Source organism: Schistocerca nitens, chromosome 5 (genome assembly GCF_023898315.1).
Source record: "Schistocerca nitens isolate TAMUIC-IGC-003100 chromosome 5, iqSchNite1.1, whole genome shotgun sequence".
NCBI lineage: Eukaryota > Metazoa > Arthropoda > Insecta > Orthoptera > Acrididae > Schistocerca > Schistocerca nitens.
In genome coordinates this window covers 117,837,430-117,909,518 of record NC_064618.1, presented here as the reverse complement: position 1 = coordinate 117,909,518, position 72,089 = coordinate 117,837,430, and positions in this window count along the sequence as shown.

Genomic DNA, 72,089 nt, shown 5'->3' with positions numbered 1-72,089 from the left:
TGTCCCCATGACGAATCGCGCTGCTTTTCGCTGGATCATGTCTATCTCTTCTATTAATCCAACCTGGTAAGGGTCCCATACTGTTGAGCAATACTCAAGAATCGGGCGAACAAGCGTTTTGTAAGCTACTTCTTTCGTCGATGAGTCACATTTTCTTAGAATTCTTCCTATGAATCTCAACCTGGCGCCTGCTTTTCCCACTATTTGTTTTATGTGATCATTCCACTTCAGATCGCTCCGGATAGTAACTCCTAAGTATTTTACGGTCGTTACCGCTTCCAATGATTTACCACCTATGGCATAATCGTACTGGAATGGATTTCTGCCCCTATGTATGCGCATTATATTACATTTATCTACGTTTAGGGAAAGCTGCCAGCTGTCGCACCATTCATTAATCCTCTGCAGATCTTCCTGGAGTACGTACGAGTCTTCTGATGTTGCTACTTTCTTGTAGACGACAGTTTCATCTGCAAATAGCCTCACGGAGCTACCGATGTTGTCAACTAAGTCATTTATGTATATTGTAAACAATAAAGGTCCTATCACGCTTCCTTGCGGTACTCCCGAAATTACCTCTACATCTGCAGATTTTGAACCGTTAAGAATGACATGTTGTGTTCTTTCTTCTAGGAAATCCTGAATCCAATCACAAACCTGGTCCGATATTCCGTAAGCTCGTATTTTTTTCACTAAACGTAAGTGCGGAACCGTATCAAATGCCTTCCTGAAGTCCAGGAATACGGCATCAATCTGCTCGCCAGTGTCTACGGCACTGTGAATTTCTTGGACAAATAGGGCGAGCTGAGTTTCACATGATCTCTGTTTGCGGAATCCATGTTGGTTATGATGAAGGAGATTTGTATTATCTAAGAACGTCATAATACGAGAACATAAAACGTGTTCCATTATTCTACAACAGATTGACGTAAGCGAAATAGGCCTATAATTATTCGCATCTGATTTATGACCCTTCTTGAAAATGGGAACGACCTGCGCTTTCTTCCAGTCGCTAGGTACTTTACGTTCTTCCAGAGATCTACGATAAATTGCTGATAGAAGGGGGGCAAGTTCTTTAGCATAATCACTGTAGAATCTTACGGGTATCTCGTCTGGTCCGGATGCTTTTCCGCTACTAAGTGATAGCAGTTGTTTTTCAATTCCGATATCGTTTATTTCAATATTTTCCATTTTGGCGTCCGTGCGACGGCTGAAGTCAGGGACCGTGTTACGATTTTCCGCAGTGAAACAGTTTTGGAACACTGAATTAAGTATGTCTGCCTTTCTTCGGTCGTCCTCTGTTTCGGTGCCATCGTGGTCAACGAGTGACTGAATAGGGGATTTAGATCCGCTTACCGATTTTACATATGACCAAAACTTTTTAGGGTTCTTGTTTAGATTGTTTGCCAATGTTTTATGTTCGAATTCGTTGAATGCTTCTCTCATTGCTCTCTTTACGCTCTTTTTCGCTTCGTTCAGCTTTTCCTTATCAGCTATGATTCGACTACTCTTAAACCTGTGATGAAGCTTTCTTTGTTTCCGTAGTACCTTTCGTACATGATTGTTATACCACGGTGGATCTTTCCCCTCGCTTTGGACCTTAGTCGGTACGAACTAATCTAAGGCGTACTGGACGATGTTTCTGAATTTTTTCCATTTTTGTTCCACATCCTCTTCCTCAGAAATGAACGTTTGATGGTGGTCACTCAGATATTCTGCGATTTGTGCCCTATCACTCTTGTTAAGCAAATATATTTTCCTTCCTTTCTTGGCATTTCTTATTACACTTGTAGTCATTGATGCAACCACTGACTTATGATCACTGATACCCTCTTCTACATTCACGGAGTCGAAAAGTTCCGGTCTATTTGTTGCTATGAGGTCTAAAACGTTAGCTTCACGAGTTGGTTCTCTAACTATCTGCTCGAAGTAATTCTCGGACAAGGCAGTCAGGATAATGTCACAAGAGTCTCTGTCCCTGGCTCCAGTTCTGATTGTGTGACTATCCCATTCTATACCTGGTAGATTGAAGTCTCCCCCTATTACAATAGTATGATCACGAAACTTCTTCACGACGTTCTGCAGGTTCTCTCTGAGGCGCTCAACTACTACGGTTGCTGATGCAGGTGGTCTATAGAAGCATCCGACTATCATATCTGACCCACCTTTGATACTTAACTTAACCCAGATTATTTCACATTCGCATTCGCTAATAACTTCACTGGATATTATTGAATTCTTTACTGCTATAAATACTCCTCCACCATTGGCGTTTATCCTATCCTTGCGGTATATATTCCATTCTGTGTCTAGGATTTCGTTACTGTTCACTTCCGGTTTTAACCAACTTTCCGTTCCTAATACTATATGCGCACTATTTCCTTCAATAAGCGATACTAATTCAGGAACCTTGCCCTGGATACTCCTGCAGTTTACCAATATTACGTTAACTTTTCCTGTTTTTGGTCTCTGAGGACGGACGTTCTTTATCAACGATGCTGATGTTCTCTCTGGTAAGCCGTCAGGTATTTTATCGTTTCGCCCAAGGGGGGGTCCCTCTAACCTAAAAAACCCCCGTGTGCACGCCACACGTACTCTGCTACCCTAGTAGCTGCTTCCGGTGTGTAGTGCACGCCTGACCTGTCTAGGGGGGCCCTACAGTTCTCCACCCAATAACGGAGGTCGATGAATTTGCAACCATTGTAGTCGCAGAGTCGTCTGAGCCTCTGGTTTAGACCCTCCACACGGCTCCAAACCAGAGGACCGCGATCGACTCTGGGCACTATGCTGCAGATATTAAGCTCAGCTTGCACTCCGCTTGCGATGCTGGTTGTCTTCACCAAATCAGCCAGCCGCCGGAAGGAACCAAGGATGGCCTCAGAACCCAAGCGGCAGGCGTCATTCGTTCCGACATGTGCTACTATCTGCAGCCGGTCACACCCAGTGCGTTCAATAGCTGCCGGAAGGGCCTCCTCCACATTACGGACGAGACCCCCTGGCAAGCACACCGAGTGCCCACTGGCATTCTTCCCCGACCTACCCGCTATTTTCCTGAGGGGCTCCATAACCCGCCTAACGTTGGAGCTCCCTATAACTAATAGGCCCGCCCTCTGTGACTGTCGGGACCTTGCCGGAGAATCGGCCACTGGCCCAACAGGCGAGGCATCCTGTGGTGGCTCGGAAACGATGTCATCACCACTAGGAAGCACCCCGTACCTGTTGGAAAGGGGTAAGGCAGCTGCCACGCGGCCAGATCCCACCTTCGCCTTTCGGCCAGGCACGCGCAAGCCCACCACTGTCAGCCATTCACCCTGGAGTGATGGCTGACCGGTAAGATGCTCACTGCCGGAAGACGCAGCGACATCAGGGGTTCCATGTGATTCCAAGGCCACCGAAGTAGGCATAGGTCTCACCACAGTTGCCCCAACGCCACTACGAGCCGACGCCTGCGCCTCGAGCTCGATGAGCCTAACAGACAAAGCCTCCACCTGCCCCCGAAGAGTGGCCAATTCTCCTTGCGTCCGCTCACAACAACCACAGTCCCTACACATGACTATGTTTACCCTACTCTATACGGTGACAAATTCCCAAGATAATCTTCTGATGAGCTACTCTGATAATCAAGAAACACTCACTGAAATACGAGACGCGAAAACTACGCTAGGTTTTCCCAGAAAAACTATTTAAAAGCTAAGCGCAGCAAATAAGTACAAAATAAATTTCTCTCCTAACGATCAAGAACTGTTAGTTTCTATGCAGAGCAGATAAACACAAATAGAATCCCTTCCTTAGTGGAAGGTAGTAAACAAAATGCAAAATAAACGCTTTATACAAACAGTACTCGCTGCTGCTGGTGCTCTCGCTCTGGCTGTAACAAGACAACTGCTGATTCAAGTGACTAGTGGCTAACGGCCGCGAAACAAACAAAAGACGGTTTTAGGGCGCTTTCTGTTCTAAACGATCAAGAAAACACTAAGAAATCTTACACGAAAACTACGTAAAGTTTTATCAAGAACTGTTAGTTACTATGCAGAGCAGATAAACACTAATAGAATCCCTTCCTTAGTGGAAGGTCGTAAACAAAATGCAAAATAAACGCTTTATACAAACAGTACTCGCTGCTGCTGGTGCTCTCGCTCTGGCTGTCACAAGACAACTGCTGATTCAAGTGACTAGCGGCTAACGGCCGCGAAACAAACAAAAGACGGTTTTTGGGCGCTTTCTGTTCTAAACGATCAAGAAAACACTAAGAAATCTAACACGAAAACTACGTAAAGTTTTATCAAGAACTGTTAGTTACTATGCAGAGCAGATAAACACTAATAGAATCCCTTCCTTAGTGGAAGGTCGTAAACAAAATGCAAAATAAACGCTTTATACAAACAGTACTCGCTGCTGCTGGTGCTCTCGCTCTGGCTGTCACAAGACAGTAATTTTCCTTTTGTTGTCCGGTTGTCTTCCACGACGTCATCTGCCACCATCCAAGCGTTGTCCGCTATTTTTTGCATTGAAGGTCTTCCCCAGACTATTGTTTCCGACAATGGCCCACAATTCATGTCCGCAGAATTTCAGTCATTCTGCAAGGCCAATGGTATTCAACATCTGACATCCGCGCCGTTTTCGCCTCAGTCAAACGGTGCCGCTGAACGGTTGGTCCGGACTTTCAAGTCACATATGTTGAAGTTGAAAGAGTCGCATTCTAGGGAGAACGCATTGTTGCTCTTTTTGTCTTCGTATCGCTCTCAGCCCCAAGATGGTCGCTCGCCGGCTGAGTTGCACCATGGTCGTCCTCATCGAACCTTGATGTCTTTGCTGCATCCGCCGCATCAGGTTCCAGTGCAGCGGCAGACTACTGTTTTTGCTCGTGGCGACGTTGTTTTCTATCGCATCTATCGCGGTTCATGGCGTTGGCTCGCAGGGCGCGTTCTTCGCTGCCTCGGCCGCGCGATGTATTTGGTTTTGGGGGCCTCTGGTGAGGTGCGTCGGCATCTCAATCAGCTGCGCCTCTGTCATCGCCTGGGTTCTGCCGCTCCCCGTCTGCTTTCAGCGACGGTGCCGTCCGGTCAGCGCCCTGGGGACCCATCTACTGGCTCGCCTCATCCCCAGGTGTTACCGACGATGCCTTCCATTTTGCCTCATGGCGACGCGCCGCCGCCGCCGCCTGTTCTCCCGCCGGCGCCGCCCGCAGTGGACGCGTCGCTGCAACCGCCTGGCGCCTCCCTGGGTCACGCGCCGCCGCTCGCTTCCCGTGACCGGCTGTCCACCACCATGGACCTCTTGCCCGCTCCGGACCAGATGTCGTCTTCGCCCGTCGGGTGCCCCGACCACATGGAGGTCGACCCTTCGGCCCCTCCTGTCTCTCTACGGGCGCATACACCGCATGTTGACGTGCACCCTGGACTAGGTTTTCAGGCGTTTCCTAGCTCCCCTCGGACCGAATGGCCGGGTGCGGGTGGCACAGCCTCGCCTGTTGTTAGACTCCCCACCTCATCGCATACGTCAACATGGGGTCCTCCTCACGGCGGGCGGAAGCCTTATAACACGACCGTTCGCCGATTTGTGGGGGAGGAATGTGGTGTCACTGCCAGACACCACACTTGCTAGGTGGTAGCTTAAATCGGCCGCGGTCCATTAGTACATGTCGGACCCGCGTGTCGCCACTGTGTGATCGCAGACCGAGCGCCACCACACGGCAGGTCTCGAGAGACGTACGAGAACTCGCCCAGTTGTACGACGACGTTGCTAGCGACTATACGGACGAAGCCATTTCTCTCATTTGCCGAGAGACAGAATAGCCTTCAGCTAAGTTAATGGCTACTACTTAGCAAGGCGCCATTAGCCTTAAATAGCTTGTATATAGAGAGTCACTTGTATCGCCACAATCTCCAGATGTCTCATCAAGAACGATGTATACAAGGATGTATTAAAAGTTAAGTATATTCCAAAGATACGTATTTTCTTTATCACATTCATTAAGTCTCCTGTTTCAGACCTCACTCCATCCTTCGTGAGTTAGCGCGTGCATCTTGGCCGCCTCTTTCAATTAGTGTGCGTAGTGTTGGCAAGTCTGCCGACACTACACAATCCCTGTCATGAAATATGCTATTCAATACCGTTTCAACCGCTCGCGAGCTATGTGCAGGACATCCATCATGTTGGAAGAACATCGCCATTATGCTATGCAGTGAACCATCTTGTAGTAACATCGGTACAACATTACGCAGGAAATCAGCATACATTGCACCATTTAGATTGCCATCGATAAAATGGGGGCCAATTATCCTTCCTGCCATAATGCCACACCATACATTAACCGGCCAAGGTCGCTGATATTCCACTTGTCGCAGCCATCGTGCATTTTCCGTTGCCCAAAAGTGCATTTTATGCCGGTTTACGTTACCGCTGTGGTGGATGACGCTTCGTCGCTAAATAGAACGCGCGCAAAGAATCTGTCATCGTCCCGTAATTTCTCTTCTGCCCAGTGACAGAACTGTACACGACGTTCAAAGTCGTCGCCCTGCAATTCCTAGTACATAGAAATATAGTAAGGGTGCAATCGATGTTGAGGTAGCATTCACACCACCGACATTTTTGAGATTCCCGATTCTCGCGCAATTTGTCTGCTACTGATGTGCGGATTAGCCACGACAGCAGCTAAAACACGCACTTTGGCACCATCATTTGTTGCAGGTCGTGGTTGAGGTTTGACATGTGGCTGAACACTTCGTGTTTCCTTAAATAACGTAACTATCCGGTGAACGGTCCGGACACTTGGATGATGTCGTCCAGGATACTGAGCAGCATACATAGCACACGCCCGTTGGGCATTTTGTTCACAATAGCCATACATCAACACGATATCGACCTTTTCCGCAATAGGTAAAGTGTCAAATTCAACACGAGTGATGTATCACGAAGCAAATACCGTCCGCACTGGAGGAATGTTACGTGATACCACGTACTTATACGTTTGTGACTAATACAGCGCCATCTATCACAAAGCGAAAAACGTGGTCCAACTAAAATATTTACATTTCTTTAAGTACTACACGAATATGTAATAAAATGGGGGTTCCTATTTAGAAAAACGCAGTTGATATCCGTTTGACCTATGGCAGCGACATCTAGCGGGCCAACCATAGCGCCATCTGGTTTCCCCCTTCAAGCTAGACGAGTTTCGTTCTTTGTAGTTTTCTTGTTTGACGCTTATTTCGTGAGATATTTGGCCCGGTCACTATCAATGGACCACCCTGTATACGTAGAGTCTATATTTCCGTATCCGCGTGATAAGGCCACGCGGCTGTTGCCCATCACCCGTCACCATGTGAGTGAGCGCCGCATCGGACTGAGTGAGTGAACTGCCAGCCACGCGCTTCCGCCTGAGTGTGCGTAGAGAATGATGTAGACGAGCACCATTCACGCCGACTCGCCCTGCAGATGCAGTGCCCTATAGGAGAGGCAAGAGGCGTTGTATTGTTTTGCATGTTGATAGAACTCAGGAGTTGGCATTCACGTGGATATGACATAACATGGCTTCCGAAGTGGTTTGTTTGGCGATCGAGTCAATAAGTCAGCAAAATCGACCGGAATTCGACAAGAACAAATTGAGAAACTTGCATAACGACGCACAGAATCGAATAAGAGCATCGTGAGTCTCAGGCAGCAAAATGGTGGAGCTTACAGCAGTCCGTCGTCAAAGTGTCTCATAAATACACAGAGAAAAGAAGGTGATCACAAGTTTAAATCTGTGTATAAGCATAAGTGTAATGTGTGTTACATTAAACCATGGAATTACTGCTCAGACAGCCTCTTAGAGTAGTTGAGTGTAGAAACTTGTTTTCGTTGGTACAGACATAGTGACAATTTATGGTTCTGGGGGATTCAGTGAGGCTCAAATGAGCATTCTTTGAGGTTAATGAAACCTTTGGAGAAGTGTCCATAAAGTGTGCTGTGTGCTACCCATTCTCATTCTGATACTACCCCATAGCAATTAATTTTTTTTAAGACATGTAGATACTGACAAAGTTAAGGGTAAGTTAATTTTACTCACTTGAAGTTCTTTGGAAAGATTGCATTAAGCTCATTTCAGAAGTCTGTAAATCACAGTGTTCGTCTTTGTATTTGAATGTTTGGAAATGGGGCACGCAGGTTGATTGGAGCAAGTTCACTGCAAACGATCGTGAAGTCAATGATAGGAGGCTAGTAGAACTTCTTCTAGCCCTTGTTACTATGATGGTGTCAACCTGACTGTCAGTGCATAATAGGATGGCGTCACGTAGCGTGTGAATTTAGAGATATCTGCAATATTCGTAATACCTCGTGCGTAACAGTGCGTGACGTAGGAAGACACGACTTAGATGGGCAGCTGAGTGCTGCTCTGCGCTCTTTTGCGCTGTTATGAAGCACTGCGCTGCGACTCTGTCGCCAGTACACTGCTCATGTGCGTTAAAGTAACTCTTACACGTAGGTCAGTGACGGAATAAAGAAAAGGGATACTTATCCACTTAATGTTTATAGTTTCTGAAATAGTGGTAGAAAGGACGTGGATGATGACAGAATCAAAAGTGTGGTATTCGAGCTGTAGAGAACTTCCCTCATATGTTGCCGTCTTCTGACGATGTCTCCCTTACGTTCAGCATGTCAGGAAGAAATTCAGGCCACACAGACGCTTAGATCCTGAGCGACCGAACTTACTGCATGCCAGGGAACTTGACACACTTGTTTAGAGACAAACGCCTAACGGAGACCCTCTCAAAGGAAAGGGCAGCTGGTTATCTTCACCCCTACAGTTGCTCGTTTCGTGGCCCGCCAGTAAAAACAACAGATGGGCTCGCATAGGCGACGAACGTTGATGGTGCAACTAGCTAAGCCACGATGAAGGCGGCATTGATTTGGTGGATCCTCTCTGAGTTCACGAACTGTTTTGTCAGATCGGAGTTGAACGTTAATGACAGAGGTTTTAAGTGCGTTATGTGCCGGCGTTACAGCGTTGGTCAGTTCATAACCTGTCTCGCAGTCCACACACATATCACGCATCGGTATGTGCTGTATAACTCGCTATTGATCACATGGCTATAGCGATGGCACGCTGGTGCGCCTTCGCTCGACAGTAAGAACATTCAATTTTCAAAATACTACGGTTGGCGGCAATGATTCATACCGGTTCACTGTAGTACACGAGAATCGGGCATGAGGCACTTCAGGACAATTGTGCATGAAAACATGAATTCAGTATACAATAAATTAGAAAATTAATATTTGACGGTAGTTGCGCCATCACTAATGTGTTGCACTTAATGTTCTTCAGGTTCCTCAGCGCTCATCAAGTGGGCATCTACATTGAACTATTTGTTTTTATTGGTTACTCGTCAGAAATATTCCAGTTAGGATCTCGATTTGAAAATGGCAGTCCTTCACCAATTAAATACGATTTATCTTAACATCCGATGGCGAATACAGTAAATACACACGAAACCTAGATGTCACCATCACTTCTGCTTGAGGGATTTGTGGACCATCGCCAATTTTATGCTAAGTCCGGAAATCCCACATAACAGGTCAGGCGATGAAAATGAATACAGTAGCGGCACCTTGCTAACGAATAGACTCCCGTTATTTATTCCTGCAACCCATATATCTTACTCTATACCATAACCAGTTCTGCCAGCCTCTGTGGCTGAGCGGTTCTATGCGCTTTAGTCTGGATCCGCGCGACCACTACGGTCGCAGGTTATAATCCTGCCTCGGGCGTGGATGGGTGTGATGTCCTTACGTTTGTTAGGTTTAAGTAGTTCTAAGTTCTAGGGGACTGGTGACATCAGATGTTAAGTCCCGTAGTGCTCCGAGCCATTTGAACTAGTTCAGAGGAATGTTGTCATTCTGTGCATGGCTCAGTGTTCATACTTGAACTACAAGTAATAGTCCTGCATTTGTCTGGTTGTCTGAAATAAATGTGTTAACTGATTAACGAAATAAACAGCTCACTTAATGTGGTGTTATCTTCTCAATATACTAGTACTGTTGAATCAGATTTACAACTAAGTATATAATTAGCTTTTTCTAAGCACGCAATAAGGTGTTTTGTGAAATGTCTTCCAGCACATAACACGAAAAAGTGAACAATATGAAAATGTACCCTTCTGCTACTACAACTAGTAATTCATAGTAGTTTTCCCACTTTGCTCTGAAAATTGAAAGAGAAAAAAAGAACTTCAGTCAAGTCTTATTCAAGACATCTTCAACTTTTATAGTCCTGCCTTCCTTAGTTGCATCAAATATTAGGTTATACTGTTAATTTTTACTTGTTGACTATATAACTACAACTGAATGAAACACAATTTTCGTGCCATATGCCTTTCGCCCTTATTCTCGGCAAGGCATCGTCAGTGGTCCGGAATATGTACATATTTTTACTATTTGGTTTACATTTTGGAACAACGTATATATAGATTATATCCACTTCTGGTGGTTGGTTTTTCTACGGCGTAGTAATCTTTTAAATTCTACTTACAGGCTCTGTGGATGATTTTCATGTTGTATCTTAATTTCTTTTTTGGGGCTGTTCGTCTTCTTATAATTGCCATTTGGGTTTTTGGTTTCCACACTTCACAGCACTAGGAACTACAAACTTGTTTTGATGGTATTTTTTTGGTTTGTGTTGCCAGTCGTCAGATGTTATTGATAAAGATCGAATGTTATTGCAAACTTATGAGTGTATTTTTTAGTTAAATATTTGTGACCTAATTGTTTATGCATGTGTGTGTGTGTGTGTGTGTGTGTGTGTGTGTGTGTGTATGCGTGTATGAAAAGGTATTTGTATCTGTACGCTTTGTGTGGGTGGATGTGTGGGTGTGTGTATGTATGTATGTGTGTGTGGGGGGGTAGCTGGGTTGGGGCACCAGAAGGCGGGAGAGGGGTAGAGAGAGATAGAGACAGAGAGAGAGAGAGAGAGAGAGAGAGGTATGTATTTGTTTTAATGCCGCTGCTTGTTGTACAAGAGGGATAATTTTTATCTTATCATTTCTTTTATTAAGTGTAGTAGAGAATCTGTATTGATGTGTGTTTGCTCATGTATCACATGTTTGGTTTCAGGTATGGCTTTCTGAATGTGGAAGTTTTCATACATTTGTGTAAGATGTTTGTCATGGTTCTTTATTCTCATTATTTTCATATCTTGCTTCATGTTTGTAGGATAGTGATTATAGGGTTTTAAGTGTTCTGCAAATGTGGAATAATATGTTTTGTATTTCTAACACATGATATGTTATTTGTATCACGTTTTAAAATTCCTGCATGTATATTGCATCACAACTTTGACATTCAATTTTGTATATTTCTGATCCCCAGAATTTATCCCTCTTGGCGGTTAGTTGGCTTATGTTTTACTGGAAGGTTTTTGCAGCTTTATATTCCATTTGCAAGCATTGTTTCTTTGGTATGTTTGCCACTCTGTGTGTTGATTTATGTGTGTAAGTCGTAGTGTACCATCTGCTGCTTTTCTGTCTGATGTCATTGTGTGTGTGTGTGTGTGTGTGTGTGTGTGTGTGTGTGTGTGTTGAGTGGGTTTGTGAATCTTCAGCTTGCGACTTATTTTGTATTCTGGAAATGTTGTGTTTTTCTTTTTTTATTGAGCCTATGTACTACATGTACGTCATACCCATCGTTTCCAGCTATTTGTACGACTAATTTCTTTTTCATAGTTTCTCTTGTTGAATGGGATCCTGCTTGATCTATCTAATGTATGTATTAGTGTAGCAAACTTCTCGTAATGGGGATGGTTAGATGTGGAATGTATTGTTGTGTCTGTGGCTGCTGGTTTTCTGAAGTTTTTAAATGTATATCTCCCATTTTCTTTTATTATTGTAAGTTAAGAAAATTTATTTAATTTTCTTTTCCTTTCTCAAGTGTAAATTTTATATTCTGATGAGCTTTGTTGATTTCAGAGTGGGGTTCATCTATTTTTTTATTTGACTCCTCTACCAGAAAAATAATGTCATCCACATATTTATTTATCCGTACCAGTATAGGATTTTAAAGTTTTTAGTGGTTGTCTTTTCAAACATCTGGTTTTCCAGATGACTGATAAAAATATTTGCTAAGGTTCCTGATATTGGGGATCCAGTGGGTAGTCCATCACTTTACTGATAAAATTCACTCTTGGACTGGAAGTAGTTTTGTTCGGTTGTCAGTCTGGGGAATTTTGTTATTTCTTTTTATTGCTTCCTTATTGAGGTAGCTGTGAGATGTGAGATTTGGTTCTATGATTTCCTTTGTTTCGGTGCTGGAGGTATACATTTCTTCTATGTCGAATGAAATCAGTGATGTTGTGTGTGGTACCTGCACATTCCAGATTTGTTCTATTTGTTTTCCACTGTTCTGATGATTTCTATTCAATAGTGTTTTCTGATTAACTTTTAGAGATGTTTGGCTATGTGGTATGTTGGGGCTATCCTGAAGTTAATAACAGGTCTCATTTGTGTACCATCTTTATGTATCTTTGGTTGGTTGTGAAGTGTTGTTGCTTCCATACCAATGAGGATGTCTTACAGAGAATGAAGGCGAAACGCGTATGCCACAAAACGGTCTCTTCTGTATGGGTAGACACTTATGCAAAAACGCTTCTCCCTTTTATTTGCTTAAAATATTTGTTTTCTTGTGAAGCTGAATTAGAGGAATCACTCAAGAGGCACTTCATTAAGTTGTAGTATCCATGTCTGTATTTCGTTCAGAATAATATTGACGACAGCATTGTGTGTGGAATGTGAATGAACATTCTTTTGATATTAATAAGAAACGACTTCATCGTTAATAAAATATTAAATAACTATTGTCAATGACATAATTTAATATTTTGTAAAAAATTATATCTCAGACAATACCCATGGAAAAGGTTAATGAAAATTTCAATCTTTTGTTATCTATGATTCTTCTAGAATAATACTTCTTGTACAAACTGTTGTAGTGATAGGATTGGTGTCTCATGACACAGAGGTCTATAAAAAAACTGTATTATGTTGGTAATTTAATATTTGAAATTAGAGTTTATGTGTCATTGAAATGAATCTTCTTTGTCTGGAGTTTTATTTAATCAGATACAAAGGAGCGCAGCCATTAGCGCTATTGATCTACAGTGCGATTTATTGGTAACTGCTGAATAATAAGCGATTATCATTGAGAATTATTTTCAAATGTTAATGCATATAGTGATGGTACAAAAATATGTAATATATATTATTTGTTAGTAGTAAAACAGGGGTTGATGCAGAATCAATAACTGACTGTGTTATGTTAGTCGCCATTATAGTGAAATATTGCAGTGGCAGTTTTAAATTGATTTTCTATACAGACATAAATGTTGTTGGTCATAATTTCGATAATAATTGTGTATTGGTGGCCCAGAACCTACTCTGAGGTAATAAATTCCAGTTAGACGGTGAATAAACTCTAAATATAGTGAACGTATATCAATGCAAACAGCATCTTATGTGATAAAAATTCTTATATGCTGATGTATGAAGCTTGGTTATTTCTTATGAAATAATTTGACAGGAAAAAATAGATTACTATTGTGTGTATGTGTGGTAGTGTGTCTCAAAACTGTTCATTTTGTGCAAAGAAATGTATTGCCACCTCGAATAACAGTAGCGTTAAATTCGATAAACGATCTGCAACTAGTAAAGAGACTATTATGTAACAGCACTGAAAATTACTAAAAATCATTACTCTTGTTTAGTTCGGATTACTTATCATTCATTTAGTTTGTTTGCTGGTTATATATGAATATTTTTGTGCATGAATTTAGTGCCATTTACACTGTTTGACAGACAATAATACTACACTTTTCCAGGTGGAGATTTCTTGAACAAAACAACGATCACTAGCTGTGAAAGGCAATGATTAAATAAAACCTCATTTACATTAATAATAAGTTACTAATTTTATTATAATCTAGCTGAAATTGTACAACAAGCAATCAAACCACAATACAGCACGCCACAAGGTGTTCAGATAACTATCTTACATAACAGCACTCGATACATCAGTACTATAAAGTATCTACGCTAAACTACTTTCTGTACCGCATAATAATTAAGCAGTGATTAAACTTAGTATGTACTGAGGCAAGTGTGTCTCTGCAAACTGCCTTTCACGATATACAAATTTTTTAATTATTATTACCTGATTCAGCACATAACATATTACTTTCGTGTGTTCTTTATATTTCAGTTGTATCATACTATTAATGTTACTCACTGACTCATGTGAACGTAATCTCTGTTACCTGATCAATGAAATACACTGCTCACCCTTACACAGCAGAGCTAAGATACAGTTTTAACCGATCAAAACGTCCTACGATCAGACAGATGAATTTCTGCATTCACAGGAGAAATTACGTATAAGACAGGATATGGGCCCTCATTTCTTAGCTTTCCCTTTCTTTTGTAAGCTTTCTAAGCAAATAAGATCTCCTGTTTTGTACTGGGGAAGTGCATTCGCCTTGTTGCTATGTTGCAACTGTTTCTGAGTGTCTTTAAACTTGTTCTTTTTCACCTTGTCTTTAAAACTGTTCTGTTCTAGCAGCTTCCAGATCACTTTAAGGCGGCGGGGTAACCACTTCACCTGTTTCAACACTGAACTGCAACTTGTTGAGTTCAAACGGAGAAACATGGTTCAAACAGAAACTGCCCGATGGGACATTCGTATATGTTATGACTGTTGTATGCAGAAATTACATAACAACGTACCTGTGACTTGGTGACATAGTATGAAAGCATCTGAATAACTGGTTTATGAACACGGTCTAGGCGACAATTTGCTTTTGTTGAAACCGAATTGTACTCCACTTTTTTTAATCGGAACAACTTGAAAACTTCTGTGGCCACTGTTGGCATAACATTTGTTTCTTGTTCAGTTAGGTTAGCATTAAGTAGAACTAAGTGATTTACAAATATGCAAGCAACAGTTTCTGTAGTTGTGTCCACAAGTGGCAATAGGTGTCGGTGTCCAGGAAAGTGATGAATAATGAATAAGATGTGCTTATTATTTTGGGTAGTTTGTGAAAAGGTGAAAAGGGTCTAACAACATCCACGGCACATTCTGAAATGGCCTGACAGTTTCTGGGAGTCTTTGTAAAGAAATTTCGATTCTCAGTTAAGGCACCCTCTCGCACAAGGCAGACAGTTCTGTATATATCTGCGATCATTAGTTTGCCTACCTCTCCTATGCTAGCGTTTGTGGCTCATTGTCAATTGTGACAGGCCTGCAAGCTGTCAGAACATACCGACATAATGTGCCATTTCAATTCTTTTGGTATTAATCCCTGGTTACTCAGGAGGGTTTTATGATACAAAATATCTTCTTGCACAGCAAAGTCCAGATGGGAGGCAAACAGGTCATATTCAACATCTCTTTCGTGTGATACTTTTAGTTCTTCTTTTGAAACATCATCTGTGTGGATAAGCTCGACTTTGTAGCTTACCTCATCAGCGTTCCAATGCAGGTGACCTGATTTGTGGCGCCCACCAACTGAAATGATTACTGTGCTTCTTTAAGCTTAGTATCCATACAAGGGCGGCATGGACAGCGACAACAGTGAATTTTAGCCCATGCAGGTAATATTTAAAATAATTCACTCCACAAACAATTGCTAAGCTCTTTGCCAGTAGTACCCTGATTCATCTTTGTGGAATTAATTTGTCTGGAGGCTCTCTGGCTCTGAGCACTATGGGACTTAACATCTGAGGTCATCAGTCGCCTAGAACTTAGAACTACTTAAACTTAACTAACCTAAGGACATCACAAACATCCATGCCCGAGGCAGGATTCGAACCTGCGATCGTAGCAGTCGCGCGGTTCCGGACTGAAGCGCCTAGAGCCGCTCGGCCACCAGCGGCCGGCCTGTCTGGAGGCAAACCTGTAGGTGTTACCTCACTATTGCCCTGACTAAGGACAGCTCCAATAGAATAATCCAAAGCGTCCACTAACATGAAAAGAGGGTTTTCAAAGTGTGACAAAAAAGGCGATCTTGTCAAAACATCTTTGATTTTTTGCATAGCCATAATGCATTCCACATTCAAATACAACATCTTTTTTAAATAGTTTTGTCAATGGTTTAGCTACCATGGTATGATATTCCAAGAAAATACAATAAGAAGTGGCGAAACACAAAAATGACTGCAACTTCTTGATATCTGTGGGATTTCGAGAATTTTCAACTGCTTCCATTATCCTAGGATCAGGTTTAACCCCCTGCACTGATAACGTTCCAGATTTACTGTCCTTGTAATTTTTCGAAAGAACACTTCTCCATGTGACACTTAAATGTGCGCTTTGCAACCTAGACTATAAACTTCTTAATCTTTCTGCGTGCTCTTTAGATTTTCTTGAAAAGTCTAAGATATCACTTAAATATACAGATACAGTACTCCCAAACCTCTCAACAATAACTCAGCAAACCTTAGGAAATTCGCAGGGACATTCCGTAGGCCAAGAGTCATGCGAAGAAACTCATACAATAGAATGGAACCACAAAAGTGGTCTTTGGTCGATCTTGGGATTCAATTGAAATTTGATGCTACATGAGGACATGTCAGTGGTAGTAAAATAATTACAGTTCACAAATCGGTCCAATGTTTCGTCGATATTGGGTAGAGAGCCAATGTCAGGGGTACTGACCATATTTATCACTCTGATATCGGCGCATAGATTATACGTTTCTTCTCCATTGAATGACTTCTTAGGGACCACGACGATTGGTGGCGACCAAGGGTAGCAGACGGTTGAATTAACCTGCAGTCAGGTGCTGTTGAATAGTTTACCCGACAACAGATTACAGACGAAACGGTAGTCTCTGTGGTTTCCGAGCCACTGGTACTGCGTTTCCCGTTGGTATTTCGTGCTGTATGAGGTCAGTTGCCGCCAGATACTGTTGTTCCCCGAATAACCACACATATTCCTTCAAAACTGGGTGTTCTGACTCAGACAAACGTATCGACTTTTCCCTTGACTGATTCCTTAATACAGGTGCAACAGTGTACACGTTCCTCACTGGCAACCTCTTATTTCCCTTACGTTTCAATTGCTCCCGACACTAAACTTTTGCTTCCATTACTTTCTCGCCATTTGCCAGCAGAGTTCCATGCGGTATTTCTATATTTCTTTGATCAACATTATCATCACATTCGGGCACATGTAACATTTTGCCTCATACCTTTGTTTTACTGAAACTTCATTTGACATGAATCTGTAACGAGTCGCAAACGCCGACCTGGCTGAGCGGGTCACCCAGAAAGTTCGATCTCGGCGGTATCCGGGCTTTGACATCAATCCAGAGAACTTTTCAGTTGCTCGACTGATATTGACAGGAGTAGTAGTATTTAATGACCAACTTCGTGGTTCCATTGGAGCATGTGGAGGAGGCCACACACAAGAAGTTTCTCGCGAATGCGGTCAGTGCCTATTGTCAAAAAAGTGAGACGCCTCACTGAATTGTGCAGTTCACATTTTATATACTGGATATACGTCTGAAAATTGGCCAGGAAATCGTTCCTTAAAATGACATCACCGCTGTGTTTCCTAACTACTTCTATGTCACACATCCTCCCATCACTTCGCAAATCTACCAAACTAGTTCTTGAAGGGGTGATTATCTCATCACCTACACCACTAATGTTGTAACGTGGCGGTTTGGGAAGACGTTTGTCATTTTGTGAACCAATTAACACACTAATATGAGTTCCTGTATGTATCATCAATTTTACAGGCCAGGAAGTTTCATATCAGCGCACACTTCGCTGCAGAGTGAAAATCTCATTCTGGAAACATCCCCCAGGCTGTGGCTAAGCCATGTCTCCACAATATCCTTTCTTCCAGGAGTGCTAGTTCTGCAAGGTTCGTAGCAGAGCTTCTGTGGAGTCTGGAAGGTAGGAGACGAGATGCTGGCAGAATTGATGCTGTGAGGGCGGGTCGCGAGTCATGCTTAGGTAACTCAGTCGGTAAAGCACTTGGCCACAAAAGGTCTAGACTTAGAGTCTCGGTCCGGACACCGTTTTAATCGTGCAGGAGATTGCATACATATATGTGGTTCGTTCGCCATATTTCACTGTATAACGAAAAAAAAAAAATAAATCTAATGTCATGAGGCTAGGGCAGCTCATCGAATAGACTGGTTACCTGGTACAAGCCTTTTTAGTTGACACCACTTCGGCGACTTACGTGTCGATGGGGATGTGATAAGGATTATGAAGACAACACAACACTCAGTCCCTGAGCGGGGAAATCTCCGTCCAAGCCGGGAATCGAACAGGGGCCCCTGGGCATGGCATTCCGTCGCACTGACCACTCAGCTAACGAGGCAGACTGTAATTAAATATTGTTATTGTCACTTTGCATGGCAATTATTGAATGATCTTGTCACTATGTATTACAATAGAGACTATTTCCTGATTAGTTATTTTAGTCCATAAAATGAAGCCAAGTGTACAAAGTATGTTTCGAGGACAGGTACATATTTTTGTATAAATCTTGCACGTAAAATCATTAAAAAATCACCTAAGAGCATTAGCACATAAATAAAACTTCCTCCAGAAAAACATTCAGATCTGAAAGGGTTAAAGTCAGGTTTGTTAATTATTTTATCTGTAATGAGAAGCAGGACAAGATTGCTCTTTGACACAGGGCATCAAATGTTACACCTCATGAGGAATCTCTGTCCAAGTCCAGTCCAGTTCTACATCATGAAAAAGAAATTGCAGATGTCTTCGGGAGAGAATTTCTGTTAGTAGAGTTGGCTGTTGTGGAACCTTCGGTCCTTTGAGTGGGGTAATTGGAGTTTTGAACAGGGAAACGAGAGTTTCATCAGGAGAGAAACTAGACATCCAGTTCTATTGTTTGCCTTACAATAATGATGGATCTCCACAAAAGACTGCTCATATGATTATTTGAGGATCTAGAACTATTCTGCTTTATATCATTTTCTTTCTGGAACACTGTTTTCTCACCGTGACACTCGTAAGAGAAATGAATTTGTGCTCCTCAATTTTAAAGAATTTCGCACTCGGAACATTTTTGTGCTGATCCAGGGATTTTGAACAATCTGCCACGTCCCAGGGCTATCGATACTTACTGTTCTGTACCGAGTATGATCAGTTACTTTAAGTCCCATCTATAGGCTACTCTGGAGAACGACATTGTCATGTTCCTACAAAACCTGCCAGAGTTTTATACAACCGTTCGCTCGACGAAAGATACGTACCCAAAGACCGGAAAGTTGCACAGTTCACACCGATATTCAAGGAAGGTAGTAGGAATAATCTAGTAAATTACAGGCCCATATCGTTAAAGTCGATATGTAGCAGGATTTTGGAACATATATTGTGTTCAAACCTTATGAGTTATCTCGAAGAAAACTATCTATTGGCACATAGTCAACATGGGTTTAGGAAACATCGTTTCTGTGAAACACAACTAGCTCTTTATTCACACGAAGTGTTGAGTGCTATTGACAAGGGATTTCAGATCGATTCTATATTTCTGGATTTACGGAAGGCTTTTGACACTGTACCACACAAGCCGCTCGTAGTGAAATTGCGTGCTTATGGAATATCGTCTCAGTTATGTGACTGGATTTGTGATTTCCTGTCAGAGAGGCCACAGTTCGTAACAATTGACGGAAAGTCGTCGAGTAAAATAGAAGTGATTTCTGGCGTTGCCAAGGATAGTGTTATAGGCCCTTTGCTGTTCCTTAACTATATAAGCGATTTGGGGGACAATATGAGCAGCCGTCTTCGGTTGTTTGCAGATGACGCTGTCGTTTATCTACTAATAAAGTCATCAGAAGATCAAAACAAACTGCAAAACGATTTAGAAAAGATGTCTGAATGGTGCGAAAAGTGGCAGTTGACCGTAATAACGAAAAGTGTGAGGTCATCCACATGAGTGCTAGAAGGAACTCGTTAAACTTTGGTTACACGGTAAATCAGTCTAATCTAAAGGCCGTAAACTCAACTAAATACCTAGGTATTACAATTACGAACAACTTAAATTGGAAGGAAAACATAGAAAATGTTGTGGGGAAGGATAACCAAAAACTGTGTTTTGTTGGCAGGACACTTGGAAAATGTAATAGATCTACCAAGGATACTGCGTACACTACGCTTGTCCGTTCTGTTTTAGAATACTGCTGCGCGGTGTGGGATCCTTACCAGACAGGACTGACGGAGTACATCGAAAAAGTTCAAAGAAGGGCAGCACGTTTTGTATTATGGCGAAATAAGGCAGAGAGTGTCATTACAGAAATAATACAGGATTTGGGCTGGAAATCGTTAAAATAAAGGCGTTTTTCGTTACGGCGGAATCCTCTCACGAAATTCCAATCAGCAACTTTCTCCTGCGCATGCAAAAATATTTTGTTGACACCGACCCACGTAAGGAGGAACGATCAGCACGATATAATAAGGGAAATCAGAGGTCGTACGGAAAGATATAGGTGTTGGTGTTTTCGGCACGCTATACGAGATTGGAATAATAGAGAATTGTGAAGGTGGTTCGATTAACCCTCTTCCAGGCATTTAAATGTGATTTGCAGAGTATCCATGTAGATGTAGATATAGAGCGTACGCTGTCTGATGAAAAGTATGCGGAGACTTCTATGTATTGCAAGACTGAAAACTAGATCTCAAGAAAGACGGAACTGCCCGTCGAAAAGGAGGCAGGAACTTGAGTTGTGTCAGTAGGGAAGCGGTATCGGTAAACGAGGTTAGCCGGGAGAACTCAGTGGCACCGCACATGGACTAAACATTTGATGTCAGCTGAGTAACAAATCCATCAGGGACATTTCAGCCGTTCTAAAGCTGGTCAAGTAGTCGGCGATGTTATTGTGGGATGGAAACGCCAAGGAGAAACTACAGATAAGCGAAGACTAAGCAGATATCACGTACTGAGGGACAGGGACGGTTGAGCATTGCGGATGATGGTTGTAAACAATCGAATGAAATCGGCGCAAAGAGACGCTCATGAGTTCCAAAGTGCTACCAGCTGTGCAGCTGGTACGATTTCTTTGCGAAGGGGATTAAAAGCATGCGGTAGAACGGTCGAGTAGCTGCTCATAAGCTACACATTTCTGTAACCAGTGATAAGCGGCTCTTGAGGTGATGTAAAGAACGATGCCACTAGACAGTGGATAACTGGAAACGAGTGTTTTGGAGATATAAATCATGCCATAACATGTGGCAATTCGATGGTTGGCGCATGTCAGGAGAACGTTACCTGCCAACACGTGCAGTCCCAGCAGTGAAACACAGAGGAGGTGATGTTACGGTGCGTATGCGTTTCTCGTCTTTAGTGTTACCTTATTGCGCCTAAGAAAACGTTAAACGCAAAAGAGTATGCATAAACTTTACTGCATTGTGTAATTTGTACGACAGGGGAACAGTTCATGGACATTGATGGTTTGAGTCGGTATGGTAATGCACCCTGTCGTATACCAGTATCTATGAGGCATAGCATGGACAATAGCATTCCAGAAATAAACTATCCTTATCAGAGTCCGCACCTAAACCCAATGGAACAGCATTGGGATGAGTCAGAACGATCTCACTCCGGACCCCAGCATCCAAAACACCACTACCTTCTCTGAGTTCTGATCTTGAGGAAGAATGGCCTTACATTGCTCCATAGACATTGAGAAACCTCACAGGAAATATCCAAAGCAAAGCTCAAGGCGCTATAAAGGCAAATCGTGGGCGCACTCCATATTAATCTCCACTAAGAGGCGCACGGGTACTTCTGACCAAATAGTGTAAATTCACCAACTTTATACGAACTTACAATCCATTCGAGATTCGACGCGGTCAAATGTGATGTCATCCTGCACCAGACCTGTTTCAAGACACGAGATTTCTAAACATTAAACAACCATTACTTGTTAGTTACTTCGCAGAGCAATTTTTTTTTGTATTCGATCGGTATTTATTGCAATATTGTGTATTTCACGATCATCGTTCATTCGAATAACAGGAACAAAAATGGTGACCATTCTACTGCATTATAAAAGTTCATTGGGAACAGTAAAATAGGTAAAGTAAAGTGGAACAAGGCGTAAGAATACAACAATGTTGTACTGCATACAAAAGAAAAATGCGGTAAATGCATTGGACTCGTATGAAGGAAACATTTTTAGCTGTAGTGGATACATTCTGAAAACTGGCGATTCATGTTATCCTTTATACAAACCTTATAATCGCTGAATGAACTCGCTTAAAACAGCGCAGTATGAGTAGTAAGGTCTGGGACTTGTAAGCAGGGCACATGGACTGCTGGAGAGGAATACTGGCATCATTTGAGGATACAAAAATATATTTTCACCACTTTAATTAAAACAGAGCATTGGTAACGACACAATGATTAATTAGTTTTTGCAAATTGCGGTGATCTACACCTTTTATTCAATTGTATCAAAGCAATGAGAATAATTTTAAAAAAATTTAATGAAAAATACCCTCGTGGCCCAACTTTAAATTAATAAAAAATTAGTTTACACAAATATAACCTTAACATAACTATAGATCTGAGCTCACTAGTCAATTATTAGGCCTCCTGAACATGAAAAATAACAATTTTGTAAAAGGTATTAGGTTTAAAACTATTACGTTTAAAGAAAACACTCAAATAGAGAGATCTCATAAATACGTGAATTAACTATTATGGAAAACATTCGGCAATATGATAGCCTGAAAGGTCTACACAGCAATCAGCACATTCCGGACGTCGGGCGTTCACATCGGCCACGCGTCTGAATTCCGTGATCGAGAGCTCAAGTGACAACAACTGGCAGGAAGGCCTGCGCACACCAATAACGGCTTCTAGAACGCACAAACCCAGTATTAATACACAATTCACTAAAATACTAAAACCAACAGCCAAGTACTGGGTAGCGCCAAATGCAGAAAGAGATGTTAAACGTTATAGTGTGACAACTGCAGTTACTATTAAAGCAATAGTACATTAAACAATCTCCAATTACGTAGAATTTCACCTGATAAATTTATAAGCCACAACTAGTTCAAGGCGTTAATGACCAGACAATCTGCGCACAACCTTAGAAACCAAAGCACCGTTTGATGACGCAAAACTATTATAGTTGCCAACAACAAGGAAGGCGGCAATTCCAATTTAAATTAGTGGCTAAAATTTTATATACAGAATAACTTTGATTCATAAAATAATAACACAAAAGGAATCGCCGAATATTGGCCACACTGGTTATGCAGCAGAACCAGGGCACAGCGCAGTTACATGGACTTGCAATACCAAGCATCCCGGACTCACGTCCAAGTGACATAAGGAAAGACTAACGAAACTCGAAGTCGCTACACGGAGCAATGGCATCCAAAAATTCTACCACAAAATGGCCCACTATTTATAGTCCAAGAGCTCGCCGTTAACATGCACGCCAGGGTAAACTCCCGCGCTCTCCTCCGGATCCGAGATAGACACGACTCTTAAACAGAGCTTATGTTGACCGGCGATTACTTCCGCACTCCATTTCCGCTCGCCACCAGACCCAGGCGCTGGAATGTCAACACCGTGCGTCCTCGCGGTACATTAAGCACCTACTGACTGCTGGCGATGCTCTGTGCGCTGCCTTCCCTCTGTCAGTGTCGCCAACCGAGTCTCCGTCAGTGGCCCGACAGTCTCTCGCTTGCGAATCGCGGCCGTCCTAAGTAGAGGGCAATAGTCAACCAGGACGCCGCAAAGCGAGTAGCTTCGACAGAGAAACCATCCTGACAAGAGCATCGTAGGAGGTCACGGCTCAATGAGAATCACCATTATCAGTAATGATTACTCAAAGGAAGTAGGCGGACTCATCACAATTCCATAAGTGTGACAACTGTGTTCAGATTACAGTGGTGGAAATATTTATTTCATGACCATGAATTACTTTGTCTTTTTGTCTTTTGCAGCAGTTTGCTTCAGGTTATACCAGTCCCATTGTTGCTAAACTTTGTTGAAATATTCTTGCCTTTATAATCTGACCTCTTCACGCACGTTTTCCAACAATACGCAACTCTTTGTTGTTATTTGGTTTTGCAATGAAACCAGTGTTTATACTGCCATTTTGACTTGAGACTTTGCAGGGAGAAGATGGGCAGGTCAGTTGAATTAACGCCAGAAAAGAAAGCTGCTATTATTGCTTATTCTTCTGTTGATCTCAGCACCAAAGAGATAGCCTCTAAGACAGGATTTAATCAGTCTACGATTTCGAGGTTACTGAAAAATACAGGCAAAATGGAAATGTTCATCGTGACAAAGTAAGACGTCGGAAAAGGGCGTCTACGGTCAAACAGGACAGGGTATTGAAAAGGCTTTCCCTCAACGATCGTCGCCTGTCTTCAACTGAACTAAAGCGAGACTGTGAAGAAATCTGCGACATCTCAGTAACCAGTAGAACTGTAAGAAATAACCTACTGGAGGCTAGACTCTCAGCCCATCGTGCTAGAAGCAAGCATTTATTGACCAAGATAATGTGACAACAGCGACTGAAATGGGCAATGGCACATGCGACATGGACACCAGAGATGTTGAACAAAGTAATCTTTCGAGACAAATTTAATCTGCATGGCTCAGATGGAAAAGTGTTCATGTTTCGAAGAAAAGGTGAAGAATTTTTGCCATCATACATAACACATACAGTCAAACACCTACAAGGACAGATGGTTAAGACGTGCATTTCCAGTGGAGTAGGTTGTCTGGACTTCAATGGCACTGTGAACGCGGATGCCGACATAAGCATCCTTGAAAGAAAGCTTATGCCAACTATTACAGACCAGTTTGGAGATGTTTCCAATTGCATTTTTCAGGATGACTCCACTCCTTGCTATAGAGCTTTGATGGTGAGTCCTATGACTAATATTTGTACCAAACGCGAAGCAGATTACTTTCTTGGTTAATTATCACGTGATTCTACATTTCAGGTAAAATCTTCCCTTCGACAAAATGGGGTTCGAGTATTAGAGTGGCCTGGAAACAGCCCTGATCTCAATCCTATTGAGAACTGTTGTAAGGTTATGGGAAAAGCTATCACCTAAAAGAAGCCACGGAATAAACGGGAGCTGTAGGAGACCCCTGTGTGTGTGTGGTTTCACGAACTGAGTGAGGAGTACATTAAAACGTTAATTCTTTCAATGCCTTCACAATGCCAAGCGGTGATTAATGCACGTGGTGGAGCAACAAAGTACTAAATGCAACAGTGTGTTCATATGAGACAACACACACACTAAAATCCATCAGTGTTATGTTGCAACATTAATATGCAGTGATTCTTTCAGCATTGGTATTCATATTTCAGAATAACAAGCAGAATAGCTGACATATCCACTTACACTCGTTTTTGAAGAAAGTGTTAAGTTATAAAAAACAAACATTTTTATAGAAACAAAAATTAAGAATAAAAATAAATTGACAAAAATTATTGTGTATATTCATTTCTGATAGAAATCAAGAGAAATCAGGCAAATTTAGCTGAGTTATTCAATGAGTGTAACAAAAATTGTTAATTGTAAGAGGTGACGCAATAAACATTTCCACCACTGTAAGTCATAATTTTACACACTGGAGACTAATAGCACTTATTTCTAAATTTTCAGATGATGCCGGAAAACGAATTCACCGCTGAGGTGCCAGAAATTACTGAGCAGCTGTTGCTGGCCAGTAAACCATTCCACCGGATATGCAAGTTATTTGGCCTGATGCCATTCACAGTTGATGTGACAACTGTTTCACTGAAGAGATCAAAGTCAGATGTAACTATACTGACATTCACCAGCATGGCACAGCTGGTTTCTGCTTGCATTTTACTATTCTTTGGTATTAGTATGACTCAGACATTTTCTACAATAACCATTATCGTACTCGCAACAGTTTGGCGGTATCCAATATTAGTGCTCGTTTCCATAACTTCCGATGCCTTTTTCAATACAAAAAATTACGAGAAAATGCTGCAGCTGATAGCATTATGTGATAGTACACTGACTACCTATATAGGGCCAGTCAGTGTCCGTGTAGGCAGGGCTGCGAAGCTGCAACTAATGTTTTTAGTTTGTTATTATTGTTTGTCAAGCTCTCTTTATTTTGCTGTTAATGGTACTCGGAATCAGTCGTTGTGTGCAGCGTCTAGTTTGTATGGCTTCGGAGCAACACTACTAACACTTTTAAAATTTGCAAATTTACAGTTGGTAATAAGGCATAGGATCTCACTTCTTAATAGCTGTTTACTCGGTACGCGATTTAATATGTCTGCCAAACGTCCTGCGGAAGATTCTTCAAGAAAACATCTGATGCCAGTTGATAATCTACAAGTAAACCCTGGAGATGTACGTTGTTTTCCATTATATATAAGATCCCTTAGGCGAGCATATGCATCTGTTAATGAATCAGCAGCAGTGGTGACCTCTGTTCACAGATATTTTCTGCTGCTGTATTTAACCATCCTTTCGCTGTTAACTGTAGTGCTGATTTACTTCCGTATAACAAAATCATTATTCCCTGGTACGAACAGTTCTGGTGGCTGGCAGCTGTGGGTGGGTACATCTCTAAGTGTAAGCACAATAGCATTTGTGGTACTTCCCGCTCACTGGGTAGAAATGGAAGTAAGCCACACTCAGAAGCTGTGCTCGCAGCTGCTGCTGGAAGGGTGGCGTGTGGGCGGCGCCGCCCACCGCGAGCTGCGGCTGCTGGCGCGGCAGGTGTCCTCTGGACGCCCCGTGGTCAGCCTGCTGGGCGTGATCACCGTTAGACTGAGCCTCGTCGCCACTTTCATCTCCGTAGTGACCACCTACAGCACCCTGCTGCTCACCTTCTGGCCCTCAGGTAACGTGGTAGTAAGCTTCCGATACTGAAAACGAGTTAGTGACCTCGTAAATTATTAGTGATGTACACTGGAAAATATCACAACACCAAAAAGGAATTAATGTACCGGGTGATCAAAAAGTCAGTATAAATTTCAAAACTTAATAAACCACGGAATAATGTATATAGAGAGGTAAAAATTGACACACATGCTTGAAATGACATGGGATTTTATTAGAACCAAAAGAAGTTCACAAAATGTCCGACAGATGGCGCTGGACAGCAAAACGTCAGTGACTGCGCATGACAATCGTGTATAAAAGGAGCTGTAATGAGAGAGAGAATCAGATGGGCCAGCAGTCGCACCAAGTTGACGTTACCTGAAAATGCGCTTTAAGTGAAGCTGTATTATCAGAATGAGGAATGTGCTAGTTCAGCGTTACGATCCTATCGCCATAGGAAGTGGATTCGAACAGGTAAAGGCCCGTTGACAAATGCAGCTGTGGCGAGAATGATTTCGAATTTCGAAGCCACGGGTTGTTTAGACGATAGACCCCGTAGTGGCCGACTGAGTACAAGGCGTGGTGCTGCTGAGACTGTTCAGGAAGAAATGGAGACTGTAGCGGGTTCGTCTATGCACGGGGAAGTCAGCGCTCGTACAGTCGCACCGGCATTCCATACACTACTGATTGGTTGGCACTTAGGCGTACCCTCAGATGCTATCCGTACAAAATCCATCGGCATCATGAACTGTTACCTGGCGATTTAGTGAAGCGGAGGGCATTTGCGGTGTGGGCGTTTCAAAAGATGGCGGAAGATGACGATTGGTTGAGTAATGTGTCGTGGATTGGATTTACCACATCTACCATTTCTTCGCGGAAATGCGTGGTTCTCGTTTTGTAACTGCTACCGTAACGGGTGAGAGGTACGCCGATATGTTACAAAATGGCTCTGAGCACTATGGGACTTAACATCTCAGGTCATCAGTCCCATAGAACTTAGAACTACTTAAACCTAACTAACCTAAGGACATAACACACATCCACGTCCGAGGCAAGATTCGAACCTGCGACCGTAGAGGTCCCGCGGTTTCGGACTGCAGCGCCTAGAATCGCACGGCCACCGCGGCCGGCAGTATGTTACAGAATCGCATCATCCCCAGCCTGGCTTATAAACACCTACTGGAATGTACGATGTTTATGCAGGATGGCGCTACACCGCTTATTGCTACACGCGTTAAAAATCTCTTGCGCGCGTCGTTTGGTGATGATCGTGTGCTCAGCCGCCACTTTCGTCATGCTTGGCCTCCCAGGTCCCTAGACCTCAGTCCGTGCTTTGGGGTTACCTGAAGTCGCAAGTGTATCGTGATCGACCGACATCTCTAAGGATGCTGAAAGACAACATCTGACGCCAATGCCTCACCATAACTCCGGACATGATTTACAGTGCTGTTCACAACGTTATTCCTCGACAACTATTGTTGAGAAATGATGGTGGACATATTGAGCATTTCCTGTAAAGAACATCATCTGTGTTTTGTCTTACTTTGTTATGCTAATTATTGCTATTCTAATCAGATGAAGCGCCATCTGTCGGACATTTTTTGAACTTTTGTAATTTTTTGGTTCTAATACAACCCCATGTCATTCACAGCATGTGTGTCAATTTGTGTCGGCCGGGCTGGCCGAGCGGTTCTAGGCGCTACAGTCTGGAACCGCGCGACCGATACGGTCGCAGGTTCGAATCCTGCCTCGGGCATGGATGTGTGTGATGTCCTTAGGTTAGTTAGATTTAAGTAGTTCTAAGTTCTAGGGGACTGATGACTTCAGAAGTTAAGTCCCATAGTGCTCAGAGCCATTTGAACCATTTTGTCAATTTGTACCTGTGTATCTACATTATTCCGTGATTTATTCAGTTTTCAGACTTATACTGACTTTTTGATCACCCAGTAGATTAATGAAATTTCGGGTTTACATTATCTAGGTAACACATTTAGGTGCTTAACATTGCAAGATCACTGGTTAATGTAGATGCGAGATAAGGCACTGTAAATGTGAAATGCTGGTACATTAATAACCGGTGTAACCACCTGAATGTTGAATGCAAGCTTGCAAATGTGCATGCATTGTATTGTTCAGGTGCGAGATGTCAGTTTGTGGGATGGAGTTCCATGCCTGTTGCAGTTAATCGGTCAACACAGAGACTGTTAATGATGCTTGTGTATGACAGTAGAGCTGTTGTCTGATGATGTCCCATATGTGCTTAGTTGGAGACAGATGTGGTGATCAGGCCAAGGCAACATGTCGACACACTGTAGAGCTTGTTGGGCTACAACAGCGGTATGTGGGCGAGAGTTATCCTGTTGGAAAACAAACTCTGGAATGCTGTTGGTGAATGACAGCACACAGGTCGAACCACCAGATTGGAGTACGATTTGGCTGTCAGGTGAGTAGGACAGCCACGAGAGTCGTCTTGCCGTCATACGAAACCCAGGTGTAGTTTCATTGTGTCTAGGCTGCAGACAGGTTGAGTGCAGAAGCCTAACTGGCCTCCTTCTAACCAACACACGGCCAACACCGGCACCGTGTCAGAACCGGTTTTAATCGGAAAACAGAACAGACCTTCACCTTGCCCTCCAATGTGCTCTCGCTTGACACCATTGAAGTCCCAAACGGCAGTGGTTAGCGTTCAGTGGAATACACATTACAGGGCGTGTGGCTCGGAGCTGTCCTTGAAGTAATCAATTTGTAACAACTGGGTGTATCACTATGGTGCCAACTATTGCTCGAATGACTGCTGGAGATGCAGTACGATCGCCAGAGTCATACGCCGAACATAGTGATCTTCCCTCTCAGTATTGATACGTGGCCCATCCAGAGCCAAGTGTCCTTACAGCAGTACATTGTTGTGTCCACCGCTGCCAGTTATTATGTACAGTGGCTGCATTGGCGCCAAGTTTTTCTGCAGTATCGCAGAAGCAGCATCCAGCTTCTCGTAGCCCTATTACACGACCTCGTTGAAACTCAGTGAGGTGTAGATAATGGCGTCTTTGATGCCTTAAAGGCATTCTTGATTAACTTTGACTCACAACGTCCAATCTTAAAGGTACCGAAAGCTCACCACCAATGCCGGGTATATTTAAGGAGAACCAGATAACTATCCTCATACTGGCAGTACAAACGCCACTCTTATGTGACTGGCGCGAAATCTGAATAGACATCATCTTCCAGATGTAGAAACATACCTGCCAGCCTTCGTTTATGTCGCACAACTCTTTCTTAGTGTTTCTATTTTTTTCGGCAGTGTAGATATCCAAAAGACTTCTCCTTCTAACTGCACGTTCCTGAGCTCCATAACATATGACGTTACCCACGCAAAACAGGTGCAATATCAATGCGAGTGTCAAAGAAGGTCAGGTACTATCGAGCACATAGGCGACCTTGCGATTATAAATTTTTCTAGAGGTTGTACTGGAACGTTCTTGGCACTAATAAACAGCATGATACGTTAGTTAGTAGTTATGAATCTCAATGGAACAAAAACTGAGGTGGCTATATTTTTTTATAACCATTCCATTTAGATCTTTTAAATTTCTGGACGATTGCGCTGTATATGAAACTGTAATGTGTAAAAAAGGCATTTTTGTTACATAAATTACTTAATTTAAACGTAAACAGTAATAATGTTTGAACTATCTCGTAGAATCGGGTGTACTGCCGGTGGTCTGCGTCTTCCCAACACGATATTTCGACGTCGTAACTCGGCATCTTCGTCAGGTGTTCCCTGAGACTGGTTGACGAGTTGACCTTGTCCCATATTTATGCCTGGGCGGTGTGTGGCGCTCTCTATGCCGTCTGCGCCCACCATGGTCATTTCTGGCGGTGGTACCAGTCTCTAGGCGCTCCATCTTCTGTCCGCGCCCGTTGCTGCTCTCTTCTGAGGTAGCGGACATCCCAAGGCGTTCTCTATTGGGTCCGCGCCCGATAGGCGCGATCGTAGCACTACCATGGCTCTAATGAAGTTCCTTATGCTGTCCGCGACCGCGGCGAGTGTGTCCCGTAGCCGAGCCATTCTCCTAGCCTTCTGAAGCCGGTATGCGCCTGTGAGGTGCGCTTCCTGCGGCATCCGGCTGCTGTCGGAGCTGCATATCGTGATGGCCATCCTCCAAGGAGCTTGCTGCCGCCTGGTATCGCGTATGCCGTTCTGTTCCGTTACTTACGCCCTTGGACGTCTGTAGTTCATTCCTGGAGGAGTTCCAAACGAGGATTTCACGCAGTACTAAGCTGATATCCTTGATCAAGCTCTCCGCTGTCTTGATTTCAATCGATTCATTAATGACACTAGCCCAGAATCGGGGGGTTTGAGCCAGGATCCTGGTTTTGTCATAATCCATGGTGTGCTCAAGGTCCAGGCAATGTTCTGCTATTGCAGATTTAGTTGCCTGTTGTAGCCTAGTATGTCTCTGGTGTTCTTGACATCTTATTTTAACTGTTCAGGTAGTTTGACTGGTGTAAGACATCCCACATTCACATGGTATATGGTAGACACCAGGTTTCCTTAACCCCAAATCATCCTTTACAGTACCAAGGAGCGCCCTTGCCTTTTTAGGTGGGCAGAACACACTGTTGATACTGTGTTTCTTCAAGATTCTGCTGATCTTGGCAGATATAGGCACAGAATACGGTAGAAAGGCTACATTCCTGTTCTCTTCTTCCTGCTCCTCTCCTGTTGCCTAGTGGGATGGAGCGCTTTGCGGATGTCCCTGGTGGAGTATCCGCTGTCTGTGAACACTCTTTGTAGATGTTCTAATTCCGCTGTCAGGCTATCTGGGTCAGGGAGTGTTTTGGCTCGGTGTAGGAGTGTTCTAAGCACTCCTTGCTTCTGTTCTGGGTGATGGGAGCTGTCAGCCTGTAGATATAAGTCAGTGTGTGCTGGTTTCCTGTACACACTGTGGCCTAAGGTGCCGTCTGCCTTCGTCTTTACCAGGACATCGAGGAATGGGAGCTGATGTTGGGGAGTCTTTTGTTCAGATGGTCCAGGAAAAGTAATGTTGATTGTCTTTTGGGATGCCCAACGTCTCATCTTTTGCTGCATGACATAGTTCGAGCACTCATCGCCCAACTGGCGGAAGAATGTGGGTTGAGTTACACTACCTCATTCTCCCTACAGATCTGACTCTTTAGGATTTTCGTTCGTTTGGTCCTCTCAAGGAGGCTTTCCATGGAAAAAAATCAGCAACAACTAGGAGGTCAAAGAACGTGGGGCAACATGGCTCAAACAACAAACAAAGACCTCTTTGCATCAGGTTCAAAAAACTAATTAATCCTGGGGATAACTATATCAATATTGGTGGGTAATGTTCCGAAGACTGCAAGAGCTTACCAGTACGAGAATTATCAATCAGCTTAACAACTCATGCATCCAAGCTGCTGACAAGAATAACATAGAGAATAATGGAAAAGAAAATTTAGGATGTGCTAGATGACGATCAGTTAGGCTTAGAAAAGGTAAAGGCACGAGAGAGGCAGTTCTGCCATTGCGGTCGATAATGGAAGCAAGGGAAAACCGGAACGGAACAGAACCGAAGCCTTTGAGATGTGGTACTACAGACGAATGTTGAAAATTAGGTGGACTGGTAGGGTAAGGAATGAGGACATACTAGGAAGAATCTAAGAGGAAAGGAATATGTGGTAATCACTGATAAGGAGAAGGAACAGGATGATAGGACATCTGTTAAGACATGAGGGAATAACTTACATGGTACTAGAAGGAGATATAGAGGGCAAAAACTATAGAGGAAGACAGAGATTGGAATACATCCACCAAATAATTGAGGACATAGGTTTCAAGTGCTTTCTGAGATGCAGAGGTTGGCACAGGAGAGAAATTCATGGCAGGCCGCATGAAACCAGTCAGAAAAAGGATAACAAAAAAAAAAATTCCAGAGATAGTAAAATTCTCATTTGTGAAGATACACAGTTTTTCCTATATCAGTTGTCTGTTGTATATACATATATATATGTGTAATAATTATATTAAAATTTTTTACTTACAAAAGAAAATCGTAAACGCTATTTTTCAAACGTGAGGTACTTTTTTCATTATATTTGTACATGGTTGTTACATTATTGGTCTATTTGTTAGATATGATTTGCTACTAAATTTTTGATCTCTGATGATTTACATCACACATAAAATTTAAGATAGAATTTGATCCTGAATTACTTATTTTTGTTAAGTTTTAGTTGAAGTTCTCATTGTAGTTCTTGTTTATGGGTTGTATTTGTTAATTTAGAATATTTTTGTTTACATGTTCTTTATACCCTATAGTAAATTTTCGCCCTGATTGGCAGACACAGAACATGTCACTGCACTTAATTTTGTGTATGTCTGCTTAATTGTATATCTGAGTATTCTCTATTTTGTCCATGACCTTCATTATTAGATTATTCTTTGTGCAGATCCTAACTTTACTCACAATTGTGAAATGTGTCACATTGTTTGCATTTTTCGCAGATATCGTAATGTAGAAAATTTTTCTTTCTTCATTGTTTCTACTTTCACTAATATTATTCCCTCATTTTCATTTGCACATTTGGCCCTAATTTCCTTCTGTATGTCATATGGATCACATTTCATTGTATCTATTATTTGAGGCTACAGTTTTAATTGTACCATATTTTCTTTCATAAGAGGAACTCTAGGCACACAATCTATTATAGTGAGAAAATACGCTGTTTCATGCACTAGTAAGTAACATAACGGGTTATGCAAGTTATCAGTTGTCGATGGTTTATAAAATATGCCAAATTTATGGATGAGATTATCAATACCCATTTTTATATCTAACAAGTTTATGCTCTTGTCTGTTTTACATTCGATGGTGAATTCAATGCTGTTATATATTTTATTCAATGGTTCTTGAAATTCCTTAATTTCGTCACTGTTTTGATTAAAGAGAATGAGAGTTTATTAGCCCATTGGATTTATTCACAAAAATTTTATATTCTGAGTAATCGAAGAAAATATTTGTCATGATTCCTGTAAGCAAGCTTCCCATTGTGAGTCCATCATTTACTTGTATATCTCTCCAGGGAAGGTGAAGTAATTGTATGTCAGCACTATTTCTAGGAGACTGATCACTTTTTTTATTTTTGGTTGGCTAAGCTTGCCAGATTTTTGTATTTTACTTCTTATGATGTTTATAGTTTCCATGGTCGGCACATTTGCATACAAATTAGTGACATCTAATGAGATGAATTTTCCATTTACTGATATTTTTGTGTCTTTTATCTAACTAATTAGGCTATGCTAATTTTAATTGTGTATTTAGTGTTATATGTTTGGTCTTGGTTAGGCAATTTATTAAGTTATTTAGTTGGTATGTACACTGGACTGTTTATGTAATTTACAACACATCTAACAGGAATCCCTTGTTTATGTATTTTACGTTGTGCTGTTAGTTTAGATGTTTATGGGCTCTTTAGAGCATGACACTTACCTGCCGAGTTTCTACCAAATGGAGCAGCACATATGTTACATTGTGCAGTTCATCTGTACCGAGGGTGCAATTTGTCACATATCACCATGGCACATTATATGTATTGCCACTTTGTTTGAAAAAATCATACAGAAACACATTTTCGATGAATCCCATATGCAACACTAGCTAAAAGCACAACATTCTGTTTGCTACAAGAAAACATCAAAACAAAAGCCTACCATATACGACACTTCACCTTAAGAAATACGAAATTAAACATGGAACCATAACAGAACAGCATCTCTGTGGGCGCACATGATTCTTAAAGAAAGCAATGATTAACCGCTATACTGAATAAATATGGTTTGAATTTAAGTCATTATATTTACAGGCCTAGACTGGTTTGAGAATAGATGACATCAAATGCAGGTTTGTTTCATCAAGTGTTCCAAGCCATCAGCAACATACAATTTAGAAGTGATAAAGTGTCAAGTCAATAGTCGATTAACAAACGTGATTCATTTACCTTCTTCACCTCAAAATATCTAATTATAAACTTTCTTTTGTTAGTAACTTTAGGAAGTGGACTGTGATGACTTCTGTTGATAATTATTAATGGCAGATTAGAGACTGTATGATTTATTGCTGAAATTATAACTGATTCCAAAGCAGTTCCATTATATTCAGTTTTGCCTACATCCTGTATGCCATAATACAACATTAATGGCTTAATGCAGGAACTCTGAGACCACAAGATCACAGTGCGCACAAGTATACTGAATCCATTAGTTGTGAACATGCACATCTCGTGAGAGAGTGGCAGATCAGCGACAGTGACTGTCTAGTACTAGTTACATGAAGCATGTGCACAAGACATCACAATTAAAAAAGCATTGCCTCTGGGCAAATATTACTGTTATTAAATGCTGGACATGTGTAACCAGTGGTAGCTGCATTAATATGAGTATATCCTACACTATGCTATAATGCTAAGCAATAAACTTATGAAAAAAGTCAAGAATATAACAAATTCAGTGTGGGAGTGTATAAGATCCCCATACATCCTTGGACCTCTAAACGTAAGTTTTGCCTGGTTGTTTATGTCAAAATAAAGCTCCAGCACCAAACTAACGAAAAAAAGAATGTTGCATTAGGTAGAAAAGGTGTGACAGTGAAATGCTGCACAATGATTTAGTCGATATATGCATACGTTATGTGCACATAACAAATGCTGATACATGAAAACATAACTTTAAAAAGTCACATACAAACACTATCAGTGAAAATTTTTCAAAATGTGCTGTTGAAGAAGAAAAATGTAAGTGGAACAGTGTCAATTATTAACAGAATTTGTCTAACATATAGAAGAGTAGCAATTACACTCTAGGTAGCTATTAATTAATAGCTCCATTTTAGTGAAAAATCACTAAGTCTCTTCAGAAAATCAAGTCCATGTCCATAATAAAACTTATTACATATGTTGTTATTTATCTGTAAATAATATGCAGGTGCTTAACAAAGTGATTAAAATGCATTTTATCTACTTATTGCAGTGTAATTTAGAATTGTTTATCCAACCTAATCCTTAAGTCTTTTAATAAAGGAAATGAATAAATTTCAAATAAGCAAATTCCAATCCTTCATATTAAACGGTCATTTGACCATCGGACCGACTCCCGTATGGACGGCATAGTAAAAAGCATCCCTGGCGTGGAGAAACAACTAAAAGATTTGAAGGCAAATGAATCTGAGCTCGGTTTTACAAAGACCGCTCTACGGCATTGGCCTCTTACCTATCTTGCATTTCTCGCGAATCTCTCGCCCAAAACAGTCTCAAGCGACTGGAGAAAAGCGAAGGTGACTTCAGTGTACAAGAAGGATAAAAGAACAGACCCGACAAATTGCAGACCAATATCCCGAACTTCGGTTTGTTACAGAATCCTTGAAATATTCTCAGTTTGAATAAACTTTCTCGAGACTGAGAAGCTTACGTCCACGAATCAGCAATGTTTTAGAAAGCGTAGGTCATGCGAAACTCAGCTTGTCATTTTCTCACATGACATGTGCGAATTATGCAGGGTGTTACAAAAAGGTACGGCCAAACTTTCAGGAAACATTCCTCACACACAAAGAAAGAAAATATGTTATGTGGACATGTGTCCGGAAACGCTTACTTTGAATGTTAGAGCTCATTTTATTACTTCTCTTCAAATCACATTAAGGAATGGAAACACACAGCAACACAACGTACCAGCGTGACTTCAAACACTTTGTTACAGGAAATGTTCAAAATGTCATCCGTTAGCGAGGATACATGCATCCACCCTCCGTCGCATGGAATCCCTGATGAGCTGATGCAGCCCTGGAGAATGGCGTATTGCATCACCGCCGTCCACAATACGAGCACGAAGAGTCTCTACTTTTGGTACCGGGGTTGCGTAGACAAGAGCTTTCAAATGCCCCCAAAAATGAAAGTCAAGAGGATTGAGGTCAGGAGAGCGTGGAGGCCATGGCATTGGTCCGCCTCTACCAATCCATCGGTCACCGAATCTGTTGTTGAGAAGCGTACGAACACTTCGACTGAAATGTGCAGGAGCTCCATCGTGCATGAACCACATGTTGAGTCGTACTTGTAAAGGCACATGTTCTAGCAGCACAGGTAGAGTATCCCGTATGAAATCATGATAACGTGCTCCATTGAGCGTAGGTGGAAGAACATGGGGCCCAATCAAGACATCACCAACAATGCCTGCCCAAACGTTCACAGAAAATCTGTGTTGATGACGTGATTGCACAATTGCGTGCGGATTCTCGCCAGCCCACACAAGTTGATTGTGAAAATTTACAATTTCATGACGTTGCAATGAAGCCTCGTCCGTAAAGAGAACATTTGCACTGAAATGAGGATTGACACATTGTTGGATGAACCATTCGCAGAAGTGTACCCGTGGAGGCCAATCAGCTGCTGATAGTGCCTGCACACGCTGTACATGGTACTGAAATAACTGGTTCTCCCGAAGCACTCTCCATACAGTGACGTGGTCAACGTTACCTTGTACAGCAGCAACTTCTCTGACGCTGACATTTGGGTTATCGTCAACTGCACGAAGAATTGCCTCGTCCACTGCAGGTGTCCTCGTCGTTCTAGGTCTTCCCCAGTCGCGAGTCATAGGCTGGAATGTTCCGTGCTCCCTAAGACGCCGATCAATCGCTTCGAACGTCTTCCTGTCGGGACACCTTCGTTCTGGAAATCTGTCTCGATACAAACGTACCGCACTACGGCTATTGCCCCGTGCTCATCCATACATCAAATGGGCATCTGCCAACTCCGCATTTGTAAACATTGCACTGACTGCAAAACCACGTTCGTGATGAACCCTAACCTGTTGATGCTACGTACTGATGTGCTTGATGCTAGTACTGTAAAGCAATGAGTCGCATGTCAACACAAGCAACGAAGTCAACATTACCTTCATTCAAATGGGCCAACTGACGGTGAATCGAGGAAGTACAGTACATACTGACGAAACTAAAGTGAGCTCTAACATGGAAATTAAGCGTTTTCGGAAAGTTTCCTGAAAGTTTGGCCGTACCTTTTTGTAACACCCTGTAGATGAAGGGGAACAGCTAGATGCCATATTTCTAGATTTCTGGAAAACATATGACACGGTACCCCATTGGTGGCTGTTAACGAAGGTGCGAGAATATGGAATAGGTTCACAGACATGTGAATGGCTCGAAGACTTCTTAAGCAATAGAACGCATTATGTTGTCCTCGACGGCGAATGTTCATCAGTGACAAGGGCGTCGTCAGAAGTGACCCAGGGAAGTGTCATACGGCCGCTGCTGTTCTCTACATACATAAATGATTTGGCGGACGGGGTGGCAGGAGCCTGTGGTTGTTTGCTGATAATGCAGTAGTGTACGGTAAGGTGTCAAAGTTGACTGAGTGTAGCAAAATACGACTTAGACGTAACTTCTAGTTGCTGTGACGAATGGAAAGTAGTTCTAAATGTGGAAAAATGTCAGTTAATGTAGATGACTAGGGAGAAAAAACATGTAATGTTCGGTTGCTGTAGTACTAGTATCCTGCTCGACACAATAAAGTCGTTTAAATATCTGGCTTAACGTTGCAAAGAGATATGAAATGGAACGAGCATATGAGAAGTGTGGTAGGGAATGTTGGAACGGGAACAATCGACTTCGGTTTGTTTGGCAAATTTTAGGAAAGTGTTATTCACCTGTTAAGGAGGCCACATAAGTCGCTGGTGCGACCTATTCTTGAGTACTGGTCGAGTGTTTGGAATCCGTACATGGTCGGATTGAAGGAAGACATCGAAGGAATTTAGAGCTGGGCAGCTAGATTTGTTACCGGTAGGTTCTAACAACATGTAAGTGTTCCAGAGATGCTTCGGGTACTCAAACGGGAATCCGTGGAGTGAATTCGACGTTCTTTACGAGAAACACTATTGAGAAAATTTAGAGACCGGCATTTGAACTGACTGCTGAACGATAGTACTGCGCGTAACGACCACGAAGATAAGATTCGAGAAATTAAGGGTCAAATGGAGGCAAAGAGACAGTCATTTCTCCCTCGCACTGTTTTCGAGTGGAACAGGAAAGGAAATGATTAGTAGTGATACATGGAACCCTCAGACACTCAGCTTACGGTGGCTTATGGAGTATCCGTGTAGATGGTGATGAAGATGTAGATGTAATGTAACTTATGCCAAATGATTTGCCCTTTATTAGACTCTGAAAGCTGGTGATAACTTGCATGTGCACGTCTTCTGAGCACTCTGTGACGCTTATGGCCTCCTCTAAAGATCCAGTAACGTTAGATATAGCAAACACCCATCATTCGTCATCTATAGAAAAGTCTTGTTTCTGTACTGAGAATAACGAAAATAAACTCGTTAAGAATAAAATTTTAATGAACATATCACACAGGCATCGGAATACTGAATACAAATTTGGTAGCGTTTGGTCAAGGTGTTTGTGGCGTGACACTTTCTAGTCCGGCACAGTGTGTGGTACAGATAATTGATGAAAGATGTTGTGATCGGTGTAGATGGATGTTCAAATAACTTACGGGAATGCAGCCGGCGGATGTCGTCGACAACCGCCGATATTTCGACAGGAGCCATCCGTTTTCAAGGCTGAATGGGCAGGCTGTGCTCCTGTCGATATATTGGTGGCTGTCGTCGACGTCAGCCGGATACAGCCCCATAAGTTATTTGGACAGTGTATACGACGTGAGAAACTAAGGTCTCACAATGTAGACGGAATTGTTGTATTGAATGCAAACAAAACCTGATGCGTTCATCTTACATAAAGTAGAAAGGTTGCATTCTTCTTTGGTAGAACTGTAGCACAAAATAAAACATAACGTAGTAACTAGTCTCCTCTTAAAGACAGTTTTTTTAAAATTAGTCCAAATATAAAACAAGCTGCCCTTGTGTATAACAGACGTCGTTTAAAATTGACACTTCTTTTCTTACAGGTATTGCTGATCGTCCTGAGTAGTAGACATATAAAAGATGGTCAGCTTTATTAGGAACTTAAAATTTTGTGGTGTATGTGAGAGCATTCTTTTGTATCGATTTGAGAAATATTTCGTTTCTCAGAACTGATGTAATACTCTCAAGTTTTCTTAGAGTGTATAAGCTTCTAGAAGAACTTTCCATTGTCAGAGGCCTCTGAGAAATTTGAAAGTTATTGTAAACCTATCATAAAAAATTCAAATATCTCTGAGTGTATCATACAGTAAAAATAAAACTGATTACGAAGCTCGTTTTCTTCTTCTCTTCTATCTGACTACTTCACATCCTATCTTTGTGATATCTCGTCAGTCCCTGACAACTCTCATTTTGATGCACGAATAGCACTTTCCCTTCCCTGGCTCCAATTCCAAGTACTTCCATGACATATCACAAGCAGAATTTAATATCCCAATTGCAGCACATGACATTGTTGTGTACGACTTATTGCACAACCCCTAAGGAGAGGTGGCTACAGAGTGATGTGGCAACTGTCATCATAGGAAAGGACATGATTAGCGAATAAGCTAACACAGAAACAGAAGATTTACTTAACTCGTGTTTCTCCAAGCGTATGAAGACTCATTAAAAATCGTACAGTAGTAATCAGAGTTTAGCTATTTCAGTGTACACAGGGACACAGGGATCTCTGTACCGAAACATGGACGATGGTGTTGAAGCCGCTACTAGAGGGTGTCTGCGTGGCATGACGCTGTGAAGGGGCTTCGACTGGAAGAGCGGCTGCCACTGGCCATCCTGTAACGCGTCTGCAAAGGGCGCACATAGTCCAGAGCCACTGAGGATCTCCTCAGCGGACGCTCACCATTGGGTCGACCGGGTCCTGCACGACAGCTGTCGGTGTCAGGCGGAAACTTGAAATTCCATTGCCAACAGTGACGCCTGTGAGGTGGTATCGATTCGTGGTACTACAGACATAAAACAAGTACTTCACAGAAAACGTATCACATCCACAGGTCACAACTATATTACCTATTGATAGCTCAAAGAATGCCCCCTCTGCTGTACAGTTGCCCTTGTAACCGTTTATAGCGCTATTCTATCAGAATGTTGCTATCATGAAATATGGAAACTTCCCAAACCCTACTTTCCCCTCTATGGCACATCCTCTTACCGTCCCACCAGCCACATCTCAGTGGTTTTCATCCTCTCCTGACGGATCTACCAACACCTGAACCTTCCCATTAAACATTGTGACCTCCATCCCACAGTCTCCTCTGATAACTAACTCCTGCGCCTAACACTATCCCATCAACTCAACGCCTGAAAACGCGCTATTCTTGTCTCCCACGACCTGGAGAAAGAGTACGATCTTGCACGGAATTCTGGTTTTCTTTCCAAACTCGCGTTTATGCATCTACATCTTCACCTGCATCATACTCTGCAATCCACCGAAAGATGTGCGGCAAAGAGTACCTGTGTCACCACTATCAGATCCCCCTTACTTGTTTCACTCGCGAATGAGCGTGGGGAGAACGATTATCAACAAGCCTCTCTATTAGCTCTAATTTCTCGAAATTTCTTGGCGTCGTCATTTCGCGGAATGTATGTGGGAGGAAGTAACATGTTTTACGACCCTTATCGGAAAGTGCCCTGTCGACACTTCAGTAGAAAATCTCTCAGTAACGCAAAACGTCTCGCTTGTAGCGTCTGTCACTACAGCTTGTGGAGCGTCTCTATAAAGCTCTCGGGCGGACGAAACGATCTTGTGAAGAAACGCGCCACTCTTCGTTGGATCTTCTCTATCTCTTCTATCAGTCCTACTTGGTAAGAATCACATAATGATGAACATTACTCAGGGATCGGTCGAACAAGCGCGTTCTAAGCCATTTGCTTCGTGGATGTAAATTTTCTGAAGATTCTCCTCAGAAATCTCAGTCCTTCATCTGCTTTCTCCTGTTGTTTGTGTTATATGGTCATCTCACTTAAGAGCGTAGTGATAGTCACACCTGAATTTATTACGGAAGACGCAGTTTCCAGCAATTGGGACTAAACAGTGTAGTTGTACAGTACTGGATTCCTTTTTCCTGTGCATGAGCAATATGTTGCAATAATTGACGTTCAGGGTCAACTGCTAGAATCTGCATTATTCATTAAACGTCTGAAGATCATTCTACAAATCAATACTGTTAGCTGATGGTGCTGATTTCTTATAGACAACCGTATCATTTGCGATCAGTCTTAAAGAGCTTCCGAAGCTCTCTATTTGATAATTTGTGTACAGTGTAAAGTCCTATTACAATTCCCTGGGGTACACTCGATATTACTTTTATATCTGTCGACATTGTTCCGTTAAGAGCGGCAATGCGGGACAGCTTTCACTAAGCGGCGATGCGGGACAGTTTAAAATGTCTTCTTGAAGTCGAGGGAAACGGTGTCACCCTGAGCGCTGTTGTCTGCTGGGCTATGGATTTCAAGGAGGAACAGAGCGGGCTGAGCTTCTCAAGAGCTCTGTTCCCGAAATCGATGTTGATTTTTATAGAGGAGATTTTAGTTCTCCTCGTGAGGACAAAACATGTTCCATAATTCTACGACAGACTGAAGTCAACGATATAGGTCTATAATTACGTATGTATGTCCTACCTTCCGTTGCTCAAGCGATTTACTGTAAACTGCTGCTTGAAGGGAACAAGTGCTTTTGCATAATCTATGTAGAATCTTATAGGTATCTCATCTGGTCGTAACGCGTCTCCACTGTTAAGCGATTACAGTTGTTTTTCTATTCCGCGATCGGTTATCGCGATATCCGCAGTTTCAACATTCGTACCGTGTTATGATATTCCGCGGTGAAACAATTTCGAAAGATCAAATTTAGGATTTCTGCCTTATCTCTGTTAATTCTGTTTCGGTGCCAGTGCGGCCAACGAGTGAATGAATACAGGGTTTCGAACCGCTTACTGATTTTACGTAACACCAAAACCTGTTACAGTTCTTACTCCGATCGGTTGACAAAACTCATTGCTCTCCTTACGCTCATTTTCGCTTCCTTTACTTTCGTTTATCAGCTAAGTTTTGACTTCTCTTGACTTCTCTTGAATATGTGATGGAGCTCTCTTTGTTTACGTAGTAGTTTTCTAACACTGCTATTAAACCACGGTCAGTCTTTCCCATCCCTTAAGACCTTGCTCGGAACATACTTGTCTAAGCCGTATTGAACGATTCTTTTGAATTTTTGCCTTTTGTGCTTCATATCTTCGTCCTCAGCACTGAATATTTGATGCTGACTATCCAGATACTCTGTAGTTTCTATCCTGTCACTCCTTGAAACTAAAAATATTTACCTGGCTTTCTTAACATCCTTTAAAGACCCGTGGTCATAGTTACTATCATAGCCCTATGATCACTGAAGCCTTGCTCTACGTTAAATGATTTGACAATTTTAGGACTGTTTGTTGCTAAGATGTATAAGACGTTAGCTTCACGAGCTGGTCCTCCAATTATTATCTGCTCGACGTAATTTTCGGACAAGGCTCTCAGAATAATGTTGCACGAATTTCTGTCTCTGGCACCAGTTTTGTTTACATGACTCTCCCAATCTATATTTGGTAAGCTGAAGTTACCCCAATCACAATGGAGTTCAGGAATATTGTTATCGACGTCCTGCAAGTTCTCTCTGAAGTACTCTACTACTACAGCTTCAGACACAGGTGGTCTAGAAAAGCACCCGATAACCATTCCTGAGCGACCTCTGATGCTTAACTTGACTCAGATCAGTTCACATTCGGAACCAGTGATGACTTACGTAGATATTATGAAATTTCTTACTGCGATGAATATGCTGCCGCCATTGGCAACTAACCTATCCTTGCGATAAATATTACAATCTGAACATAGCATTTCATTGATATTCACTTCCGTATCCAAGCAGCTTCCTGTTTCTAATACAGTTAAGCATTAACAGCCGTCAATAACCGATGCTAATTCTGGGACATTTTCTTGGATGCTCTAGCAGTTTCTAGTATCATATTAACCTTTTCTCTAACCGATCTGCGAGATCAAGTATTCCCTGAGATCATTATTGCTGATGTAATTTCGGTTTTGGCAGGTAGTTCGTCTCCGATCCCAAGGGGGGTATCTCTAACCAAAAACCCACCATGTGCACGCCTGACTTATTAAAGGGAACGCTACACTTCTCATCCAGAAAGTGGAGGTCGAGAAGGTAGAATTCGATACCGTCACAGAGCTGTCTGTACCTCTGGTTTAGACTTTCCATTTTGCTACAAACCGGTGGACAACGATCGACCTTGGGTATGATACCACAAATAGCTTTGTCTGCACCCTACGTGCGCTGCGAGTGGCCTTCAGAAAATCAGCCATCCACCGAAAGGAACAGGGAATGGCCTCAGAACCCAGGTGTCTGATGTCATTAGTACCGACGCGTGCCAGCCTGTTGCACCCATTGCGTTCGACAGGCGCCGTCAGAGCCTCCTCCACGCCACGGATACAGAGTGTGCACTGACTTTCTTTCTCGTCCTGCAAGCTATTTCCTTGAGAGTATCTATTACCCGCGTAACCACCTAATGTTGGAGCTTCCAAAGACACGCATACCTGCCTTGTCCGGACTGGGCAGTAGTTACGTATGCCTTACTGCAGCCTTCCCTTCTGATCGCTCATCCTTCATCACTGTTCACAACATCGATTCCCATACCTTCCATCCCGTTCGAGGAGTGCCTTAATGCTCCCTCCTTGCTCCTCTCCTTTATCTTCTCGACACTGCTGATATATCCAAACCTCCATCCATAAGTCCATCTCCTACAGTATGCTGATTTCCTCGCCCTCTATCCTATACACCACAGCCCCAACAATACATTAAAATCAACCTCAATCAGTGTACTTACTAGTGCAACCAACGGCTCCTGAAGGTCAACCCTTCCATAACGAAGGCAATAATAATAGGATGAACCATCTGCACCTTTCGTTCCCATGACATCGGCCTTGCCATTTATGAGTGTGCTATCCACTTAACTAAGGCACTAAAATATCTTGGACTAATCACTGACCGGCAGCTAAAATGGAAACCTCACCTACTAACTCTGCAGTCCTAAAGCATCGACTGCACATCGACCAGTGCAGCATCTCGAAACGGCAACAAGAAGGTGCTGACCCACGACCAGTGGAAAGAGTGGGCAGTACCACACCTCCAGGAAGACAGAGTTCATGGCCACCTGACTTAACCAGCCACCCATCGCTGATCAGGTCCAGTTTTGTCTGTGACTTCGACAACATCAGTAACGAGAAATAAAAAGATGATACTGCGCCTGCAATCTGCAAGTAGTAACAGAGAAAAGTAATAGCATGTAGGAGGCACAGCAATTACGTCGAGCCACTTCATAATGAGAGTTACGCTATGTTTCTTTTCTTCTTAGAAATAAAGAGTTGTATAGTTTGGAAGTTTAATGTACAGATCATTTTGGGTTTCTGACACCGGCCATCGCAACTTCTCTCTTTTCTTCTTTGTGTGGGTGCAGGCTTCCAAAGCAGCCGACACAACACTAACCATCCAACAAAGGGGGATGTTTCTTCTCTGGGGAGCCCAGTCGTTCTAGAAGTCGCGCAGATGGAGCCTCAGATATTTTTCCCTTATCTTTTGTTGTAGTTAATCCATAGGTGAGCATGCCACAACTTGAATAGGAGATTTTCATTCTTAAAATCAGTGTACACCACGTACTAACACGTCAGCAGTCCCATTCTTATCATGGACACCTACACCAAGAATTGCGTAGAAATGATCTCGAGAATAGTCCATATGTGAGTCAGTGAACACATCAGCAAGTCCTCGCCAACTAGAACTTCTACTTAGACTTTATTTTTACCGATGAATATTCTTAAACAAAGGATAGGTAAATATAATGAACACGCATTACTGGTGCATCAAAAACCCACGATGGACCAGAAAAATGGAACAACAGTGCGAATGGAGATTGTAGCCTACACATGTAAATGAGTGTCCGTTCCAATGGAGAGGTTCTGTACCACACCATGGTCTGTTCGTCAGGCAGTAGTCCCATAACTATGTAGTGTTTAATCCGTGGCTTCTCGTCGCCACTGTATACTGAAAAGATGGTATCGTAGCGTCACCTCGAAACAAGTTAATGTATTTGTATCATTATTTATTATTTTCTGTCATTATGATACCATAATATTTTATTATTGTCTATTATCTGCTGCTATGTGTTCTCTATGTACACAATTAGATTTGATCATTAGTTCTACTAGCGATGAAATACGAAGCTGCCTACACAGTATAAACACCAAATGGTATTTCAAAAACGTTGATTAATTTGTCTAGCTACATGTACGTGGTGGCTGTAAACAACTAATATAGAAGTAGTAATTGTATTGAAATGGGATGTAAACAGAGCAGGCTCCTTTTAAAAAACCAAGCAATGATAAATTTTGAACCTGTTCATTAAAATATTGCTTGTACTTTAGTTATCTATAACACAGCGCATGCACAGTTTATCGTAGCTCTCTTCATCTGTGTAGAAGATAGTCTTTAATGAGTAATACAACATACACAGGTGATTTCACATAGCATTTTTCTCGATTCTTACGGTCACATTAGCCTGTACACTGCTTGAGAATCTAAAATTAGAGTGAAACTAAACAAAACACACTCAAGGCAGCTATTGGCGACTTGGAAATCGCTGTCACTAATTATTGTAGCAGCACTCGACTACTACTCGTACCACAGCGGATTTTCACAATCGCCACTTCTCACTGTATTTCTACCCTACTGGCCATTAAAATTACTACACCACGAAGATGACGTGCTACAGACACGAAATTTAACCGACAGGAAGAAGATGCTGTGATATGCAAATGATTAGCTTTTCATAGCACTCACACAAGGTTGGCGTCGGTGGCGACACCTACAACGTGCTGATATGAGGAAAGTTTCCAATCGATTTCTCACACATAAACAGCAGTTGACTGACGTTGCCTGGTGAAACGTTGTTGTGATGCCTCGTGTAAGGAGGAGAAATGCGTACCATCACGTTTCCGACTTTGATAAAAGTAGGATTGTAGCCTACCGCGATTGCGGTTTATCGCATCGCGACATTGCTGCTCGCGTTGGACGAGATCCAATGACTGTTAGCAGAATAGGGAATCGGTGGGATCAGGAGGGTAATACGGAACGCCGTGCTGGGTCCCAACGGCCTCGTATCACTAGCAGTCGAGATGACAGGCATCTTATCCGCATCGCTGTAACAGATCGTGCAGCCACGTCTCGATTCCTGTCAACAGATGGGGACATTAGTAAGACAACAACCACCTGCACGAACAGTTCGACGACGTTTGCAGCAGCATGGACTACCAGCTGGGATACCATGGCTGCGGTTACTCTTGACGCTGCATCACGGACAGGAGCGCCTGCGATGGTGTACTCAACGACGAACCTGGGTGCACCAATGGTAAAACGTCGTTTTTTCGGATGAATCCAGGTTCTATTTACAGCATCATGTTGGTCGCATCCGTGTTTGGCGTCATCGCGGTGAACGCACATTGGAATCGTGTATTCGTCATCGTCATACTGGCGTGTCACCCGGTGTGATGGTATGGGGTGCCATTGGTTACACGTCTCGGTCACCTCTTGTTCGCATTGACGGCACTTGGAACAGTGGACGTTACATTTCAAATGTGTTACGACCCGTGGCTCTACCCTTCATTCGATCCCTGCGAAACCCTACATTTCAGCAGGATAATGCACGACCGCATGTTGCAGGTTCTGTACGGGCCTTTCTGGATACAGAAAATGTTCGACTGCTGCCCTGGCCAGCACATTCTCCAGATCTCTCACCAATTGAAAACGTCTGGTCAATGGTGGCCGAGCAACTGGCTCGTCACAATACGGCAGTCACTATTCTTAATGAACTGTGGTATCGTGTTGAAGCTGCATGGGCAGCTGTACCTATACACGCCATCCATGCTCTCTTTGACTCAATGCCCAGGCGTATCAAGGCCGTTATTACGGCCAGATGAGGTTGTTCTGCGTACTGATTTCTCAGGATCTATCCACCCAAATTGCGTGAAAATTTAATCACATGTCAGTTCTAGAATAATACACTCCTGGAAATTGAAATAAGAACACCGTGAATTCATTGTCCCAGGAAGGGGAAACTTTATTGACACATTCCTGGGGTCAGATATATCACATGATCACACTGACAGAACCACAGGCACATAGACACAGGCAACAAAGCATGCACAATGTCGGCACTAGTACAGTGTATATCCACCTTTCGCAGCAATGCAGGCTGCTATTCTCCCATGGAGACGATCGTAGAGATGCTGGATGTAGTCCTGTGGAACGACTTGCCATGCCATTTCCACCTGGCGCCTCAGTTGGACCAGCGTTCGTGCTGGACGTGCAGACCGCGTGAGACGACGCTTCATCCAGTCCCAAACATGCTCAAAGGGGGACAGATCCGGAGATCTTGCTAGCCAGGGTAGTTGACTTACACCTTCTAGAGCACGTTGGGTGGCACGGGATACATGCGGACGTGCATTGTCCTGTTGGAACAGCAAGTTCCCTTGCCGGTCTAGGAATGGTAGAACGATGGGTTCGATGACGGTTTGGATGTACCGTGCACTATTCAGTGTCCCCTCGACGATCACCAGTGGTGTACGGCCAGTGTAGGAGATCGCTCCCCACACCATGATGCCGGGTGTTGGCCCTGTGTGCCTCGGTCGTATGCAGTCCTGATTGTGGCGCTCACATGCACGGCGCCAAACACGCATACGACCATCATCGGCACCAAGGCAGAAGCGACTCTCATCGCTGAAGACGACACGTCTCCATTCGTCCCTCCATTCACGCCTGTCGCGACACCACTGGAGGCGGGCTGCACGATGTTGGGGCGTGAGCGGAAGACGGCCTAACGGTGTGCGGGACCGTAGCCCAGCTTCATGGAGACGGTTGCGAATGGTCCTCGCCGATACCCCAGGAGCAACAGTGACCCTAATTTGCTGGGAAGTGGCGGTGCGGTCCCCTACGGCACTGCGTAGGATCCTACGGTCTTGGCGTGCATCCGTGCGTCGCTGCGGTCCGGTCCCAGGTCGATGGGCACGTGCACCTTCCGCCGACCACTGGCGACAACATCGATGTACTGTGGACACCTCACGCCCCACGTGTTGAGCAATTCGGCGGTACGTCCACCCGGCCTCCCGCATGCCCACTATACGCCCTCGCTCAAAGTCCGTCAACTGCACATACGGTTCACGTCCACGCTGTCGCGGCATGCTACCAGTGTTAAAGACTGCGATGGAGCTCCGTATGCCACGGCAAACTGGCTGACACTGACGGCGGCGGTGCACAAATGCTGCGCAGCTAGCGCCATTCGACGGCCAACACCGCGGTTCCTGGTGTGTCCGCTGTGCCGTGCGTGTGATCATTGCTTGTACAGCCCTCTCGCAGTGTCCGGAGCAAGTATGGTGGGTCTGACACACCGGTGTCAATGTGTTTTTTTTTCCATTTCCAGGAGTGTATATTTGTCCAATGAATACCCGTTTATCATCTGCATTTCTTCTTGGTGTAGTAATTTTAATGGCCAGTAGTGTACAATCGTACTCACGCCTACCCTATTTTTTACACTATCAGATTTTCTTCTGTGAAATGGAAGTTCCTACTCACACATCATACTAGCCACATATTCAAACTAAATGAAGGAAATGACTAGTTCACTCCTTGTTTCCATCCTTTAAATGCCGTTAATAAGATTCACAGGCTACCATTAGAAAGACACCTTACATACGAACCCGTTCGTCCATGAAACCTTCCTCTGTTAATCCTCATGGCGGTGAAGTCTGACCACTCTAAGAGATGTTACACATTGTTTCTCGTGTCTAGTCGATATGGAAATCATGACAAAATTTAAAATCGTATCCTGTATTTCTCGACACATATGTCTGTCACAAACTTCTGCTCTTACGCTATACAAAATTTCCTCTGTAGCAGATAAGCAGGACAGCTGATATTTGGTTTGCACGTTACCACTTACATCACGCTGCTCCATATTGGTTGAATTCGGGGTCCACCAATCCTTAAAACTTTGCATCTACAGAATACCACAGCAAACAAAACACTTGCTTCCATTTATCTTACCAAATAACGGTGCTTTCTACCTGCGGGTCTTTGGTTTCTTCGATTTTACTGCACTCTGTTAACTCATTCTGTCGGAACGTGTCTAATTGTCTCGGAAATTTGTATCTACTTTTGCCTATCCTTCAGTTGAAAGCGTGACTTCACGTCGTTATTTGCTGTTCCCGCGTAATGACAAGCGCCGGCACGTTGGCTAGGAATGTTACAGCAGAGAGGGCTGTGAGAGGATGTCAGCCAATAGCACGCTGACGGACCCTTCTCTTGGACGACACTGAGACAGGAGCGCCCCTTGTTTTTCTTCTTCTTTATTGTACTTCAATTCCCCATTTGGGGCGGGCTGTCAGCAGCATATGTGCTGCTATTCAGCCATAAGACATTACTTATACAATAGAAGACATTTAAAATTAAAAAGGAGAAAATATGGCGTACATAAATACAAAAAGGGGGAACATAATGGTAGAGAACAGACAAAAAGGGGGCGACTGTAAAGTGGGGATAAAAATCTTAAAAAATTATTGTGCACAAAAAACCTCACACTGAGACAATTAAAAGAACACAAGCTGAAGTATGGCCGGAGCATAAACGTAGCTTTGGACGGCGTAGCACATAACGATCACTGACAATAACACTATGTACAAGTCCAGCACACAAAATCACAGCTCTAGATGCATAGGAGAACAGCACCAAACACTGATGTGGCACACTGATGATGATGAGAAAACACAGGGCATTGAGATGATGGAAAAGGGTAGAAGGGAAGAAGGGAACGAGGGGTGGAGATGGGGGCAGATGTGTGAGGGTGCTTCGAAGATGGCTGGGGATGGAAGGACATGGGAGGGACACAGGTGAGGATGGGTTGCAGGGATTCAGGGGGGGAGGGAGGAGGAAAATCCGCACTGGGAGAAGGAGGGAGAGGAAAAGGGGGGCCCTGGGGAGGGGTGGGAACAAGGCCAGGTTACAGTTGGAAGGAAGGGTAGTGTCACAGCAAAGTTCAACATCTGGGAGGGGAAGGTGGTGGAAATTGCCCTGGTGAAGGAAATGGCGGGTGTGGAGGCGGAGAGAGGGAGGGATACAGTGATAGAGGCGTGGCAAAGGGGGAGGGGTGGAGAGGAAGGAGGAAACTATGGGGTGGGAAGGATCAAGCCTGTGGACAGTGTAAAGGATGCAGAGATGTTGGAACAAAAGGAGGAGGTGGGGGAAGGGGATGAGGTCATACAGGAGTCATGTGGGGGAAGGAAGGCGGATACAGAAGGCAAGGCAGAGCACATGGCATTAGAGGATTTGGAGAGCCTTGTAAAAGTGGGGATGGGGGTAGCGAGGGGGGCGGAGATCCAGGCAATGCCGGCATAACAGAGGAAGGAGCGGCCTCTACATGAAGAGAATATAAGCGCCACACCGCCTAGCTGTGGGCGGAGTTAAGTCGAGCCGACTTATGAGCACTACAGCAGTGACTTATAAACTGTGTTGGTTCACTTGTATTACGAACTGTATACACTGAAGAGCTTGCTTATGCTTGTCTATTGCCCCTTGTTAAGCACTGTAATCATTCCTTTTTTAATAAACTCCGTTAATACGATTTGCTTGAACTGTTGACTAGCGATCTGAGAAAGCAGCTTCCGTAGGCACCTTATATTAGACAAGTAGGCAGAACACAAAATTCACCACAATTATTCTCGTTAAAATATGACAAGAATGTGCTCCACATAGATTACTTTCACAAAATCATTAGCTTCAGCAGATAGGCCACCTGGTCTGTCGCAGTTTGTTATTGACTCTGCTGTATGCCAGCTGCTTTAGTTATCCTACACAAATGCATGCGCTGTCTGTGCATTAGCCAGTTGTTCCTCTATTTCATTGTTTTATTATTACTGTATCAGTGAGTAAGGTGATATGAACAGCAACAGAAAATTTCATAACGAGACTACGATTCGTTATCATTAGGAAGGCAGGATACAAAGTGAGTTACTATGAACAACCAAGTGACAGGGTTATTCTCATCAGAATCGACCGAGCCAATACTTGAGGTATACATGCCGATGTCACAAGGAGATGGAAACGAATAGGAATGTCATTATTTAAAGGGAGATGAAAACATAATAATCATGGGGGACTGAAACGTGGCAACAGAGAAAGGAACAGAGTGAAGGGAGGATTTGGGCTCAGATATAGGAGTGGAAGGGGAGAAAGACTAATTGAGTGCTGCAATAAATTTTCGCCTTTGAATGAATACACTAATTATGAGTACAAAGAGGAGTTCTCGTAAAAGGCCTTGAGACACGGCATATTTCGTGTTGGACATCTTGATCAGACAGATGTTCCGAAATCAGATACTAGATTGTAAGGCACACCCGGAGTGGATAGAGACACGGATCACAATTTAGTAACAGTAGTACCAGTAGACTGAGTTTAAGAGAAGCGTTTGGTAGAATCAGTGTGGAAATAATTCGGATGCTGAGGTACTAAGGAACGATGATTTCTGAGGTTGCAGCTACTTGATAAAGTAGTTGAGTTGAAGAGGAACTGAATATCTAACAAGAAGAAACATAAAGATTGGAGGGACATATTTAGCAACATATAAGGTAACAGTGAAGGAACTTGGGGAACAGATAAAGTATTTCTATTGACCGATGAAAGAAATAAGTACAAATCATTGAGTAACAGAGAGGATTACAGCAATATAAATTACTTAGTAACGGAATCTAAAAGAACCGCAGGAGACCTAAGGCGAAATGGCTGTAGTAATAATGTGAGCAAGTCCAAAGGAATACACAGATTCAACTTATGGAATAGTAAAAAAAAGAGGCGGTTCTGACATCGTGCTTGATATTGGAAGCAAGAAATAAGAGAAATAAATACATGTTCATAGAATGTTTGGGCCTCGAAAACGTGCTAGACAATGCAAAATACTCGAAATTCTCAGAAAATAGGTGTAAGCTATAGGCAAACGCGGATAATATACAAGATTTACAATAACAAAAGGGGAAAATAGACTGGAAGACCAAGAGCTAATTTCTGGGAAGAGAAGGAATGCAAGCCAAAGATAACAAAGATACAGTTTTCCCCCTACTGTTCACCCTGTACATCAGAGAAGCAATTACGAAATAACGATTCAGGAGTCGGATTACAATCAGAGTGAAAGGATATCAACGATAACATTCGCTGATGACACCTGGTAGCCTCAGAGAAACAGAAGGAGAACTGCAGGGTCTACATCAACAACTACATACATACTCCGCAATCCGCCATACGGTGCGTGGCGGACGGCACCTCGTACCACAACTAGCATCTTCTCTCCCTGTTCCACTCCCAAACACAACGAGGGAAAAATGACTGCCTATATGCCTCTGTACGAGCCCTAATCTCTCTTATCTTGTCTTTGTGGTCTTTCCGCGAAATATAAGTTGGCGGCAGTAAAATTGTACTGCAGTCAGCCCAAATGCTGGTTCTCTAAATTTCCTCAGTAGCGATTCACGAAAAGAACGCCTCCTTTCCTCCAGAGACTCCTACCCGAGTTCCTGAAGCATTTCCGTAACACTCGCGTGATGATCAAACCTACCATTAACAAATCTAGCAGCCCACCTCTGAATTGCTTCCATGCCCTCCCTCAATCCGACCTGATAGGGATCCCAAACGTTCGAGCAGTACTCAATAATAGGTCGTATTAGTGTTTTATAAGCTGTCTCCTTTACAGATGAACCACATCTTCCCAAAATTCTACCAATGAAGCGAAGACGACTATCCGCCTTCCCCACAACTGCCATTACATGCTTGTCCCACTACATATCGCTCTGCAATGTTACGCCCAAATATTTAATCGACGTGACTGTGTCAAGCGCTACACTACTAATGGAGTATTCAAACATTACGGGATTCTTTTTCCTATTCATCTGCATTAATTTACATTTATCTATATTTAGAGTTAGCTGCCATTCTTTAGACCAATCACAATTCCTGTCCAAGTCATCTTGTATCATCCTACAGTCACTCAACGACGACACCTTCCCGTACACCACAGCATCATCAGCAAACAGCCGCACATTGCTATCCACCCTATCCAAAATATCATTTATGTAGATAGAAAATAACAGCGGACCTACCACACTTCCCTGGGGCACTGCAGATGATACCCTCACCTCCGATGAACACTCACCATCGAGGACAACGTACTGGGTTCTATTACTTAAGAAGTCTTCGAGCCACTCACCTATTTGGGAACCAATCCCATATGTTCGTACCTTAGTTAGGAGTCTGCAGTGGGGCACCGAGTCAAACGCTTTCCGGAAGTCAAGGAATATGGCACCCTTCATCCATGGTTCGCAAGATATCATGTAAAAAAAGAGCGAGTTGCGTTTCGCAGGAGCGATGCTTTCTCATTCCGTGCTGATGCATGGACAGCAACTTCTCTGTCTCAAGGAAATTCATTATATTCTAACTGAGAATATGTTCGAGAATCCTGCAACAAACCGATGTTAAGGATATTGGTCTGTAATTTTGAGGATCCATCCTTCTTAAATACAGGCGTCACCTGCGCTTTTCTCCAGTCGCTCGGGACTTTACGTTGGGCAAGAGATTCTCGATAAATGCAAGCTAAGTAAGGAGCCAATGCAGTAGAGTACTCTCTGTAAAATCTCTGGAATCGCATCAGGACCTGGCGATTTATTTATTTTCAACCCATTCAGCTGCTTCAAAACCCCAGGGATGCCTATCACTATGTCCCCCATACGGGAATCTGTACTGCGGTATGTTTGTACGATCCTCCTGCGTGAAAGATTTCTCAAATGCTAAATTTAAAATTTCAGCTTTCGTTTTGCTGTCTTCCGTTGCCAGGCCAGACTGATCAGTGAGTGACTGGATGGAAGCCTTCGACCCGCTTACCGATTTTACGTAAGACCAGAATTTCCTTAGGTGTTCAGCAAGATCTTTTCCTAAGGTATGACAGTGGTAGTGGTTGCATGCTTCGCTCATCGCTCGTTTTACAGCAGCACGAATCTCTACTAACTTTTGCCTCTCCTCATTCTCCCGATCTTTCTTGTACCGCGAGTGCAACTGTCTTTGATTCCTGAGCATTCTCGCCGGCCGCGGTGTCTAGCTGTTCTAGGCGCTCAGTCCGGAGCCGCGCGACTGCTACGGTCGCAGGTTCGAATCCTGCCTCGGGCATGGATGTGTGTGATGTCCTTAGGTTAGTTAGGTTTAAGTAGATCTACGTTCTAGGGGACTGATGACCGCAGATGTTGTCCCATAGTGCTCAGAGCCATTTGAACCATTTTGAACCTGAGCATTCTCCGAATTGCACTGTTAAACCACGGTGGGTCTTTTCCGTCCGTAACCCACTTTTTCGGCACATACTTGTCCAATGCGTGATTTACAAACTTGTTTAAAATTTGCCCATAATTCTTCCACGTCCATCGTACCAGAAGTAAATGAAGTCGATTCATTTACTAAGTGAGATGCTAACAACTTCTTATCTGCTCTTTCTAGTAAGAATACTCTTCTAGCCTTTTTGACCGACTTTTTAACTTTCGTAACCATAGTCGTAATGACAACATCATGATCACTAATCCCTGTCTCAACACTGACACCGTCGATGAGGTCTGGTCTGTTCGTGGTTACCAGATCTAAAATATTTGCATTACGCGTTGGCTGTCGATTTAGCTGTTCAAGACAGTTTTCGGATAATGTGTTCAAAAGTAATTCACACGACGGCTTGTCTGTACCACCTGTAATGAATCCATAGACATCCCAGTCTATACTAGGTATGTTGAAGTCGCCTCCGACTAATATAGCATGATCCGGGTACTTCTGCGATACAGAGTGTAGACTCCCTTTGAATGATTCTAGAACTGACACTGTGGAACCTGGTGGTCAGTAATAACACCCAACAATTAACTTTATTTCTCCTAGCCCTGTTAAACGTGTCCAGATAACTTCAGAGTCACACTCTACTTCGACCTCAGTAGACATAATATTTTTGTCAACTGCACTGAAGACACCACCTCCTAGTGTGTCTAATCTGTCTTTCCGATACACGTTCTAACCCTCACTAAATATTTCAGAACTTCCTATCTCAAGGTTCAGCCAGGTCTCAGTCCAGAGAATAATTTGCGCGCCACATGATTCCTGGAGGGCAGTAAATTCAGGAACTTTATTCCGAGCACTCTGAAAATTTACTGCTAATATCTTGAAAGCTGGAGTGTCTTTACACTGAGCGCGTCCTGATTCCCCAGCCTGCACGTCGACTGGTGAGTGTTCATCAGGACACCTCGCACTACTGCCTACCCTAAAAAAAAACCATGTGCACGCCACAAGTACTCTGCTACCCGAGTAGCCGCTTCCTTTGTATAGTATTCTGTAGAATAGAAGAACAGACAAATGAACAGACTTTGAAGGATCTAAAAATACGAACGAAACCAGGAGAAAGATAAATGGGTTTATCGATTAACTTAACATGAAAATTAGGCACCACACAGTAAACGAAGTGATGGAATTTTGTTACCTTGACGAACGAGGCAAGGGGGTTACGACAAACAGGTAAGCACAGAAAAAAGAGGATATTTCTTTGCTAGTATCAAAACCAAGTCTCATCATGAGGTCGAAATTTCTGAGAATTTGCTTCTGGGGTACAAAATTACATGATAGTGACTGGAAAAGAAGAGAATTGAAGGATTTGAGTTGTCGTGCTGTAGAATAATGTTGAAATATGATAATTAATTGAAACCCTCAGCTACCGACAGGTGTTATTGATATACCTCGATGGGAACAGCTGAAAATGTGTGCCCCGAGCGGGACTTGAACCCGGGATCTCCTGCTTACATGGCAGGCGCTCTATCTATTTTTTTTTTTTTTTCATTTTGTTCGTTGTTGATGGTTGCGGACGTCACATGACATCCGGTCAAGTTCGTTTGTTGATCCTTCCAACCAGCTCTCTGACGGAACACGCTGAGATACCGTGCCGCTTCCCGTGAGACCCACATTCCTAAGTGTCCACAGTCTACATACGTGATGTACGTAACAGATATGTGCCCATCCACTCATTACTCTCGCACACTAAGGTGACAATTCCCGTAACAGTTCGGGCAACCCGTGCGCATTCGCACAGACGAAGGTCAATGGCTGGGTAGCCTTTAACTATATAGGGCTTATATGAAGATAGTAACTGTTCTCGAAAGAACAGATATCATTGATGATCGTGCAGCTTCTCTAGAATAAATGATAATTAATAGAAACCCTCAGCTGACGACAGGTGTTGTTGAGATACCTCGATGGGGACATCTGAAAATGTGTGCTCCGACCGGGACTCGAACCCGGGATCTCCTGTTTGCATGGCAGACGTTCTATCCATCTTTTTTTATCTCTTTTTTGTTCTATATATTATTCGTTGAATTTGTTCGTGGCGGACGTCCGATGATACTCATTCAGGTTGTTCGTTGATCCGATAACTCAGTTTTTTTTATTACATAGAGTAACTAAACCCTCTGACCGAACACACCGAGCTACCCTGGCGGCTCTGAGCCACCGACGACACGCATGAATAGCGCGATTGCAGGGACTTATCCCTTGCACACTAGGTATATTACGTATGTAGACTGTGGACAGTTGGGAATGTGGGTTTCAGGGAAGCGTGCAAGGGATAAGTCCATACAATCGTACTATTCGTCTATGTCCTCTGTGGCTCAGATGGATGGAGCGTTTGCCATGTAAGCAGGAGATCCCGGATTCAAGTCTCGGTCGGGGCACACATTTTCAGCTGTCGCCATCGAGGTATATCAACAACACCTGTCGTCAACTGAGGGTTTCAATTAATTATCATTTATTCTAGAGAAGCTGCACGGTCATCAATGGTAGCTGTTATTTCGAGAACAGTTACCATCTTCATAAATAATGTTGAAATAGTTTGAGAGAAATAAGCTTCTGTTAGTTATTTCCATTGTGTTTTTACTTTTTGTAATACGACGTTTCGATAGTGGAGCTACTCTTATATAAAATATTTAACTCATGAATTACGTATACTACAAGTAAAATGTTTAACTCAATAACTACATATATAGTTCACTTGAGAATGGCTACACAATAGAAATATCGCAGTCCACAATATAATAATAAAATTTAACAAAACAGTAGCTGATGCAAGAGACTTAATCTTTTCAACAAGTTTGTCACCTCTGTAGACCCTGTTGCTAACACATTGAGTCGAAATTAGATGGACTGATGAGGTAAAACATCAACAAAAGCAAAACGAGGATAATGGAATGTAGTCGAATTAAGTCGGGTGATGCTGAGGGAATTAGATTACGAAATGAAAGAGTTCTAGTAGTAAAGGAGTTTTGCTATTTGGGGAGCTAAATAACTGATGATGGTCGAAGTATAGAGGATATAAAATGTAGATTGGCAATGGCAAGGAAATCGTTTCTGAAGAAGAGAAATTTGTTAACATCGAGTATAGATTTAAGTGTCAAGAAGCCGTTTCTGAAAGTATTTGTATGGAGTGTAGCCATGTATGGAAGTGAAACATGGACGATAAATAGTTTGGACAAGAAGAGAATAGAAGCTTTCGTAATGTGGTGCTACAGAAGAATGCTGAAGATTAGATGGGTAGATCACATAACTAATGAGGAGGTATCGAATAGAATTGGGGAGAAGAGGAGTTTGTGGCACAACTTGACAAGAAGAAGGGATCGGTTGGTATGACATGTTCTGAGGCATCGAGGGATTTAGTATTGGAGGCCAGCTTGGAGGGTAAAAATCGTAGAGGGAGACCAAGAGATGAATACACTCAGCAGATTCAGAACGATGTAGGTTGCAGTAAGTACTGGGAGATGAAGAAGCTTGCACAGGATCAAACCAGTCTCACGCCTGAAGACCACAACAACAACGATGAGATAACAAATGTTGACGTTCTCTGTAGAATCGGTGAGGAGAGGAACATTTGGACGGTATTGACGGGAAGAAGGGGCAGCGTGATACGACGTGCGTAGTGACATCGAGGAATCGTAGATGGTAAAAACTGTAGAGAAGACTGAAACTGGAATATATCCTACAAATAATACTGGAATTGTACCGCCCTTACAATATACGTTTATGTGACAAAAGTCGTCGTAGACCTCTTAATATAGTGTCGGACCTCCCTTAACGCAACGTAGTGCAGCAGCTGGGTCTGACATGCACTCAACAAGTCGTTGGAAGTCCCATGCCGAAATATTGAGCCATGCGGGGTCTACAGCCGTTCATAATTGCGAAAGTGTTGTCGGTGCAAGATTCTGTGCACGAACTGGTCTCTCGATAATGTCCCATTAATGTTCAGTGGGATTCATATCGGTAGATATGGGTGGCAAAATCATTCGCTCATAATGTCCAGAATTTTCTTCAGTCGCGAACGACTGTGGCCAGGTGACATGACGCGCTGTTATCCATAAAAATTCGGTCATTATTTGGGAACATGAACGGCTGCTCTAAGTATATAAGCGAGGACCCAGTCAATTCCATGTAAACACAGCCTACAACATGATACAGCCAGCACGAGTTTGCACAGTGCCTCATTGACAACCCGGGTCCATGGCTTCGTAGGGTCAGCGCCACACTCGAACTTCTCCATCAGCTTTTACGATCTGAAATCTGGACTCGTCTGACCAGGCTACGTTTTTCCTGTGGTCTAGGGTCCAGCCTATGCCGTCACGAGCTCCAGGAGAGGCGCAGCAGGTGATGTCGTGCTGTTAGCAAACGCACCCGCTCTAGTTGTCTGCTGCCATAGCTCATTAATGAATTACTGCGCCGTACTGCCATAACCGATACCTTTGTCGTACGTCCCATGTCGATTTCTGCGGTTATATCAGGCAGTGTTGCTTGTCTGTTTGCACTGACAACTCTAAGGAAACATCACTGCTCTCGATCGTTAATTGAAAGCCGTCGGCCACCGTGTTGTCCGTGGTTAGAGGCAATGACTGAATTCTGACATTCCTGGTACGGTCTTCACACTGTGGATCTCGGAGTATCGAATTCCTTAGCGATTTTCGAAATGGTATGTACCATGCGTCGAGCTCCAACTACCATTCCGCTTTCCGAGTCTTTTAATTCCTGTCCTGCGGCCATAATCATGTCGGAAACCTTTTCCATGAATTATCTGAGTACAAATAATAGCTCCGTCAACGCACTGTTCTTTTATACATTGAGTACGCGATACTAGTGTCATCGGTATATGTGCTTATCGCTGCCGCATGACTTGTCACCTCAGTGTATTACGTAAGCAGTGTTTTTTACTCTGTAATCCAGAATCTGCTGTAGTGCTTCCACGAAATAGGATCTGCAAGGATCGTGTGATGTGTGACACGCTATCTGAAAGCATGAATATACAAGTTTCACGACTTACTCAATGACTTTTGTCTATAATTCAAGTAGCGCGGCCGTTATAAATGTTTCCATAAGTAGTAGTAGCCCATTATTATTTTAGCAGCTATGTGCTAGGAATCGTACAGTAAGCTAACATTCCTGCAATTGGAAAACTGACTTACTCTACTTATCCTACACGCTGCGCATTCCAATTGTCAGTATTTTGACAACAGATGTTTATAAAATTTAGCAGTCTATAGCTAAAAGCTTCATGACCGTACTGATGAAGTCCCTGTTTACATAATCAGTTCTGTGTATTTCACTGTTCTTAGATTAATTAATTTGTGATTGGTCACTACAGTTCGTTGCTGGAGTCATTACCGGAAATTTCTCTTCATATACCGCACAAAACTTAAAAAAAAGGTCTCTCTATTCTGATTCTTAACTTAGATTGATTTGCACATTTTCAAGAGAATAAGGCTTCTTTCCAGCAACGGACCAGAAGCATTTACTCTCTGATTCACTAGCGTCTTGATGATGTACAATATTTTCCATTCATATGTCAGCTAAATTGATACGAAAAACGGCTGAAATGACGTTCTTCTCATGCAGGTAACGCACTTCTCCGGCTTTCACGTTTTAGGTCGGGCTGCCGTACCTGCAACAGAGATGGAAAGGTAATGCTCAATCGTGCAAACATGAATTGTTTCATAATTAAAGCACAAAATGAATATATAAATACATAAGTTTTTATATTTTACATAGATGTTCCATTAAGCAAGGGCAAATCGTTGTCCTTACGTAGGTCTGAAGGCAGTAACGTGACCGCTCATAAATTAACAGCAAAACTCATGTAATACAGCACAGCTTGAAAACTCCTACGGACCGGTTTCCTTAGACTCTCACTGTTTGTAGTTGCTTCCTCACAAAGACACTGTTTCCGTTCTTTAAGACATCTGGAAAATTATGGTCCTTCAATTTCTTTCCAGAATCGATCAAATGCTTCATGTAACGATATCATGGGATGAGTTACGACATAGGCATGTTTATCAAATTAACTTCACATATTAAAAGTGGTCTTACACAGGGCACTATGCTTTGCAAAGTTGTATTCCTTGCTGTGAATAATACATGTACCATTGGCTGAAAGAATCACCTAAGCTGTTCTACATGGTTTAGGTGCAGTTTTTCATTCCATTATGGCTGTGAGTCTAACTGGAGAGGATGATATGGCCAACCGCACCATAAGACAATCGTTCGGATGTGTCTGGACACGTGTAAGGGAGGGAGTCCGTGATTTATCATATTTTGGGGCTGAAATTTCAATTTTCTTTTCAGTCTTGCGAACTGAGAATTTGTAGTAATCCGAGCTCAGAGATCTAATAATTAAAACAGTATTTCCACAATAATCAATATCTGTGGTACAAAGAGTTATGAAGGCTACGTGGCCAGTAAAGTAGGTAAGAGCGTGGCTATATCGCATGTGAGGCAGCAGCTGCAGTAATGTAATATGTGTACTGAGTATGTAGTTCTACTAATTATGGAGTCCAAACCGGTAATCGACGAATAATATGAATAAGTACCAAGTACAAAATATCACTTTCTATAGGAAAAGGTACAACAGCCTAAAGTTACCCTTGTAGAGTCAGCATGGCTCAATATATCTGCGGAGGCTTCCGAAGACTTTTTAAGTCCATGCCACATCGATTTGCTGCACGACGATGGATAATACGAGCTCCGTCACGAAATTAGGAGGTCACTTGCTGGAAGGTCTACATTGGAACTACCAAGAGAACAGTGAATATAAAACTGAAAGAACATTAAAGTCTAGGGAAAACAGAAAAATTAACAACGTTAAAGTAGGCTGTTCAATCAAGAACGTTTCTTGAAATCACAATTCTATCTACTATTATATTACAACGACTATATAATGCAGCCAACTAATTAGATAAGCACAGTGATGTTCTAACAGCAAAAGAGAAGCCTTGAAACTCTACATATATGGACAGTGGCTCTGCAGAATCGACAGAAGAGTTTTTATCTTTCACAGGTGGCAATTGATAATTGTTATCTCTGATAAAGATTATCTTTGCTGACCACGTATAAACTCGACCACGTCCACTTTATACACTATTTATGTCACCCACCGACGGCTGACTCGTCAGTCTGCAGGACTCACTGTCACCAAGAGCGCCTTCGAGGACACCCAGGGCAGCTCTGGACGAGACCTCAGTAACCGAAAAGTTTTTCGACCCCGCCCAGAAGACTCATCAGCATCTGTTGCATCCGTCCGTGAAATTATATATTTCAGGGACTGTACTTTGTTTTAAATTTGTGTAACATACGACTTTTCCGTAAACTTCCAGTGTAAGAATCACTGGACTGCCATCAGTGTCTAGAGATTTGATTTGATTTATTTCTAGTGACGCGAAGATCTCGAGATCGATGCTTGAGGATCGCCCCGGATTTATGACGATGTAGATGCAGATGTACATATGGTTCACTCAGCCTCGTCAGCTCAAATGAGGAGTTGCTGGAGTATAAAACTAGCGAATTCGAGGCCCAAGCCGCTGAAGTGGAGTCACATCGAAAGCCTGGCACCAGTGACACGTGAAATTCATTTATTAGCAGCAAACCCACAATAAATGCTTATTCTACTTCAAGATCGACGCCTTGACCATTACGAGTAGAGACCTCAGTCTTTGCGAGAATCCAGACCAATATGGGTCTAGATGATGTTGGAACCGTTAACTTGGATAATTTTATTAATGAAATAAACCGGAGGATTGGTGCTTCTCAGTTATTGCCAAAAATTGGGCTTTCTCTGCTTCAAAGAATTTGAAAATTATATATCTATGCATTTGTTTGAAATAGTCCTAAGTTTGCCTATGAATCACATTTCGCCATTATGAAATACAGGTCACTTTAATACTGTAGAAATATATTCCCAGTAACGATATGTCCTTTTTTGCAACTACATCCTCTCATTTAAAAAGAAAGAATGACTCGTTTATTCTGTGCAAATTTTAGATCTATGTATCACAGATGGAACAAATTTTCACATAGATTCTTTACTGGTTTGTAAGTACAGATCAGAGTGACTAAAGCTGTGAACTTACTGTAAATTTGGTATCTGATTCTATTGATCATAATTTGGTAGAAATTTCTGGCTACCAATTATTAGTCCATATCAGCGATGGAATAGTATGAATATCTCGCTTCTTCTGCCCTCGGGGGACAATGGATTCGTACTCCATCAGGAGTATGTTCATCGTCCAGTAATTTCTACGTCAGAGGCTTCCTTAACATTGTCCTTACACGTTTCATGGCCTTCTTTGCCAGCATATCACACCTCCTTCTTTCTCGTCATCAGTTGATTGAATGTCCGCCCCTGGTAGCTGAATGGTCAGCGTGGCCGATTGTCAATCCTCTAGGTCCGGGTTCGATTCCCGGCTGGGTCGGGGAATTTTCCCCGCCCAGGGACTGTCCTCATCACCATCCTTTCATCCTCATCGACTGCAGGTTGCCGAAGTGGCGTCAAATTGAAAGACCGGCACCCGGCGAACGGTCTGCCCGACGGGGAGCCCTACCAATACGACAAAATAAAAAATAAAAAAAGTTGATGGAATGATGCTGACAGCAGTCCATCTACACCAACCACGGCATTTCCTGCGATCAGTTCCCGTGCTTGCATTCCAAAACAACAAGGCGGGCTACTATGAACTGGCCATCGTGGTACCTGGTCATATGATCATGTTAGTTCTTGCTAAGGCCAGATTTATTTTCTCTCCGCGAAGAAATATCAATAATGTAGGAAGCAGATTATTAGATGAAGAGATAAATTAGTATGGTGCATTCAGATAATTACAGTCTCCTACTTTACAAACTGACAGTGAAACCACTTACGACATCCATGGACGGCACAAACATAAACGTTGGTATTGGTATCATATGGGTGATACATAATTAACTGATACACAACACCATAGATGTTATAATCACATATTCATCTATATTACAACTCAAATACAATTGAAAATAATATTTTGTTATTTTTTATAATTACAAAGCATGTTTTCGAATACTGAAGTGTAAGAATCTTTGTGAATTTAGCATTTATTAAAACTTTTTATAAACTATCTGTGGTGTCACCGCCAGACACCACACTTGCTAGGTGGTAGCCTTTAAATCGGCCGTGGTCCGGTAGTATACGTCGGACCCGCGTGTCGCCACTGTCAGTGATTGCAGACCGAGCGCCGCCACACGGCAGGTCTAGAGAGACGTCCTAGCACTCGCCCCAGTTGTACAGCCGACTTTGCTAGCGATGGTTCACTGACAAATTACGCTCTCATTTGCCGAGACGATAGTTAGCATAGCCTTCAGCTACGTCATTTGCTACGACCTAGCAAGGCGCCATTATCATTTGCTATTTATCTTGTGATGCATGTACCGTCAGACCGATGTTCACCAATTATGGATCAAAGTATTCCAGAAGCTACGTACTTTATTTGCTAGTCTTCATTACTTGTCCTGTTCCAGACCTCACGCCATCCTGCGTGAGCTTAAACGCGTGCCTTTCGGTCTCCCGTCCATTGTGGATTGGCTGTCTTGCCAGTCCACAACAGTTGGCGCCGAGGATTTTGCGTTCGTCTTGATCTGGCCCCTATTTTACTTGTGTCATGGCTTCGCCACAATCTCCAGATGTACTGTCCGAATTTTATCGCTTGCAGAATCAGCAGACGCAGGGCTTATTGGATGCCCTTGGACAGCTCGTCCAGGGTCAACGTGCAATGAAAAACGATGCGGCGAGAGCCGCTCCACCGCTACCGCAGCCACAACACGCTGTTGCACCACCTTTTCGTCCGTTTGATGTGGCACTGGAAAGCTGGACGGAGTGGTCACGAAAATTTGGATTCCCTCTCGCCGCCTACAGAATTCAAGGTAATGAGCAGCAGCCTTTTTTGTTAGCATCCGTAGGCGTCCAGACGTACCGAGTGATAGTGAAATTATTTCCCCAACTCGACGTAGCAACTCTGTCATACGACGAAATTGTGTCGGCATTAGATGCATATTTCAAAGAATCAGTCAATGTAGTTGCAAAAAGGTATACCTTCTTTCGTACAAAACGTACGGCCGGTCAAACAAATCGGTAGTGGGTTGCAACTTTGCAAGGCCTTACTAGGGATTGTGCTTTTGAGTGTGAATGTGGACTCCCTTATTCAGATACTATGGTACGTGATGCAATTGCACAGAACGTTTCTGATGTTCGTATAAGAGAAGAGATTTTGAAAGTAGTCAATCCCTTCCTTCCACAAGTGATAGACATATTGGATCGACAGGACACGCTTGACTTTGCTCAGAACTCATTTGAAACTTCGCCACCCGTTTGTCAGGTTAACCGGCCCGCCGGGCGCGCTGCACGGAACAGTAAACTGCCCTCGCGCTCGTCCGCGCAGCTGCCGCCAAGCTCTCCGCCACGTGTAACGCGCAAGCAAGCAAATGCAGTGCTAAAATCATGCCCGCGGTGTGCTACTAGATATTCGCGTGAGACTTGCCCGTCACGCCAGGCTATTTGCTTTTTCTGTAATAAAAAAGGACATGTTCAAAGTGTTTGCCAGAAAAAGCTCCGATCGGACACTCCCAACCATTCCAGGCCCTTTGCTTCCCGCCGGAATCGGAATCGAACCAAGAATACTCAGGCTTGTGAACCTTCGCCCATGAAAATTCATGTAGTTCATTCCACTCCGCCCTGTGCCACTCTCTTGAGTGACTGTGTTCGTCCCACAAATAGTGTGCGTCGACATCGCCGGAAATCCAGTCAAGTCGCAAGTGATTCTGTACCAGTGTCAGTTCACATTGCACGAGACAGTCGTCAGCAGGACAATATACTTTTTGTAGATTTGGACATTAATGGCAAAGTGATACCATTCCAGCTCGATACTGGAGCTGCAGTTTCACTGATCAATCACGACACGTACAAACAGCTGGGCACACCTCCGTTGCGTGCCGCAAATGTTAAGCTCAGTAGTTATTCAGGACAAGCAATCCCTGTGTTAGGACAGTGCAGCCTTCTTGCAACATGCAAGGGACAAACAAAACTTGTGTCATTTTACGTTCTTCGTTCTTCTTCTGCAGTGAACTTGTTTGCTTAGATTTATTTCAGTTGTTTAACTTGTCTATAGTCAATCAGGTCCTATCAGTGAACCAGACTGTGCCTTCAGACAGTGTTTCTCGTCTATGTGAAGAGTTTTCAGACATTTTTGCACCGGGCCTTGGTTGCACTAAGAACTATAAAGCACATTTGGAACTGAAAGTAAACGCGCAAGCGAAATTTTTCCGAGCGCGCAATGTTCCCCACGCATTGCGTAATGAGGTCGCAAAAACGGTACACTATTTGGAATCACAAGGTGTGATTGAACGTGTGCAGGCTTCTCTCTGGGCATCACCCTTAGCAATTTTGCAAAAGCCTTCTGGACAATTGAGACTTTGCGTGGACTTCAAGGCAACAGTGAATCCCCAACTAGTGACTGCAACTTTTCCTTTACCCCGCCCGGAAGATCTTTTTGACAAACTGTGCCCGGGTAAATATTTTTCGAAGTTGGACCTCGCAGATACGTACTTGCAAATACCGGTGGACGAAGAATCCCAGCGTGTTTTGGTGGTTAACACGCATCTTGGTTTGTATCGATTCAAAAGACAGCCATTTGGGTGTGCATCCGCCCCTGCATTGTTTCAACAATATTTACAAACTGTTTGTGCGTCGGTCCCTACTGCAGCAAACTATCTGGACGATATTGTGATCTCCGGAAAGACAGAAGAAGAACATTTAGCCAATCTCAGTACATTATTTCAGGTCTTGCGACAAAATGGTCTTCGCTTGCGGAAGGACAAATGTGTTTTTTGCTCGTGACTTACCTTATCTGGGACATGTAATCAATGCCCAAGGCATACATCCCACTCCCGAGCACCTCCGTGCCATACAATACTTGCCTTCGCCGCAGAATTTGAAGCAGCTACAGAGTGTGCTGGGAAAAATCAATTACTACCATAAATATATGCTTCCATTTCAGCTCCGCTTCATCGCTTACCCCGTAAAGGTGTTCCGTTCGTCTGGACGACGGAATGCGAACGCGCCTTTCGCCAGTTGAAAACGGCGTTGCTTTCCAATACTTGCCTTACGCCATTCGATCCCCAGAAACCCCTTTTGTTGATGGTAGATGCATCGGATTTCGGGATCGGTGCTGTGCTTGCGCACAAAGATGGATCGCACGATCGCCCTATTGCCTTTGCGTCCAAATTGCTCTCGTCTGCACAAAGAAATTATTCACAGATCGAGAAAGAAGCTTTGGCTCTCGTATTTGGTGTTACTAAGTTTCATGATTTCTTGTATGGTCGTCACTTTACCATCATCACAGACCACAAACCTTTGACATCGCTTTTTCATCCGACCAAGCCTGTACCTCCACGTACAGTGCAGAAATTCATTCGCTGGTCTATTTTCCTCTCGCAGTACCGCTACGATATCTTGTATCGGTCCACTGCTAAGCACGGAAACGCCGATGCGTTGTCTCGTTTGCCTGTTGCTGGGGATAGAGCACTCGATTCCTCCGAACTTGCTTGCATGTTTATTGATGCGGAAACCGATGACGTGGTCGAATCGTTTCCGTTTGATTTTCGTCGTGTAGCTACAGCCACAGCTGCTGACCCTGTCCCTGCTACCGTTCTGCGTTTTGTTGTCACACAATGGTCCTTGTCAAAGTCACGGATCGAGGATCCGTTGGTTCGCCGATTTTTTGCTCACAAGGAGAGACTTTTTGTTCGCCGTGGTGTTTTGCTGTTGCGTTCTGATAATGATCAGTCCAGGGTCGTGGTCCCACGTTCGTTACAGTCCTCTGTCTTACGGCTTCTCCACCAAGGACATTGGGGTATAGTGAGAACGAAACAACTCGCTCGTCAGCACTGCACTTCGTTCGGAATCGATGCTGCGATTACGAATATGTGCTCTTCTTGCATGGCGTGTGCCGAACAACAATCCGCTACTCCGCGGAAATTCTTTGCATGGCCGAAAGCCACTACCCCTTGGCAACGCTTACACATCAATTTTGCTGGTCCATTCTGGAATGCTCGATGGTTGGTTGTGGTAGATTCATTCAGTAATTTTCCTTTTGTTGTCCGGATCTTCCACGACGTCATCTGCCACCATCCAAGCGTTATCCGCTATCTTTTGCATTGAAGGTCTTCCACAGACTATTGTTTCCGACAATGGCCCACAATTCATGTCCGCAGAATTTCAGTCATTCTGAAAGGCCAATGGTATTCAACATCTGACGTCCGCGCCGTTTTAGCCGCAGTCAAACGGTGCCGCTGAACGTTTGGTCAGGACTTTCAAGTCACAGATGTTGAAGTTGAAAGAGTCTCATTCTCGGGAGGACGCGTTATTGCTCTTTTTGTCTTCGTATCGCTCTCAGCCCCTAGATGGTCGCTCGCAGGCTGAGTTGTTGCACAGTCGCCCTCATCGCACCTTGATGTCTTTGCTACATCCGCCGCATCAGGTTCCTGTGCGGCGGCAGACGCCTGCTTTTGTTCCAGGCGACGTTGTATACTTTCGCCACTATCGAGGTTCACGGCGTTAGCTCGAAGGACGAATTCTTCGATGCCTCGGCCGCGCTATGTATCTGGTTTGGGTGCCTCTGGTGAGGTGCGTCGGCATCTCAATCAGCTCTTCATTACTTGTCCTGTTCCAGACCTCACGCCATCCTGCGTGAGCTTAAACGCGTGCCTTTCGGTCTCCCGTCCATAGTGGATTGGCTGTCTTGCCAGTCCACAACACTATCCATCCATAATACAAAGACATGTGTGGCTTGTGATTTTGTGCTGCTTTTATTACCTAAATGGTGAAGCGTTTGGTTCGGTATTATGATACTATATTAGTTTACAAAATGTTACATAATAAAGACAGAACTCTACAAAGAAAATAAACTTAAGGGAAGCTAGATATACTGATGGCCTCTTCCTGTTCTGTTCTTGTTCGAAATGGACATTTCATGTAGTGATGTATAGCGTATTTCAGTACTTTAGTTGTAAGTATATTGAAGTGTACGCTGCTGTTACCTCCCCATCGTGCTTCTCAGGCATAGAGTCGATTGTGCTGCCATCTTTCCCAGATCTTTAGTTGCCTGGTAACAAAAACGAAACATCAACTACACTACTGGCCATTAAAATTGCTACACCAAGAAGAAATGCAGATGATAAACGGATATTCATTGAACAAATATATTATACTAGAACTGACATGTGATTACATTTTCACGCAGTTTGGGTGCATAGATCCTGAGAAATAAATACCCAGAACAACGACCTCTGGCCGTAATAACGGCGTTGATACGTCTGGACATTGAGTCAAACAGAGCTTGGATGGCGTGTACAGGTACAGCTGCCCATGCAGCTTCAACACGATACCACAGTTCATCACGTGACTGGCGAATTGTGACGAGCCAGTTGCTTGGCCACCATTGACCAGACGTTTTGAATTGGTGAGAGATCTGGAGAATATGCTGGCCAGGGCCGAAGTCGAACATTTTCTGTAGCGAGAAAGGCCCGTACAGAACCTGCAACATACGGTCGTGCATTATCTGGCTGAAATGTAGGGTTTCGCAGGGATCGATTGAAGGGTAGAGCCACGGGTCGTAATACATCTGAAATGTAACGTCCACTGTCCAAAGTGCCGTCAATGCGAACAAGAGGTGACCGAGACGTGTAACCAATGGCACCCATCACGACGGGTGATACGCCAGTATGGCGATGACGAATACACGCTTCCAGTCTGCGTTCACCACGATGTCACGAAACACGGATGCGACCATCATGATGCTGTAAACAGAACCTAGATTCATCCGAAAAAATGACGTTATGCCATTCGTGCACCCAGGTTCGTCGTTGAGTAAACCATCGCCGGAGCTCCTGTCTGTGATGCAGCGTCAAGGGTAACCGCAGCCATGGTCTCCGAGCTGATAGTCCATGCTGCTGCAAACGTCGTCGAACTGTTCGTGCAGGTTGTTGTTGTCTTGCAAACGTCCCTATCTGTTGACTCAGGGATCGAGACGTAGCTGCACGATCCGTTTCAGCCATGCGGATATGATGCCTGTCATCTCGACTGCTAGTGATACGAGGCCGTTGGGATCCAGCACGGCGTTCCGTATTGCCGTCCTGAACACACCGATTCCATATTCTGCTAACAGTCATTGGATCTCGACCAACGCGAGCAGTAATGTCGCGATACGATAAACCGTAATCGCGATAGGCTACAATCCGACCTTAATCAAAGTTGGAAACGTGATGGTACGCATTTCTCCTCCTTACACGAGGTATCACAACAACGTTTCACCAGGCAACGACGTTCAACTGCTGTTTGTATATGAGAAATCAGTTGGAAACTTGCCTCAGCACGGTGTAGGTGTCGTCACCGACGCCAACCTTTTGTGAATGCTCTGAGAAGCTAATCATTTGCATATTACACCATCTTCTTCGTGTCGGTTAAATTCCTCGTCTGTAGCACGTCATTCTCGTGGTGTAGAAATTTTAATGGCCAGTAGTGTATATAAAAGTGTACACTACTGTTACCTCCCCACCGTGCTTCTCAGGCATAGAGCCGATTGTGCTGCCATCTTTCCCAGATCTTCAGCTGCCTGGTTATGAAAACGAAACATCAACTACATTCAGGGAATAGAATATCGCTATCACTGTACCTGAGGGCCAGAAGGTGAGGAACACGGTGCTGTATGTGGTCACAATGGAGATTAAAACATTGACGAGACTCAGCCGCAGGGTGAGCAAGTCCAGCAGGGTGGCCACGGGGCGTCCAGAGGACACCTGCCGGGTCAGCAGCCGCAGCTCGCGGTGGGCGGCGCCGCCCACACGCCGCCATTCCAACAGCAACTGCGAGCACAGCCTCTGCGTGCGCCTCGCTTCTGTCTCCGCACAGTGAACAGGCATGACAAGTAGTGTCAACTGAGCTAGGGTGACGAATACATACAGGTTCCCGTCCCCGGTATTGGTATCACTCTAACCAAGGAACGATAAATCCGTAGCAAGGAAGTAAATATTAAGTGTAGCGAACAGTGAAATTCCTATGAAGTACAACACTAGAAACACCTCATGAGCAGATGCGACCAACTGTGACAATTCACAGAGCTTCGCATGCGTTCGTGTGAGAGATCGCACATTGGCTGACATGCCCAAAAGCAGTCTGTGGTGTGACTCTAGGTTCCCTTTGTTCAAAGAGCGCTTCTTTCCAGGGATCTTACCACAGAAACCAGCAATGACATCGTTTCTTATATCGTGGAGACAAACAATTAGAAGTGAAACTCCATACCTTATTACTAATTGTAAATTCGCAAATCTCAAAAGGGATAAAGCGAGTGCAAGAAAACTGCCCACAGTAAATGAAAGACTCAGCTTGTGGTCTTGATATATACTATTCGTAAACATCGATGTTTACATTGAAAAAACATAAAAAAATAGTAAAACCAATTGTAGCTGTACTACCTTTTCCTCACATGTATTCACAGGACCGATATGGTTCATCAGAATTTTGTCACATGAAACTACCAACTTAAGCATTTTCCCATACAATTTTTTAGTGTAGAACGCATCTGATGCTATCGAAACGTAAGTCAAAGCTGACATATTACAAACACTGAAAAGTGAGATTATATTTACTACAGAGAACGTCTGCAACGATCTGTAATAAAATTCTGCCAAATTGCATGCAGAAGTCAGA